The sequence below is a fragment of the Betta splendens genome, chromosome 15 (assembly GCF_900634795.4).
Source record: "Betta splendens chromosome 15, fBetSpl5.4, whole genome shotgun sequence".
Lineage (NCBI taxonomy): Eukaryota > Metazoa > Chordata > Actinopteri > Anabantiformes > Osphronemidae > Betta > Betta splendens.
This window is the reverse complement of record NC_040895.2, coordinates 5,681,140-5,753,228: the sequence shown is the minus strand read 5'-3', so window position 1 is coordinate 5,753,228 and position 72,089 is coordinate 5,681,140. Positions and strand designations below refer to the sequence as shown.

At 40.1% G+C, this 72,089-nt stretch overlaps 2 protein-coding genes across 13 annotated transcripts; one reads left to right on the top strand and one right to left on the bottom strand.

Annotated features, from left to right (window-relative positions):
* The first annotated feature begins 12,728 nt into the window (after nt 1-12,728).
* Nucleotides 12,729-47,735, top strand: LOC114841977 (cilia- and flagella-associated protein 46). 10 transcript variants are annotated; one of them, XM_055502555.1, is made up of 59 exons: nt 12,729-13,086; nt 13,172-13,290; nt 14,618-14,749; nt 15,068-15,132; nt 15,994-16,158; nt 16,673-16,718; nt 17,152-17,246; nt 17,994-18,146; nt 18,320-18,419; nt 18,755-18,853; nt 19,187-19,377; nt 19,800-20,025; nt 20,364-20,481; nt 20,587-20,707; nt 21,043-21,167; nt 21,421-21,539; nt 22,245-22,357; nt 22,933-23,145; nt 23,622-23,823; nt 25,566-25,715; nt 26,751-26,861; nt 27,520-27,701; nt 28,001-28,132; nt 28,270-28,435; nt 29,086-29,158; nt 29,366-29,501; nt 29,593-29,776; nt 30,002-30,143; nt 30,666-30,889; nt 30,987-31,109; nt 31,234-31,395; nt 31,666-31,814; nt 32,075-32,173; nt 32,247-32,298; nt 32,649-32,813; nt 32,960-33,160; nt 33,237-33,343; nt 33,463-33,645; nt 33,844-33,982; nt 34,539-34,736; nt 35,176-35,364; nt 35,667-35,768; nt 36,180-36,362; nt 36,642-36,815; nt 37,268-37,365; nt 37,590-37,654; nt 38,316-38,482; nt 38,693-38,799; nt 39,089-39,159; nt 39,504-39,665; nt 43,884-43,963; nt 44,080-44,140; nt 44,260-44,292; nt 44,631-44,724; nt 44,818-44,930; nt 46,315-46,396; nt 46,536-46,672; nt 46,756-46,848; nt 47,001-47,735. In XM_055502555.1, exons 1-59 carry the CDS (start codon nt 13,038-13,040, stop codon nt 47,105-47,107), a joined length of 7,647 nt encoding a protein of 2,548 aa, XP_055358530.1. In that variant the 5' UTR covers nt 12,729-13,037; the 3' UTR covers nt 47,108-47,735. The 10 variants fall into 10 exon arrangements, 9 of the variants coding, with proteins under 9 accessions (XP_055358530.1, XP_028983143.1, XP_028983145.1 ...); XM_029127310.3 differs by having other exon boundaries at nt 16,673-16,796; nt 17,997-18,146; XM_029127312.3 differs by having other exon boundaries at nt 16,673-16,796; nt 29,089-29,158; nt 29,369-29,501.
* A 4,134-nt stretch (nt 47,736-51,869) lies between these two features.
* Nucleotides 51,870-62,890, bottom strand: LOC114842098 (B-cadherin-like). 3 transcript variants are annotated; one of them, XM_029127596.3, is made up of 18 exons: nt 62,705-62,890; nt 61,894-62,008; nt 60,738-60,826; nt 60,348-60,536; nt 60,005-60,124; nt 58,915-59,070; nt 58,633-58,777; nt 58,234-58,406; nt 56,922-57,050; nt 56,593-56,778; nt 56,268-56,512; nt 55,928-56,070; nt 55,680-55,771; nt 55,377-55,509; nt 54,891-55,094; nt 53,831-53,961; nt 53,507-53,650; nt 51,870-53,390 (listed from the first exon to the last, which is right to left on the bottom strand). In XM_029127596.3, exons 1-18 carry the CDS (start codon nt 62,753-62,755, stop codon nt 53,178-53,180), a joined length of 2,658 nt encoding a protein of 885 aa, XP_028983429.1. In that variant the 5' UTR covers nt 62,756-62,890; the 3' UTR covers nt 51,870-53,177. The 3 variants fall into 3 exon arrangements, with proteins under 3 accessions (XP_028983429.1, XP_028983430.1, XP_028983431.1); XM_029127597.3 differs by lacking the exon at nt 62,705-62,890 and adding an exon at nt 62,424-62,637; XM_029127598.3 differs by lacking the exon at nt 62,705-62,890 and adding an exon at nt 62,311-62,330.
* Between the last annotated feature and the right edge of the window lie 9,199 nt (nt 62,891-72,089).

Genomic DNA, 72,089 nt, shown 5'->3' with positions numbered 1-72,089 from the left:
TGTTTGCAAAGCCCTGGGATCATGTGTTTGTATTCCTGAGGTGGCACAAGTGTCTGTTCCAGCACAACAGCATCCTCCTTCTGCTGTCTTCATCAGTCTGTATGGAAAACCAGGGATCAATCCACAGACATTAACAGCACCTAAAATCTTCTAAAAGTCTATTAACGTCTCCACATCCAACAAGACACAAGATAACAGCTGTGGCCTGAGCTGAATTTTAAATGGTGACACTGGGAATAAATCTGCTTAACTCATGTGAGTTCATCTAACTGGGTCGTACAGACCCATCAAGGTGTGAAGTCTTTCTTCCAGCTCACATTGTACTTCCCACTCTTTAGTCCGTCTGTCCCTTCGGCCTGTCGGAGACATTTTGGATTGAAGAATAAGGGTTTGAAGCCTGGAACCAGTTCTTTTTGGACTACAACCACTGATGGTCTAAACCAATCTGTCGGGTTCACTGAAAGTATGTTCGCATCCAACCACTCAGTCAAATCCAAGTCAGATAGTGATTGTGTTTCACAGACTAATTTAATTCCAGAGAACATCACTTTGCAATCTCAAACCTGTACTTTACATAAGCCCATCTATATGACGCCATGTGTAGAGTCTCCTGAAATCAGTTTAGGGGAAGTGTGCGTGCGTGCGTGCAACACAAAAGTTCGGCCGTGAGCACAGATCGCCTCCAGCATCACACAGTCGGTCTAGGCCACTTGGCAAGCAGGACTGTAGTCTCTGTCACCAGGAGGAACACAGAGCCTGAGGAGGGGAAAGGAGTGGAGGAAGGCAAAACGCCAACGAGCACTCAGAAATAATCACACTCGCTCCGGTCACCCACACACCGAGTTCTGTCAGCGCCAATGCAGCCACCCACTTGCACTGTCCGTGGTCCTGCAAACACCACTGAGCCAAATCGACACAGTCCAGCAGGTTTTTGGGAAAAAAAGGAAAAAAAGCATATGCCTGGTGTTCACAGAACCAAACAATGGGAGAGTTCTTTATTCAGCTAAACAGGTCACGCAGTTTGCAACTGAGGCAAATCTTTAATGAGGACTCCCGAGTTACAGCCTGGAGAGGAACTGAGGGTTTGGCTGGTGGAATTGTGAATTTAGTTATTAATGTAAGTTCCTGGAACGTGTCTCAAACAAAGCAGCCGTTGGAATTAGAGTTACATTACAAAGGCAGGCAGAGTTGGAGTTTAAAGTGTGGCTTCATCAAAGTCAGATTATATATATATTTATAACCTTTTCCCACAGGACCCCACATCACCGGCACTATCCTGGTTATTAACACAAACTCAGTGGCAAGATTAAAAATGCTTTTTATGACAGCGCCTGTGAATAACAAAGGAAAAACTGTGGTCTTGGAAATGATGTAAGCCACATGTAAAGTATTTTATTGTGTGAACCTGTGGCCTGTGCCAACATGACACATTACACCGCCACAGAGCTCTTCCCAAATAGGTTTTTGAGATATCCTCACCCAGAGAGACATGGCACAGCAGAGGAAAGTAATCTGAAATCCCATGCCTGCACTAGCTTAGGTTGTATATTATAGTCTAAATAATAAAAATATCCCAATAAATGTAACTCTACCTCATTTCTGCCCAATAATAATGTTAAGGATAAAGGTTTGCCTTGTGAAAAGTTTGCTCCATTTAAACTACATCCCTCGCTGTATTGCTAGATTCATTGGAAAACATATGGGGGCAAAAACACAAATATCCAATGATACTGATTCATAGTTACTACATACTGTGTTCAGAAGGAAAATGTTTGATATATCAGCAAGCTTAAAATAGCAAACTTCACAACTACCTCCTTCTGGCACAGGGTCTGTTTAAATCAACATCAAGCTCCAGAACCGAGGAGAGATGTTTGAGAGGAAACAAAGGCAGAAACATAGTCCGGTTGTGGAGGGACTGTCTCTGTCCGTTTCCTGTGAGCACTGAGTGATTGACAGAAGGGCAGCGACAGCGCAGACTGCGGCAGAGCTGCCATGAAAACACAAACTTACAGAGAATCCAATTAAAAGTAGACGCTGTCGTAGAAGCAGGAAGGAGGATGAGCATCTAATTGGGTTCATCTCATCTAATCTGGTAAATATTATAGTTCATTATGACTCTGTATGGAATTTATTTTGCAGATAAGCGGTGCTGATGATTCACAAATCGTCCGTGATGAAATGAAAGGAGTGTTGGAAATACACTCACACCATTAAGTGCTTCAGGTGGTTTGTTTTCAACAGACAGAGTAAGAGCACAATGAATAGATGCGAACGTGAGCATAACTCAGCCCTGGTTTCGGGCCGTGTGGCAGTAGGTGGAGAGAGCGGAGCGGAGGAGAGTCGAGAATCCTAATTTGCTCAGGGCTCCATGGCAAAGACTGGGCGCTGATATGTTTACAGAAGCACAGGCCGGCGACTTGCTGCTGTTGGTGCAGGATTCACACGGGGCACGCGTGAACGTGGAACGTCTCTCTCTGAACGCACACTTCGCAGCGACGCTTACTGTTGCCGGCATTTTAATGAAATGTCAAGTTTCCAGCGAGCGTGATGTGAAGCGCTCGCCTTCGGCTGCTGCACGGGAACGAGGTTTTCACCTCCCTTTGTCCTTTACAGCAGCGCGTGAGAGCTCGTTCCTCACTAGTGCGACACGCCGTCCCTCGCTGTTTCAGAATGACTCAGAAGCCCTCGCTCTGCCAGTGTATTGTGGCAGCTGTCAAGGTAAAATGGCACATTCCATCAGCCTGCTTCCTTATGACGTTACTGTACCTTCAAGACAGCAGTGTCTATTAAATTACCAGTAGAGGAGTGAAGATGACTAAACCTGTAAAAACTGTTGACTAGAGGACGCTTGTTGCTTGAGCTGAAATCCATAATGTGATATGGAAAAAAATGCTACTGTGATGTTTATTCAATTTTTCCATTAACAAATGAGCTTTAATTGTAATTACAGTTTGTAGGGGAGCCGCCTTAAAGCATAAATCACATGGTTTGCAGCCATTGTGTGGCAGATATGGGGCCATTCAATGTTCACGGTGCAGAGATGCTGCAGTTTGTTTCACAAATTCATTTGTCTTGTACTTTTAACATGTACACAGTACAAAGACTCACGTATTTTACTTATAAGTGCAGAGCAGACACTCAAAAAATGAACCTAAATCAAATCATTGTGCTTGAACACGTTCCTATCCCAGGCACTGAAGTGGAAAAAATCTGTGATGGCACCTAGCGAAACATAAAAAAAGAAACAAAGCAGACAATGTAAGTTTAATAGGCTATAGCCAGCAGTGTTTTCAGTGTGATGTCTTTACATCTGCTCTACGCAGCAGAGAGGCTGTCTGTTCACAGGAGGTGTCTGCAATATCCTTCCACAGCATCGTACACATCAAGCTGGGATCTGAGCCCCCAAGGATGCGTGGGGTTTGAAAGTTGCACATTCCAAAGCAAATCTGGGCAAATTCCTGAAAAAATAAAAACTCGAATCATGATTGAGTAAAAGAAAAAAATAGATAAATGCGAGTTTACAATGGATGTGCTGCTCCAGACTCGACACTGTGAGCCTGCCTCGCTGTACTGCATGTCTCTTTAATTTGCGTTGGGTTTTCTGTGTCTGTCAGGACTGTCTGCGCTTTGACTAAAGCCTGAAAAGAAAACGTTGGTCATGACTGGACCTCTCCAGCATCGTGACAGGACCGTGACAGCTTGGCCACAGCAACCCTGATCCAAGGAAACACTGAATGGAGCAGAAACAGTGTGACAGCATAACCTTCAGACATAAAAGCGGTGACGGTCACAGGATGAAGCAGTCAGTCGGCGCGTGGCCTCGCGAGGTCAGCGGCGGGCGGAGGAGGACGGAGGATACGAGGGAGCTTCCTTTTAATAGGGCCACGCGTGGCTCAGAACGCCGGCGCCCTGCGGCCGACAAAGAGTCGATTGAGCGACAGAAATACGGAGGACGAGGACATGAGAGAGTGAGAAAGAGGGCGAGGACAGAGCAGGAGAGGGAGCGAGGAGATGGGGGAAGCCTGCGTTAGGTTGAACTCGATGTCTTGGCTCACAGGGGATAGATTTTCAAGAGCATAACAGCCCATCTGTGCCCTTACATAAAGTGTTTCCCTCCAGTGGATTGTGAATTGAGAGGGAAATGCCCTGCGCTGCCAATCAGTGTGGTGAAAGGAAAAGCCACGTGAACCGTGGAAATAGCTGGGGCCTGTGATGACAGAACGTTATCACTCCTCTCTCACACTGTCTACACTTTGGTTCTGACCTTTGCTGCCTTTGACTGTTTCCCACCCTGAGCAATACTCATCAGTTCTCTATGCATTAGAAGTGGCGGGGCTTTATTAGGCGGAACATAAAGTGCAAACATTAGCATTTCCATGCAGCGAGCTATCGCACTTCAAACTGTAAGAGCCTAAACTAGCGTTACCCCCCCGGGCCCGCGGCGCCACGAGCAGAACACAAACGGACTCCTCTGTACTCGACCGCGTTTTCCCTGGATGCTCTCTTCGCACAGCCTCAGCATCTTTAGGAGTTGTGCTGTGTTGAATTTGGGTGAAGTTCACCCTCAGCAGCCAAACTCATGGAATTGCTCTTAAATAATCTTCGTTAACTGCTCAGGATGCAGCATGCAACCTTAGCCTCCGCCTTACAGTTTGTTACCGGTGCAAGGAGAGGCTTTAATGTACAGTGTCTGATGCAGCAGATTACTGGATGACGCCACACTGCGGTGCAGGGAAAGTTAGGCTTGGTTGCCTGAAACAAAGCATTTGCACTTGGAGAAGTGAAAATATGACAAAGCTTAATGAAGTAGTTGTATTCAAGCCTCGACGTCCATTCCCAACATCTAATCCCTTAACTTTATGCTTTTCTACAGTTTAGGCAATAATAATTTATGTGTAGTGGAAAGATGCTGCCCGGTGCTCTTGTGAGGAGCACATTGATGGTATAAGACAAAAGAATGTTGAAGGCTTGATGGGGATTATTATCACTCGTTATTAAATTTTGAGCTGGTTTGTGTTGAATAATCCATGCAGCGACTTGTTCTGGTGTGAATCCTGAGGCTAATGCCGATCTGCTGGGAAAAGAGCTGGGAGAAGCGTCTCAACAAAGTGCTTCATAACTGAAAAACTTTTTACCTAAATTAGCTTCTCTTTAATTACACATTAAAATAGTTTTGGTTTGTGTTCTTTTTTGCATCGCAAGATTTTTTTCTGGGCTCATGTTACTTTTGCTACCGTCAAAGACGAAAGAAAACGAAGTGACAGAGGAAGGAGTGAGAGAAGCTGCTCCCACAGAAATCGCTTTCTGTGTGACCGTGATGTGAACTTTGTCATCAGTACAGTACGTGAACAGCTGTTCTACAAAGCGAAATAATTTGTCATCCGCTGCTTTACGGCCAGTTGTTCAAGTGTTTATCTGTTTTTACAAAGCACCGCCTGCTGTAAAGTCTGGGAATAAGGGAATAGAGGCAAAGGAGATAAAATGGGAAAATGGCAGAGGAGGAGGAAGGCAGTGACTGGTTACCATGGCACCTGAGCTCAGCGATGTTGCAGAAGTATTAAATATCACTGAGAGTCCTTTTGCTTTTGATCCAACTCTTCCAGACGCAGGCTGCTCCTCCTCCACATCTTGGCAAGGCGGACGCCTGGCTGGAGGAGCACATCAGGCACCTGAGAAGAGAGAGGCATCCAAGGACAGTAACACAAGCATAAATTCACAAACTGGTGCCACGCTTCATATATAAGCGCATGATGAAATACATGTTCTCATTAGCCAGGAGACGCATTCTGTGAATGACATGCTCCTTCTGAAATATTCATGACTGCTTTATTTTCATCTCTTTGTAAAAGGATGTGTCAAATTTTCCCAAAGTTGAGAAAGTCAAATCAGGTGTGCGTGAAACTGGAAGATGTTATTTCCGATGGTGCACGGGAAACAATATTTCTTTTTGTTGTCATTGTTTACAGTTTATAGAGCGTAACCTGCCCTGCTTGAAAAAAAAAAAAGATGGGAATGTTTCTGTGGGATTTGCATCCAGGACAGATCCACAGCTCTTGGAATACCAGCAGTAAAAGACAGAATAAAAATGTCAAGGTGACCAGAATTCATTAGTCACATTGAGCATGTGGCATTAAATCACATAAAAGGTATTCATTCAGCAGAGAGGAGCTCATTTCAAAATGCACCGCTCCTGTTTTTACATTTACTGTAGACACCAATCTCCATAACACAATGAGTGGGTGGATGAAATCATAAGCACTAGTAACATATGATGTAATGTTTAGCTGCCATTCCTCCAACCAATACTGGACTTTAGCTGTAGCATATGAACTGTAAGAAATTGATAACTGAACAAACTGACATATGGTTGTTCAGGATTCAATGTCTCTTCCAGTGACAATTTAATATGTAGCCAAGAAAAACATGATGGCAAATCATGAAAATATATATTTCTGTAGAAATAGAGTTGTAAACTGTGAAGAGGTAATTTTATCGAGGCACGAACCTGCAAAACATTTAGTCAAAAAGCATGAAGGAACTGTGAAGGTGTAATAATGGCTTTGAATACACCATATATTTTATGTTGAGGTCAAGCTGTACTGACGTGCTGTCATCCGGTGGAAGATGCACTAGAGGTAAAAGTGCAACCAGCGTGTGGCTTTAAGTGGTCTATTGATGCCTGTCAACAGGAAACCAGAGTGTGGCTAATCACAACTGACACCCTGTCTGTATGCTGAGAGGAGGGCTTCGAGAGGCAGGCGTGCCTCTTAACCAGATCAATCAGGCCGGCTTATCCTTCCAGCGATCCAAATGGAAACAAGGCCGGCCTGTAGGATCTGTGCAGCCCTGCAAAGCTGTAATGATCATTAGAGATCAGAAGAGTTGCTGAATAAAAAATGTCAGACAGAGTGAAAAAAGGAGCAGTTTGGTTGGGTTTTTATTAGCAGAGGGGCAAAAGTTCAACATCAGAGGGGCTTTTATTTTGTTACTGTGTCTACATTCTTCTACCTGTTCTAACAATAGTGACCTCTGACCTAGCTGACCTTCAAGCATGAAGACAGCCTAATAACTACAGTACTGCTAGAACAAAAAGTGATTGTGTCTTTACTATCAGAGCCCTAAGGACCTCAAATGAATGAGTGTCAGCTCTGCTAGTAATGTTTTGTTTTTAATTTCATGATTATTCTTTATTGGTTTCAGGAACCTGTTACATATTGTAAAATCTACAGTACATGTATCTTAATTTTCAGAGAAATAAAAGCAATAACACATAAATATAATATATATAATATAAAACATAAAATGAACTTAAAACAAAAATAGATTAAATTATTAACTATAAAAAAATAATAAATGAAACACCCAAAGGCTTTGGAAAATAAATGAGATTTCAGTTGGTTTTATGGTTTTGGATCTTGAGTCTTTGATTGGGATTGGCAGACTTCCAAAGCTTCAGGGCTGCTACAGCAACAGAACACTCATCCTTACTTACTAATCTGAAAGAAAGAAAAGTTAGGAGCAACTGATTCGCAGGCCTGGGTACCTGGTCTCAACACAGAGGCAATTGAATTAAGGTCCTTTAAAAGCTTTAAAAACATGCACCAGAAACAAATATTAAAGAGATAATGACATCAGCATTATGCAAACATGATAGAGTGGAGAGAGAGACACTAGTGCTAAGAGAATTATATTGTAGTAGTTGAGCATGAAGAGGAAAAAGTAGTCACGGTTTTCAGATTGTTTAGGGAGAAGCGATTTATTTTGGCCAGTTTTCGTGACTGATGTGTAGTGAGGAGCTGATAAAGTACAATCTACTACCTTACAGTCTAAAGAATAGCAAGAGCCCATATCCTTGCACTTCCATATTGTATATTTACTGTAACTATTCATATTCATATAGACGCATTAAACATTTTACGTATTTGGACACAAAACTTAGGACATAGATTTTTATTATTTATCTGCGTAGTGTACTATACAGTAGATATAGTATTTAACTGTGGACTGATGTTTCAGACCAGCAGACCACAACTTTAATTCTAAAAGTCGCTCTTACTGTTATAAAAATGTATCTGGTAAATGAGCAGCAGTTAAAAAAATAAACAGTGGCATATTCATAGTTATTTGTATGTAAAGTGGATACATGCATGGCGCCAGCCACATGTATATTACATCATATGTGTAATATACATGCAGCATTGCAGCTGGAGCGTTACTTGATATAAACAAATAATCTCAGTGGAGAGAGACCAAATCAGCCAATGCACGCTGCAAAGGATTGGGCACGGTGTCAGCTACTGCTAAGTATGCATCCAGGGTGCCACCAAATCCAATCCCCACGCGGATGACGTTGAAACAAATCACTGACATGTGTCATCTCCAATGACAGCGTGAGCCTCGAGTCAATACCCTCATTAGCCGTCTGAACACATGCTTCCGCAGATAAGAAGCTGTGTCTCACCGTCCAGCTCTGACATGGCAGATTACTTCCTCAAATTACCCAACTCAGTGCGCGCCTGCCTATTGTGCGAAAAGTAAGACAGAGTAGCCATAAACTGCTGGGTATGAATTCACATACACTTAAGCGGTAACGAAGATCAATAATTCATAAATGCATAAAAACTGCAAATGACTGACTCTTATTCAATTAGGAAGCAAAAGTGCAGTATGTGCCAAACTAGTGTGAAGTGTAATGAACGTGTAGGAAATGAGCAAAAGCTCTGCAGTATGATTCACACCACCAAATATCCTCTAAAGGGAGGATGAATTCTTAAAATGATGCGACAATATAGTGACAGCGTAAAACATAACAGCTTGAACTGCTAGATTATGTGTTTAATTGCCTGAAATTTGAAATGGACAATAAGGAAATATTTAAAATTACCCTGAGGCTTATGACCAGCCCATGACTGTGTTGCTGTTTGTCTCTCTTTGAAAAGCAAGTCTTCATTAAAATGAAGTAATTATACAACGTGGGCTTCATTAACATACTTAAAATGAATTTTGAATGCCTTCATTAAAAGCAGTAACACCTACGTCTGTTTTAAATGCAGTGCTGATTAAGTTGTTCGGTAGATGTGGGTGATCCTGCTGATTAGTTAAAGTACAGACACCTCTGAGGTGCAGAAGGTGTAAGGTGCATACATATCTGTGGCAGTATACACATACTGTAGATGTCACACACCAGGCACCAGCATGCTGGAACAGACTCGGCCCTGAACTGGGTGGTTAAAGCAGTAGAAACCTGATGTTTGTGTTTGATTAGGTATCAGGGTGAAATGCTTGGACCCGCTGTCAGAGCCTCCAGTAAGCTGGTGCCGTTCCTCCAGACAGTTCCCGATGACCGGCCTGATTTAAATCTAGTAGAGCACCTCTGGGACATTATGTTTCACTCATGCAACGCTGCCAGGTTGCTCAGCAGGCTGTCCCTGGTTCAAATCTGGGAGGAGATACTCCAGGACATCCTTCCTACACCTGGAGCAGGAATACGAGCCATGGAAACTGCCCCTGTGGCATGTGGCGTCCTTTGTCCTTAACACATTACCAATTCTAGAGTACAAATATCCAGCATGATTAGGTCCACGTCCAATCTGACGTGTGCGTTCCGTGTGTGTTTAATTTTCCAATGAATACACCCCTGGGCCTTAATACTACAGGCTCACGGCTGCAAAATCTGAATTGTGCTTCTTCTAAAGGTTTTCTACTACACACAGTAATATGTGTGAACTAGTACTGGATTATTTTAATGAGGCCATGAAAGTTGCATCATGCCTTACTCTTACAATATTAATAGAAAATTGCCAGTTTTAGACCAGTGTCACAACAATTTCACCAGCTGGCTTCCTCAGACCACTGCGTTTTAAATCTTGATGAAAGGCTATCGCCTGTTTACTGCACGCTGTTGCAGTAAACGGATTATGGTCTTTTATGCTACAGAATACATGCCAGATAATTACATGCATTAAAAATAATTAGCAAAGCTTTTTGTCCAAAAGCGTAAAATGTTTAAAGTGTTTATATGAAAATGAATAGTTACAGTAAATATACAGTATGGAAGTGCAAGGATCTGGGCTGTTGCTATTCTTGTGTATGCAGCTTCACATGTGCTAAACACTTAATTATTGATTACCATTTGAGAATTAATGAATAATTTATTCATCCTGCTAATTTGTCATTTTTAGCATTTGTTGGTATTATGGAATAACGGCTTTGATTTATAATGAATGAGTGCTTAATTTCCGTGTGTAGCTTGATGCAAACAAATACTTTATAGAACAACAGTGATACATAAAAAGAGGCAAAAAACCCGCCCATTCTCAGCTGCTGCTGTAGATGTTGATTAATAGCAGCGGGAACATATTACGACTTTGAGGCTTCTACCGTTTTGCAAATTTGCCAGGTCAAATGTAACTGATCAAACACAGTGGGGTTTAATTCGTCTCAGTGTGAGATAGGAACCAGCTGCTGTACACGCCTTATCTGCAGTTTCCTTTTATTACCATTCTTTGTTCAGAAAACAGTCTCATTAAAAGTTCTGAGCACTCAAATATAAAAATACATTAATAACAGCTAACAAATCTGTTCTGACTCATCGTGTTTGTCTAAAATTATGCTACCAATAAGTGTCCTGGTGAGACACAGAGCAGACAGCCTGTTGGGTTCTTGCTTCTATTCACGTCTGGGGAAGCGGTGATTAATGTAATTTCTCCACTGGTGGCACAGTGTTTATCTTTGCTCTCCACCTTGGTGTGCATCAGCACCGCTGAAAAGATTGTGTCATGCGGTTATATCCTCATTACGTGTAACTAGCAACTGTTCACTTGTCCAAATAGATAACACACACACCACCCATTGATCATTTCTTTGTGTCGCTACAATTTCCTCTTTCGATTTTACAAGAGAGCACGTCTCAAACATGCTGTTTAGCAACAAAATAGCGCAGAGTATTCAGAAGCTGAAAGAAACTGAAGTCTGCTATTGAGCTCTGAATGGAGCTTAACATTTATTCACTGGCTTTAACTTCAATTCATGCTTCTGTCCCTTAAATGAAACACTTCAGCCTTGTAATACAGTAATCCTCAGCAGTTAAATATTTTCTTGTGAATATGCACCACTCTTGGAGCAGGTCTTCTGACAGTGATTTCAAATTGAATACTGTACCTTATTTACACAGTGTGTTACTGATGTTCCACGCTCTCATTTGCTCACTCGTCATCTGAGTTGTTTTTTTCGTCCCCATAAGGGTCACAGGGGTCACTAGAGGAAATCCCAGCTTTTATTTTGGAGGGGAGGCAGAGTACACCCTGGACAGGTCTCCTTCCTCAAGCCTTTATCAAGAGTTGTCCATTTTATAGACAATAATTCTATTTTAGAGATTGAACTTGCATCTCTAATCCCTTATTCATCTTGTTTCAAGTGTTAAAGCTTAAACAATATGTTTTCCGTTACACCATACACACCATAAGACATTTCAATCTATGCATGTGCATATTGTAGCATGACAAGAAGTCTTCTTGAATCTTAACTGAGATTATAGAAATGTAATGGAATAGATCAGTTTTGTTTTTCAGCTATAGAACAGTATACAGCAGGGCAGTGTTATTGTTTTAACCTTCTGAATGACAGCCTGAGCAAACACACTCAGCAGTTTAAGGATCCATTCACTCTCATATTGTACAGTACCATCTGTGTTGGCCAGATTGCCTGGCTACTGGATTTGTGGAGCCAGTCACAACCTCTTATATGATTTTATATGATTTTTTTTATAACTAGGATGACACAAAGTACTTGTGCTGTACATTTATTTTAGGAATGCCATTTGTGCATGATCTGCTTTAAAAAGGCCTTACAGGTAAAATGAGGATAATGGATGTGTCACTGATTGGCTTTGACAGTGCACAATATAATATTACCTATGATTCACTAAGACAAGAAGCTTGCTCAGTATACTCTAGAAACATGTTTAAAATGAGGTTATGCAAGATGAGTTATTCAAAATGACCTCTCTCATATTATCTTACATACTTACATGTACATGCATCTGCAAACATACAATATGACATGACACTATGACAGACAAATTTGAACATTAGAATGTATCCTCAATTTATAAAGTAGGTCAAGTGACAAAGAAAAAAAATGAGGGAATAAAAATATACTTTTTACTACATTTAAACAGATTTCAATTGCATTCCATATGGAATATTCTGCATATTTTTAAACAGATCCCATTGAGCTGCTTAATAAACTTTTCTGACCGCCACTTAGGATCTGTATGGGCTGCATTAACATTCAGGGAAGCAACACATGTCAAATAAATATGAGTTAGAGTTCAAATGAGGAACACTTCATAGATGGAATGGCAGCGTTTTTTATCAGTAGTGGGTCCTCAAAGTAAATTATATTTGCACACTGGGCAGTCTGATTTCTAATGATGCACTTTGAAGTGAAGAAGCAATGGGACCATAATCAGAGAGAGGTGCTTTATGGGCCCATGTCTGTGTGCATGTGAGGGCTAGACAGAGGGATCTGCCACTGCACTGTTGTGTCATTGGATTCCCAATACTAACAAAACTTCAGAGTATTACATATACGTTTTTCTAATAGTGCTTTTTGTATTCTTGATTAAAAGGGCCTTTAGTTACTCACTTAAACTCAACTGTTTTGTGTGACGCAGTATCAACCTTTTTGGTCCATTCTATTTACCGTAGTTGAACCAGCTGTGGTTGCGGTTGCTTAGCAACGCTGACTAGAACGCGTTTAGCTTATTCTGTAGGTAACGTAACCACGAAGGTCTAACTGATATAATTGTTAAGTTAACGCTGAGACATACAGTTTAACAAACTACGCAAGCTTTATGTTTAAAGAAGACACGGATGTAACCAACGCTTAAGTAGCGTTTCCAATAGCGCGCACACCTGTAAACTGTACTTAATTTAAGCCAGAAGCTAAAAAAAACCAAAACGTAAGCTAGCGTAAAGTAGGAAAAGTTCGCCTGGCTCAGTGACCAATAGCTAAATGCTAATACACACGTCATGGACCTGGATATTCGTCAATATCTAACCAAGGCAACGGAGTATAAAGGTTTGTTTCTTAATCATTTCCAACGCCTCGGCCATTGGTAAAACGGTGCCGTTGCTCACTGTGTGCTCTAATTAACGTCGTGTAGACCCCGGGGCTCTGCAGTCAGCATACAGCCTGATAAAGGACATCACAGCAGGGACGAGCCAAAGAGGTTTACATATTGGCCCAGAGTTGTACGTCCTGTGTGCGGAAGCAGCCCTCCAGGTGAGACTCTGAGGCCTACAGCGCTCACTACTGTATAATGTGACTGTACCGTAGCTGCAGCCATCCTGCTGCCAGCAGGGCGATGCATGGCATGATAGAGGTCATGATGAACAGCCCCTGGAAAGGGCTCTGAATCAGTCTGAAGTGTGACACACAGTAGGGAACAGTGAGGCGTACAGTATTTGGAAGTGGATTCCTGAGAAAGCACTCGATGGATTCCACAGTAGCAATAAGAACAGCTGAGCAAAAATTATAGTCAAAAATTATCTGTCACAATGTCGTGAATGTGCACATCTCAACACATCTGAACAGTTTCTATCACTACTGGATGCTACACATAGTTAGTTTCTGTATAAAGTGTGATACAGTTCGGCTCATGCCAAATAGCAAAATTCCGCATCACAGTCATCAATTGATATATTGCTATTCATATATTGCTATATTAGTGATGCACACCACCACGAGAGTCATCTTAAAATTCTGTAGGCAGCAGTACTGTACAGTATGCCCAATTGTTTGTGATTGTAGGTCCAATGAATAGTGGATGACCAGGACCAATATAGTGAGGGTAGTTCCCCGTCCTGCATAACACGCTCTTTGACACATTGCCCTGTAGTTTCACACAATGTAAATGTAAAAATATAGGGTATTATAATGCCATTTTATAGAAATTCAGTGGCTACAAATCCCACTGTGTAGAAGATACATGGCTGGAAAATAACATTGCATATTAGCCTACAGTCATTAACAGACTTCTATATGATGAACATCAGATGACACTGGTACTTCTGGAGTCCTCTGAATGGTGGATATGAGAAACCACTTGGTCTATTATTTGCCTGTGCAATGAGGAGTTTTTTTATGTTGTAAGGAGGTGACGATTGATGAGATTTCACATAAGACATTATTATTAGCTCATTCTTATTTTTTATTCCTGATGATACAGAAGCATCCCTGCAAATTCTTTTAATGGTATAAAGGACTCATGTTTGTTAGAGTGAGGTAGGTCTTGATTTTATGTACAGTATTGTGGTTGATTAGCTTTAATGGACTTGTGTTGGTGATACTGTACCACAAGTTTCCTAAAGGTCCCACTGTAAAACACACTAAAATAAAACCATCAGATTATAGTAATGAATGAACTCCAATACAGAATAAACCCTCTCAGGACAAATAAAACATTTCATTAATTGATTGCACTGTGATATTCCATAATGGGATTTTTTTACACGCTAATGTTTAGCATTTTCATCCTTGTTCAGACATATTTTTATACGTAATGTATACATGACATATTTGTTTTATTCCTCTTTTTCTATGTTGTCAGTTGGGTTGCTTGGACATTAGCGCAGCATGTCTAAAGATGTACTTTGAAGAGAAACTGCCTGCTAATCAATTTTTGTGTAGAGCCTATCTCTGTCAGGGCCAGCTAAAGGCTCCATCGACCACTGGAAGCATGGTGAGCACAATAAATTAAATAAATCTTCTATAGTAGCTTGTGTGTGTTTCAATATTTGTGCCAATGAGAGTCATACACATTTTCTGTAAGTATACTTTAAGTACAGTATACTGCACAGTATAGTACTTAATGCTCTACCTTAGTAAAAAAAACACTAAATAGCTTTCACGTTTTCATGCTGACACAGTGTGAGTCAGTCTGTAAGGCATACAAAGTCCTTTCTTTTCTTTTCATGTATTGAATATATTAACATCTGATCTTTGTGTGTATGGTGTTACATATTCTGACTTTCCTTTTTTGCGTTATTTTCTATTTTAGGAAGACTTTGAAGAGGCTGCAGTGTGTTTCCTGAAAGCAATTGAAATTTCAAAGCATGAGCCAAGGTGCAACTTTTCTTCTGCATTTGACATCCTTAAAACAAAGTGAATAAAGTTGCCCAGTTTATCTTACACTCAGTTTACCGTCTGTGATATCATAAATCACATAATTGAAGTGATATTCCCAACAGTTGTTTTAGCTACAGAGGTCTTAGGCAGTTAGTTAGCACAGAAGTATCCTGGGAATAAAGATTTAGTTGAAGAGAATATTCCTAAAATCATGCCTGAAATAAAGCATAGTTATTCAGGTTCTTCAGTCTGACCTATTTTTTGCAAGAAGGTAATATTCATGTCTTCCTCTAAAAGTTGATGGTACATTGGAAAGATCTGTTTATAGGGTGATCTTGTTGATAAAAATAGATGTAATAATGGAACAATTATGAAAGATATATTCCCTCGTTCCTTGCTCTGAGAGCTGTGTTTTGAAATACTGGCTTAACCTTTACAAGCAACCAGCAATGAATCTCTTTCCTAATGAACTCATAACCTGTCAATAAAGAGGCTGAATAAGCAATCCTAATTAACACTAAAGGGAATGCATATCTACTACACCCTGACAAACTAATGCAATACGCACTCTCTAGTGAATAAATTAGCAACACTGAAAATATCTGTTCACACACTTATCTTTAAAACGGTGCCTAGGATTCATAAATTTCACCTTTTTCAGATATAAATGCATGCAAGGTCTCCTGTGGTTCATTTGATTGTACATTGGTTAAACCACAGAAATTTGCAATTCCTCCAAATAGAATTGACACTTTGTCTGAACTTCCCTTTGAGATGAAATGACATACATGTACATGATATTGTATAAATGTTTACTATTGTGTGTTTAAGTTTAGGCATGTTCTTTCTTTCTTACAGATACAACTTCATGGTTTTCAATGCCTCAGTGCTGTATTTTCAGGCAGTGCGTCCACTTTTGCAGCCATATCTGTGCCATCATCTGGTTTCTTCACTCAGGCAGGTGGTCCAAAGTCTAGAGGAGGTGGCTCATCACGACCACAGCTGGAGGGCTGAACTCATGATGCAAGTAGCCCTTTGTTGCTCTCTTACATTTTTTTGGAACATCCGGTTTTGTTTCTCTTTAGTCTAATGCTAGATTTATAGGGTTGATGTTCAAAGCCAATTAACCAACAGCTCATTTGTGCTAACATATCTCTTGCTACACTGTTAATTGGTTGCTTTGTTCTTGTTTAAAGAGTGGAGAATCTGGTCGAATGTAAGCTGTGTTATCATGTTCTCCCATGACACCTCAGGCCTATATTCATAGAACATAATTCATGCTCATTCATACATTCATATTCATTGGACTTTTAGTGATACAGCTAGCCAGGGTGTTAATAAGACTACCGGCCACAATATGTTGGACATAACTGAAATGTAAAGCTTTTATATTACAGGGTACCCACTACAGAAACCTACTGTCATCTTCAGAATCACTTTATTCACACTAATAGGTTTGATCACTGAATGTTGTAAAGCAGTAACAGTATTCTTATTACTCTTACTACATGCCCATTTGCTTACTGTTTTTGCTCAGGCATCTCATCAAATGTCTTGTGGACTCTGGGAAAATGGAAGAAGCTGTAGGTTTTGCCAAGATTACAGAAGAGTTCATTAAATCACACACGCCACAATTTTATCCAAGTCTATTTACGTTAATGGTAAACAATTTTTTTTTCTTTGTTAATTTTTCAAATAATAAAATGTGAGCATTTTTGTAATATGATTTTAGAAATTCACAGACCAATTGCATATTTGGCGCACTTCTAAAAGGCACAATGACAAAATATGCCAAACACCAGGAATGAACATTGTGACATATTTTTCTGCCTGTTATTAATCGTGTTATTTTTTAGCTTAGGACAGAAAATGCAAAATAAGCCTTTATTTATTGTATTTGTTTTATATATTTTATATATTTATATATTTTTATATTGAGTCCATTGAATGTTTTTGTAAAATATTGTAGTATCATGAATAATGTCTGACATTTTCTTCTTAATGTTTTCTTTTCAGGTACAACACAAGCTGTCAGAGAATGATGTCCTTGTTGAAACAAGCAGACAGTCTACCTCATTGGAGGTGATTTACAAAATGCAGGATTTAAAAAAGTAAGGAATGTGTTCTGGTATTTTTAGATAAATGCTTATTTTCTGTCTGCAGGATTGTTTTGTAGAGAACGTTGTTTTTACACTGTCATGATAAAAGCCTATTTCATTTCTTTGTAGCCAGGACACACACCTTGCACTGTAGAGATAGCTGTCTAACTTTGATCATATTTGCTTTCTAGATATTGTTTAAGCTGTTTTGAAAGAATGTTTTACTTGTAGATTGTATGTTTTTATGGGTCTAGTGAAGGTGAAGCTGTCCCATAACCTTCATTGGAGGCAATGTCTTTTACTGCTTTGTACTGTAGCTCATCTGTTTTGTGAGATTCCCATATCTGTTGGTACTGTACTGTATTTCCATTGCATATTATAACTCATGTGTTTGTATTGCTCTTTGGATTTACTTAGCTTAGCCGTTGGCATCCTATGGTGGGGAAGTTTACAGTATGTGACTGCCTGCATACAGAACAGTACATTACCAGCAAAGCACCATTGCAACTTTTGTGGCATATTTTACTACAAACCCAGCCCCCATCTTACTGTATTTTCTCCAGGCATGTTCTCAACATGTCAGAGCTCCTTATGGCTTCATAGCTGAGTAATGTACATTGACAGAGCGACTCAGTCCAAATCAGCCATCATCAGAATCATATAGGTTATTTTGCCTAAATATAGACATTCTAGGATACATTCTAGAATAAGTATGTATACTGTATTAATGCATAAAACAATATTTTTGTCATTTGGTAGCAGGTTGAAAACAATGAAAAATGATGAGCTGAATAAGGAAGATTCTGCTAAGCTGGAGGAGATCTTCCATCTTCTGGTGGATTGTACCAAAGTAGCCACTACAGTCAAGAACCCAAGCCTTCACATCCCAATCCCTGCTTATCCTGTTGACAGGTCTCTGACCCAAACTGTCCTAATCAAATGTTACCAATAGCTGTAGCTCTGTGTCTTTTTTCTAAACCTGCCAATGCCATAAATCCACATATGGGTGTCCCACATACATGTCTCAGATTACTGTACTGGAGTGTTTTAAATGTGTAAAATTATGTTTTATCTGGGATTTGCAGAGTTGCCTTTCTACTGGAGTTGGCTCTGCTGGCCTTGCAAGTAAAGCATCAAAAAGTAGCTGCCGGCTGTATGAAAGAGCTAAAAACAGTGGGAGAGACTGTGAGTGTCCAACAGTATCTTAAAACTTCAGGCAGTAGCATCACTTCATGCTGAAACTGTACATACTGTATTAACAAGAAAAAGTACAGTGAAGTTTGACATTTCCTCTGAAGTACTGTAGGCGCAACAGTAGATTAGATTAATTAGCAGAGCCTGGTGCAAGTGACCTGAAGAGTTACTGTAGAAACCATTTCATTAAAATGTGTGTAGTTTGTACAGATTTTCAAATGTTTTACTATACGTGACAATTTCGAAGTAATTATGCATAAGACTATAATGTGGAGGTTTGTAGATCTGCCATCCTTTGCTAACTTTACTTATAATTGTCTATTTAGAGTGCTGGCCAGCGCATAATAATGGAATGTGTTACCTGTGGAATCAACCTTCTGAAGAAAGAGGCAAAGATGAGCGCCTATTGCAAAGCCAGTGTAGAGGTGCTTATTTGTACTGTTGAATTATCGTTAATTTCTTTGGGTCATTATCATATCGATTGCATGTTTTTTGATTCACTGGCATAGGCTTGAGTAAGGTAAGAAGCATTGAACTTAAGCTGCCTGAATTATACTGTACAACGTGAATATAGTCTCTAAAACATATGCAAAAGTCTGATAATCTAACTTTATGCCACATACATTTTCAGTGTTAGGCTCTCACAAACAGAAACGGGTAACAAATATTCAATCCAGGTTTTCCAGGTCACAAAGTAGAGGCTCTTATTGCTACTAGTGAGATTTCCGTATTTCCGTTCTGTATTTGTTACGCCACAGGCACAACTGAAGGAGATAGGCAAGCTGGATAAGTTGCTGCAGACTGCAGTGAGAGAAAGGGACCCTCAAGCAGCGCAGGCAGTATGTGCTACTCAGTGGAGCTTCTGCCTGCCCCTCCTACAGCACAACCTCAGGAAGTACATCAAGGCACCTCTGCTTAGAATGGCCCAAGTGTTGGAAGACACGCAAAGGTTTTCATCTACTTGCAAATTCATTAAGATACAGATCCTGGGGCTGGGTTGTTGTCTTCACACAACATAAAAGCCTAGCCCTAAGAGGCTAGGTTGTTGTATTGCTGTGTTTGAGGCTGTAATTTATGTAGTTTTTATGTAGCATTCAATTCTTATATTTACTGAGAGCCAACATTAAGGTATTATTCTCAGTGAGGTAAATAATGTATCAACAATATGCCAAATACGCTGTTTAGTGGCAGCTGGCTTTTTTTCTTGAGAAAGCTTAATTTGTACCATTGAGATAATGACCCAGAGCCTTTACAGATATGTATCAATAATATATTTACATTTTTGGATCTACATTTTGTTTTATATTTACAATGTCCACATAACATTATCAGTTTGTGGTAAAGGTACATCTCTGTGTGTAATTTATGCAGTGTGATGCAGGGGATGCGCAGTCAGATCCACTCTGAACTGGCAGCAATGGAAGAGGAGGAGGGGCGTCTTGAGGCTGCTTTGACTCACCTTCACAAAGCAATGCTGCTGGATAACGGAACTCAACGACAACGGCTGTCGTCTGCCTTCCACCTCCTGCAGCTGAGAAAGACCCTCTACCAAACACCGTCCCGGAATGAGGACAAAGCTGCTTTGCTACTGCAGCAGGTTTTCAGTCTTTCTGCATCAGTCTGACATTATGTATAGTAATGTTGTTGCACAAGACACACAAGTGTTTCATAAAGTTAACGTAAAGGGTTTATTAGCAATTGCTTTGCATTAGCTCAATAAATGTGAAAAGGAATTTTACATGCAATTAACACTTGCGTTTAGTGTGGAGGTTAAGTGGGACAAGAATAATTGTCTGTATATCTGTTTATTATGCCTGATCGGATCATTTAAAAGCTGTATTCTCCTGGGCTTGGAGCCACAGATGGTTGCTTAGAGGTCTGTTTAGAACATAGCTAAAGTTAACTCTGACATCTAACCCTTTCTTTGTTTCTTAGGCCAAAGAAATTCAGCCCCAAGATAAAACAGACAGCCGTCCCTGTTTGGTTGCTGTGGGTCTTCTTTTGGCCCCTGATGATTTCCAGATGGTGCTTGATGCAGATGACACCTCCGAAAGTAAAAGACAATGTCTTCCTTGGATTCACTTAAACAAACCGATGGATTCATTCTCCAATCACTGAGACTTCTTTTTTATTGTATATAAACAATTTATTCCTGTAGTCAGTCTTGCATCTGGACCAGTGGCTCAGCTCTGTGCTAAGGCTCAACATCACACTACATGTGTACAGAGGGTACACAGACACCTGACCACACAAGGAGATAATTCTGACAATGCAGAAAGGTGTGTATAAATACATAGACTACACGTACCTACAGTACATCTTGAACACACAGCTCAAATTTAATGTGAACGATGATTGATGGCTGGCAGGAATGACCTCTTGCAATCTTCTTTGAATTAAAAAATTGGAGAAGTCTTACTAAAACTGCTCAACTCTTTGACCATCATGTTCTAATCACGTAGCTGTGTTTGCCTGTGTCATTGCATTTGAAATGTGTTCACCTGAGAAATGCCCTTCTCTTAGTGGTTAGAGCAGAACTTTAAATATTGCATTTTATTCATGGCAAGTCAAACAAACAACTATTGTGTCATTCTGCCAACCTTTGTCTTTCCAGGGTGAAGTTGTGGGCAACACTGGCAAAGAAAGCGAGGAAAGAGGAAGTCTGGGATGTGTGTCGAGCTGCTTCCCGATTCTGTTTACTTTATGATGATGGGAGATGGAAAATGTCTGTGAATGATGGTAAGATGGTTGGAGTGGTTTTAGGAAAAATCAAGTATATTTTTGCTATACTGTTAGAGAATAATTTCTTCATTGGTCATACTGTGAGAGCACCCTGGTTTCTTTGGGTTTTTCTAACCTTGATGGTTTATTACTCAAGTACAAATGGGCACAAAGTAATTGCATTAGCAGGTAAAAGCAGTTGCTGCAGTTTTTCTTTTAAGATGGTGTTGCTTTCAAAAATTGGCATTGCACCTTTTACATTTTTTTTCAGAATGTACATGCTCAGACAAGGAGAGCCTGGCAGAGTGTAATCGGGGCTGCACTGAAAACCAAATTAACATAAATGACTTGTTGCAGCTTCTAGCTGAAATAAGGTTTATTGCTGCTGAGGTACAGTATGTTCTTCATACCGTAAGTTTTATCTTCCAATGTGTGCACTCTTTATTAATCCACCATATCAGGTTTTACAGTGTGTGTTTCGAGCTTGCTTTTCTCAATATTTGAGGAACAAAATGCAAGATTTCAAGTATAATGTAGCAACAGAATCCTTTTGAATTTCAAGGGCATTGCATTCACAAGTTTTTTTCTATCCGCTTTGTATTTCTGGCTCAGTTGACATGACTTATAATGACTTCTGTTCTGTAAAATATGCTCTTGTACAAATATTCCATAAAATTTTATTAACTTGAGCGTTTCTGTGGAAATTTGTTCATTCGTCATAATAATAGACATGTAGGATTTTTAACAGTGCTACAGTATATACTGTAGTGGAGCCAGAAATTGTAATAGTCTGATGAGCTTTGGATTCTTACGAAAGCTGCGTGACTTTGTCAGAATTCACCCTAGATCTAGATCTTTGTTCTGTGGCACATTATTTATTTTAGACCAAAGTTATAATGAATTAGATTCAAAGATACCTACAGTACCTTTTGGTTTGAAGACCTCAGCTTTTTCTTATCTGATTTGTCCAACGCTGGTGAGAAAAGGTTCAGGTTCTTTGTTTTACTTTGATCTGCTTCGCCAGCTTTAGAGAAGATGACATTTTTTACTATGCGGCCTTTTTAGCCTTAGCTTCTACTATTTTCTCTTCCTCAGGCCACCGTCCAGAAGCTGTTAACAGAAGGAGTGAAGCTAAACAGCCCTGCCGTCCCCCCACGAGAGAGAGGTGTTTGTGTTTCTGAAGTCAATCAACATTGGATTATATACAGGTAACAACCCAATACTGTACGCCCACATTTGTGACATTAGAACTGACTGTAAGTGAGTGAGTGGATGTTTATTATTATTATTATGGGATTTAAAACTAGGCATTGTTTCCACGTACTAGAATCAGCAGTAAAAATGTGTTTTTAATAAACCCCTTCTCTATATAGTATTTCTTACCTCCCTCCCCAGTTTGCAGTCGTAGTATTATACAAAACAGTTTTATTTTTCTTTGATAACACATTCAACACTGGTGCTGTATTATTGCTCTTCTATGCTTTGCCTGAAATGTATTTGCAGCAGAGTGGAACTTTATAGGGCTGAGAGCTAAGTGCTCACCCAGGTGTTCAAACAAATGATGTGAATGTCTCATTAAATGTAATTTATTTAATATTTTCAACAGCTCTAACCATGCAATGTCTGAGTCAGCATATGAAAAGTTTAAACTAGTTACTTTTTAAATATTCATTGACTTTTTCACCTACACTTTATTAGAAACAACACCATATGTGCTTCCTTTCCCTTCTGCACACACACAGTACAGTTTGACTTTCTCTCTACTGTGCCTCTCCACCTCTAGAGACTGGATTCAAACACTGTCTGCCCATGCCACCTCCAACTTCTTGCGAGCAGCAGAGCTTGGAGTAGAGATCAACGAGCCGTGGGTTGTTGCCAATGCAGCCATTTACCTGTGGAACTACAACAGCCACCTGTTGGCCGCTGGGGAATACCAACACCTGGTTCCCACCTTCCAGGGACTGGTGGAAATGCTTCAAAAGATAGAATTCACTCGGTACGTTGGCTTTCTGTATTAGTACAAATATATTTGTCTTAGATTTCATTTTTCACGCACAATACTTCTGGGAACAGCTTGTTCACCAAGGAGTCACATATTACTGTATCTGTGTTATGCAATGTTACACACTCATAATACAAATGTCAACATTTGAATAAATAGTCGTGAATTGCTTTGGGTTTAGTTTTTGCCCTGTATTCATTTCCACAACCCCCAGTTATATGTAGTTGTCTATAGAAAATATACTTGCTAGAATAAAGTGTATGTGTATATGTAGTCAGCTCCTACAGTATAATCTCAAGATAGACAAAACCATCCCTGGACCTGCAATATCAATAATTGGAATCTTTTCATTGCTTTTCCTGGGACAAAACAATAAACTTGTCATGACCTAAAATACACTTAGAATAGTTTAGATCTTAAAGCTAAACTTTTAGCCCTTGTTTTTTGAAGGATTGATTTTCTTTTCCCAGGAATCGTGCTCTTGTGGTGCTGCTGTGTGATGTAGTGGCCCGGGGGTTGATCCAGCCCCTTTGTAACACAGACTATATTGAGCCATCCCCACAAGCAGATAAAGGCAAAAACAGAGCTGAAAAGGGGATGGAGAAGGCTGCCAATAGCCATGGGAGTTTCTTGGACCCTGCTCCCCTGCAGGATGTCCACAAGGCATTACAGGTACATATGACAATGTGTGAATGGGGGCCGTGGGCCTGCATTTTGTATTTGATTTCAATATTTAATATGATACATGATCATATATGACAAATATTTCCTTTATACTGCTGCATCATGTTATTGAACCACACATGGTCTGTGCATGTGCTTACGTTGCTGCCATATGCAGAAAACATACAGTATCTATGTGTAAAAATAGTTTTGATAAACAGTAAAAAACAGAGTTTAAGCTGGATGCAAACTGTATAAACCTATGTCACACATTATAATAGTACAATTAGCATTTATACAGTATTAAAGCAAAATTTAACAAGAATATTAAAGCACATCAGAAAAGAATACAAAAGAAAATGCACTTCATATGTGTGAAATCTTAGCACTCAAAGACTAGAATTGAAAGGTGGATAAATATAGCCAGTAAAGGTGTCATATAAAATCCTGATATCTGTATTTAAGGAATCTTTGAAGAAGCACTGGTTCCTACTTGATAACATATCATGACGATTACCAGGTGAAAAACTGAAGCGCTGTCAGGATAGGTTTTATTACCTCCTTTATCTCCTTCATATATAACCCATTCAATCATTCATGCATGTAGACGCATACACACCAACATGACTTGTGTAACTATGTCACTGGAGTCTGATCTCTCTGTTCTTTTTTCTGCGGTTGCCAATTAGGTCCTCATTCTTTTATTCTCTATTCAAAGGCTCCACCATGAATATCAGCTCTAACTCCAGATGAAAGGCACTTTATTAGTAAATTATTAACTCAATTTTCCTGCCTGTCTGTTTTACATTTTAAGAAAAGATAAAAAAATTATCCTTTCCAATATATTTTTAATAAAAAGATTATTATTTTCAGACACAAAGCTTTAGTGATTTCTCAGGCATTTGTGTATGTGTTGTATCTACAGTACAAGCAACAGTCAGGGAACCTTGGGTTGTTGAAAGAGTGTGCAGACCTTAATACAATCAATCAGTCAATAACAAATTTATTGTCCCTGAGGAGAGAATGTTTACATAGTACTACAACAGACTGTATATCGGTCAGCATAGTGATGTCAGGCTAGAAAAGTTGGCATTGTTGGTTCTGTACCAAAAAGATTTTGTGAATTTTTTTTCACATTATGTTTGTATTTTTGACGCATCAATATCAAAATCAGTAAACCTCCTTGATGACAGGGCTGAAGCTGTTATGTTACAGTGCAATTTTCATTCATTCACATCTTTATTTTTGGCAAAACTCAAGCTAGGTTTCAGAGCAATGAAAATTGTCCTTGCCACGTATTGTAAATGTATGGTAAATGCATTAAATACTCTAAAATGTGACAAGCAAAGATGGATGAGAAGGCTGCTACCAAAGCTGCCAACTAGTGGGGGGGCTCCCTTTGGGACAAAGCGGTGACCTAGTTTTGATAGCTCCACACAACACGAGCCCTTCCGTTCTGATCAAAACACAGGTACAGTACGCCAAGCAAACCGGAAAACAATAGGCTACATTAATGGCCTGCATTGTAACAATTTCATAATAATTTCATTTTGGCATCAACAATCATAGAAGATTGTTCCTCTACTTGCAATTAAAAATGTCAAGAAGGATGCTGATGTCATCAGGACCTGGATTTTTTTACTAATACATATCAATAGTATTTCAGTGTTAAGGTACTGTATTTAAGAAATTATATTACTGATGATACTTGTTCCTGCTTGCTTACACATTCATTGTTGTTTTCTGAATAGCTTAGTGAATATGCCCTTCACTTGTCCGGCTGCAACAACACAGGAGAGAAAATTTCCATTGCTGTAAGGAAGCAAGCGGTGGCCACATGGGTGCAGATCAAGAGACTGTTGAAGCAACAAATTGGCTCAGAGATTGACATTAAACACAAGGTACAGTACTGTTCTCCTTGTCACTCTCCTTGTTTGGTATGTTTGTAATAATTCATGTTTATGTGTGGTGATGCAATTCGGAAGAAATTAGCTAGCTATATACACTAGGCACATGTTCTTGGTGGTTTTGTGACTAGGCTTTTTGTTTGAGTGGTCTCTCCATGGACATGTTCGATAAGTTGTTTGACTTTTTTAAAAAGGTGTGAACTATTATCTGCTTCAAAAAAACGACAAAACAAAGTTAAAAAATGTTCCAAAGTCTGTTTAAGCCAGCTACTCTTTTTAAGAGCATTCATAGTTGTAAAAAATACAAAGGTCACACACTGTGAAACATCTAGCCATGTTAGCTATAAGAAAACAAACCCCAAATATAACAAAATGCTTTTTTTACTCCATAGTTCATCAGGCCTCATCACACAAATCTACAGTACTACATAATTTCGTTTTATCAGACACCGCCGCTAAAAAGCAAAAGCAAATTCAGCATTGAAACACCATGGAAGAAAACTGTAACCAATGGTTTTAAATAATTGCAAAGAAAAGCAGAATAGACCGGTGCTGAAGCTTAGTGATGTAACAAGGATTATTCCAAGTTATTTTCAGACTGGCATATGTACAGTACAGTATTTACATTTGGTTTCACTAAAGGCGTCTAACGTGTGTTTACTGTATCTTAGATAAGGATGGTTCCTTGAAAATCTTGTTATTGGACAATGTGGTACTCAAAAGAGGACGAACAGTTTCTGAGGTTACTGTATGGATTAGACCTTTGTAATGTGTCATTCATTATGGATTACTCACACTTCTTTTGTAGTCTACTGAAAATATTGTAAGCTTTTGATGCCTAACATTAATCGTTTTAATGTAGAAGGTGTTACGTCCACCATATTACATCATTGTATCACCAGCCAATGAAAATGTTTCTTTACTTTACAGTTTTTCAATTAATTAGGTACCATAACATAATAATATTCTATTAATTAAATGACTACTGTATGTAGGACTCTATTGAGGATTGTCTTCTTTCTTCTCCAGTCTGAGGATGAGGACGTGTCTGCGATGACGCGAGTACTGGTTGCTGCGGAGATGCTCCAGTGCAATAAGAACCCGAGGCACATGGAATTCTCCGCTCCCAGTCTCTCCACAGTGTGTAGTGTTCATGTTTTCCTACAGTAGCTATTACGCAGATGGTGACAACAGATGCCAAGATGACATATGAGCCTTTGGAGTCTCTCTGCATCTCATTATGTGTCAATATCTTCACAGCACTGTTGCTGCCTTGATCCTCTTGTTTTGGCCAAATGGTGTTTATCAGACTCGTTCTTGACATGATATGGACTGTTCTTTGCTCTGAAGAATTGATCTAGCTAACACTTTAGATCTTTCTCACACTTCCTTGCTCTTTGTATTCCCGTTTGCCCAGCTCACTAATTTTCATTCATTACCACACCTTGTCTCTTTGTCTTTCTGTCCAGGCAACTCTAGCCACTTTTACAATTTTCCCACCCTATTAACTCCACATTTCTTTTATCTATTGCCCTACATTCCTTTTTTCCTCCTTCTCTTCCATCAACTTTCCATTGCCCCAATCATTTACTACTTCTAATTTTGTTTCTTTTTACTTAATCTTCTCAATTTTGTACTCCTTTCCTTTTTCCACCCGATTTTCCACCCTCCCTTGTCCCATGTGCTCTTACACTTACACATCACCCTCCCTGGGTCTCACACGCCTTCCCCTTCAAGTCACCTTTTCCTTACCACCTCCATATTCATCCCCTCCTGTGTTTTCTCTCCTCACCTGAAGCTGTTGAGCATGGCATCAGAATGCAGCTGGACTGATGCTGTGGTGGAGCTCCAGGTGTGGTGTCAGCTGGCCTCTTTCTGTTATGATGTCAATGACCACAGCTTGGTACTGTGCTGTACTAAGAATGCTCTGCAGCTGGAAGGAGCAGCAACCAAAACGCTCAACATCATGCCTTGTGCTTTGTAAGTGTAATTGGTTATATGTATGTTATTGTGACAATAAAAAAAAATCTTGAAATCTGAGGAAGAGAGAATACAAATAATGTAAATGTGCTATGGGAATTGTCATTGGTAGGAGCTGAGTCGCAGCTCTCTGAAGTGCAGCTGACATCTTGTGCATATTCAAGAGTACTGCAGCTGATATAAATGCACATGCTCTTTCTATTTTTCCTGAAAGTTTCAGGTTTCTCAGTATATCATAAACAAAATGATTGACTGAATATTAATAAAGTTAAAGTTAATACATTTTCGTATGTCTACAGATATAGCCTGTCTGCGGTGAATGAAATGCTGAGCAGTGCAGCTTGTTTGAGAGGTTTAAGCTTAGCCCATGAGTCCAGAGGAGATTTACACAAATACAGAGAGGCCCTGAAGATGCTTCTGTTTGGTGTCAGGTATATCTTTATACATTATTGTCACTATTTTGACTCACGCCATCAACTATAACTAGATTTTTTTACCATGGCAGAATTTGCTGTTGTTAACATTTTTATTTTCTTTGTATGTGCTTGCTATTTTCCCTTGTCCAAAGCAATGCAGAAAAGGCTGACAATCCAGCATTGTGTATCACAGCTGCCAAACATTACTGGAACACTTGCTTACCGCTGACACAGATTCCCGTGGAAAGATGGCAGTTTCAAAAACCCCTAGAGAAGATCCTGACTGCTCTGGTTCATACAAACTGCAGCCATACAAGTGTATGTGTGTGTCAAGCCGTGTGTGTGTGATAGTATGTAGTCTAACACTGAAGCAGGACTTGATTGTTATGCCAACTTTTGACAGTGTTCATTCACACTATAGAAGTGTCAGGTAGAATCATAATCTTTATGCTGTTGTTTACAGTGTTGTTTGCAGTCAAACATTCTGTCGCTGCATAAATGTTGTGTTTGTCTGTTATTGATTAAAAATGCATGGAAGTGCATGTAACAGAGGGCCGCAGGGAAAAAAATGTGGGTATGCTCAAGTTTAAGCAAGCATCTTGCTGGCACTGCCTATAGAGAGCCACAGGGATAAACACTCTTTCAACTTAAAAATAAAAATAATAACATAATTAGGGACAGAGCTGAGAATGATGTTTGTCTAGAGTTGTTAATGTCTCCGTTTTTCAGCAGTGTGACCCACAGTGATTATGTAAAATGTCTAGTATGGCCTGAATATTAATTATTAATGTTGCAGATTCTAGGTAGGAACATTTTCTGTGAAACATACCTAGATAAAAGGGCAGGGTCATAGAGCAAGGTCAGATACCAATTTTTCTTATACATCAGTGAGCTATCTACCACTGCCATCACCTCTCTGTCGTTTCTCTAGCGACTTAGGTGTTAATCCTTTTCCACCTCTATTTCAGAAGCAGGGCAAAGCAAAACGCTTTCTGACCTTGGAGGCAGCATCTCCTGTGAGACCCAAGGATGGGTCACAGGGTGAGTGTTAAAAGGACCGGAGGAACTTTTTATAATTCTTGGAGGATAGACCTTTTGCATATGGCTTTACATTTTGTTTATTTGCTGTTGTGAATGTCATTGACTACCTCTAAAGTGTACTGTATGTGTTTTGCTAACACTGAATTGAGGGAAGTAATCTCTTATAAATGTGTTTGTTCCTGTGTATATATTATATAATTTTGTTAGCAGATGAAGATCTAAGCCTGAGAGCAGATATTTACAGTTTCTTGCTCCAACTCCATGTTGAATTAAAAGACTGGAAAAGTGCTCTGCAGCTTCTGGACAAAGCAATTAGTGATGTGTCGTGCACCAGACGTCGAATGTAAGTCACAAAAAACACAACATGGGACCAGGAGTAGAAGGTAAGGGTGAAAAGACAGAAATAAAGTATATTGTTGATTATGTTTGACCAGACCTCTGCAGAAACAACGTATTCTGGTGAAAGTACAACTGGGGGAAAACATACTGATGGACATGCAGAAGTTACGAGGGGAAGATGAGTGGTGCTGTTCATCTATGTGGCATCAGGCTGCACTTTGTGCTACCAATAAGTCCAAACAACTGACCTACTACCAGGAATCCATCACCTCCGCCATGGTAATGTTTTCGCTCTGACACTGTATTTACATTCCGTACAGTACATCACCATAGTAAGTTCATTGCATTACATTTATGAAAATGATGATTCAATCCTATAATTCTATTTTCTGGACAAACCCCTTGTGCTAACTGTACAGTAGATGAACATGAAGCTCTGTCGCCATCTTGTGGAGCCAACATGTCATTATGCGTTTTGCCTTTTCTGTGTTTTTGTATAAACAGTGTCCAAAGAAGGTCAGCCTTTTGATGGAATTTGGAGCATGGCTCTACTGTCACAACTTCCCCAAAGCTGATGCCCACCACCAGCTTCAATGGGCCATTGACATCCTTCTAAATGTGGAACCTGAACAGGCAGAAGAGCCAGGTAGAAATCAATCAAGAATGTGTGAATGACTGGGTAGTTTTCTTAGATATCGCAGGAGTTCTTTGACATATGGGCTCAGTGTTACTGCACTTGTATTTACACATATATTCCTTTATTTATGGGAATCCGTGTTTTACGCTTCACACTGAGCTATTCCAAGGGGAATAATGCCTGATCCTGTCTAATCGGCCATGCAGCTTTTTAATAATTGCACAACTATCACTGTTTGTTTGTTTTATTACTCAGAGTAGAAGGAACAGACCAGACAAGGGCATTGATTTCCCAATTCCCCTGAGCATGCCCACTGAGAGTAGCACAAGGCTATTTATAAAACTTCTCAGTGGCGTTTGTTTAGTTTCCTGCTTTAAGCCCATTGAATATCCCCTGAGAGGCTAAGGAAGCACTCAGATCAGAGGGAAAAACTAAGCATGACGATGTTCCTTTGAATTATGATTGTATTATACAATTTGTCTTGTATTTTTGTTGGCACAGACATTTTTTACAGTTTGTATTTTTTCACAGGGGATAACTCAAAAGGGAAGGATTTGAGCTCAGGGAAATGTGAGCTTTTGGTAGGAGTCCAGGTTTTTTCATGGATCCATAATTTGTCTAATCTGAAGGAAGTGTGGCGCCTGGACTATTTGATCCAAGCACACACCCTAGTCGCTGTCATGACAGACAAGACGTCACCCGAGTACCAGCTTTACCTGGTCAGAGCGTACACCTTTGTACTTCAGATTTGGAAGGTACTGCGGCTTTACTACAACATCCTTCTGCCATTCATCTCCGACATTGTGAGACAGCTCTTCAAATGCAACCTATGAGCATTTTGTTTCACTACAGGAGTCCATGGCAGTGGCTAGTCAGATTTCAAGTGATATGGCAAAGTGTCAGCCTCCTCAGCCTCCTCAGTCTGCTGGATCCAAAAAGGATCAAGACAAGGGCAAAAACAAAAAAACAAAAGATGTATGTTACAGCGTCATTTTGTTTTATCATCTCATTAAATCAAAAAGATATTCTGGGTTCATGAACTAGCAATTATAATACAACCACAGTAAGTATTTATTATGTCTTCTATTTGTTTATAAAGCACACCCCTGCAGAGGAAAGACCTAAGTCTATTACTTTGGATCAGACTCTGCCTTCAGCTGTGAAGGAGTGGGCTTGCTACATGTGCCCTGACCAGGTCAGGCAGATATTCAGAGCCAACAGTAACCCTCACTGTATCAACAGGCAGAGCATTTCAAAGCAGGCAAGACTACGTACAGTACCTCACATCATGACCATCCACGGTGAATGTCTGTCTATTTCATGTCTTGTTCTAAACAAAGCGTGCTGTTCTTTGATCAGTTATGTATAGAGCATGTGTTGTAATCAAGTTATTGGATAATATTGCTAATAGAGCAAATGTGGCAATTTGAGGCATTTCCTGATCTGACTAAACAAAGAATGAGGATTTTTAATGGCACTGCAATAACTTTATTTTATTATTTTCATTTTACAAATGTCTGTTTGAATTTAGACTCAGAGCCTGTTTTATCTCAACCGGCTGGAAAACGAACTTCGCTTGCTGTCTCTTGACCATCTGACCCTGCCTGTTTTGCATCTAGCTGAGACCATTGCTCATGATCTTATGGATGATGAGGGCCTCTCTGACCTCTATCGACTTAGGTAGAGGCACAGTTACAAAGAACAGAAATGCTGCATATTTGATGCAGTAATGATGATGATTACTGTACATGATCTGTTGTGATTTCAGAGAATGCTGTGCAAAATCTGATAAACTGCACAAATTAGGATGTAACAATGCAACAGGAATGCAGAAGTTAATGTTAAACCACAGAAAGGCTGTTAATAGTGTATTTTGCAGGCCTAGTAATTTTATATAGTGACTTTACATTATGCTCATAATATTTATGTTTTGTAATTAGAATCGTGAGGACCTGTTGGCAGCTGGGTGTGGAAGCCAATTTTGCATATCAGGAAAAGCTCGTAATTCTGAGTAGTATTCAAAAACAAATGCAAATGAGGTCTGTAACTTATTTATATTATATTTTACTGTATTTCTTTACTGGACTGTAGTCTGACATGTTGTGATTTTAGGTGCCAGAACATAATAACTTCATCACAAGGAAGGAGTGACATTCACAAACAGGTCAGCATGGTTTTCAGTAATTTGTTTGCACTCCTGAGAATATTTCATAGCAAGTTATATAAATACTGTAAGAATTAAAGAGGGGAACTGTTTGTTGTTCACTCCAGTTTTATGACTTTAATCTGCAATCAACTGCATAATGAATGATCTAAACTAAACACTAAAAGATGGCATAATAATATTAAAATATACTATCAATTCATATGAACTTACCTTCAAATGGCTTGTCTCAGAAACCTAGCATACGTGTTATGTCTTGAGTCAGTGTGCGCGTGTGTGTTTACGTAGGAATTTAACTGTGCACGCAAACAGTACTGTACAGTACAGAGAGCCTATAGTGATTTTTCCAGGTAATCTTACAGAAGACAGGGATGGATAACAGTGCTTGGTTGAGGAAGGAAGGCATGGACATGCGTGTTCAGGATATCTGGCTGGACAAAGCTGAAGTTTGCCTCAGTATGGGACTGTATCAGCCAACTAGACAGCTTCTGGCAGAGGCCCACCTAATATCTGTGGTGAGTTTAAATGAGATATAATCTTTCCAGAGTCTTGACTTATAGAGAAATATGATATCAGTTAATTTAAATAATCTATTAATGCGCTAATTAAAATATCGAGTATTCACTGCAGTTGTCCTGCCGATGTTGTTAATTCTATGAAGGAACTTGGAGACCTAAAAGCAGTTGCCAGATGTTTGCTCAAATGTGCCATCCTGGCTTGTGAAGAGCAGAACTATGCCCAGGCTTTGATCCTGTTGGACAAATCCTTGGCCCTGGGTGGGAATAAGGAGTTCTGGTACCATTTCACATTGACCAAGGTCAGAGCTGTATTAGGGCAGAGACATCGGGATGCACAAGCCAAGGTATGAGCCTTCTACAGTGTAATCATCTTATGTGTGTATTACCATTAGTTAAAGCATTCAGTTGTTTCTTTCGTAGGCTGAACTCATTATAAAGGAAGGCTGTGAAGCGCTCAAGCTCAACCTGGAGCAACAGGCCATTCAAGCACCTGAGCTCACGTTCATGATTATTTCACTAGAGATGAGGTAAATTCATGTACATTTTCATCAGCAAATACAACTTACTTTACTTACACATTGAGCTGCAACTTTCATAGGCTTTTGTGTGTTTTTGATGGAATGCACGGGGTTTAAATTTTTTGCAGAGGTGCCATGGAATGTATAAGTTTCATCACTGGAAGTGAATGCGGAGGAGCTCCTTCCACTGAGGCTCTGCAGAGGTTAACGTCTTCCTGTGATAAACTCAGAGATTGTGCCATTACATTTACTAAGCTCAGCTACAATGAGCAGGCTGCAGAAGCACATGCAGAATGTGCACATACACTGAGGTTTGTCTGTCAGAAGTTCATTCAAATTTAAAAATAAATAAACTTAAATTTAGGTTTTTTGTCTTTTTAGTCAGACAAAACTTAAGTGATTTAAACAGTCGGCTCACACTTTATCAGACTAATGCTCACAGTACTTGCTCCGCCACATACACTATACTTTTTTGTTTACTGTGTTAATCATCTATTCTTTCTCTACAGATTCTTGTCCTCCCATGCAGCTGATCCAGCCAGTAAACAGCGTTTCCTGCTCAATGGCCTCTCCCAGATGCAGTTAGCTGTCATGTTACAGGAACACGTAGCTCAGAGAATTCAGGACCTGCTATACCCACAGGAGGAGGTAAATGAAGTGCACATGCATTTTACTGAAACACCCCTACTGTGGTGGTAAGAAAAGGCTAGCAGACAATTAAGGTTATCAGAGGGCTTTAGTACCAGTGATAAACGTGACTGGGGCCTTCATTTACAGTACTGTATATGCTGATGAAATAATGGCAGGAATATTGATTGAACTCTCACACCTACTGCAAATCCTTGTTCATGAGTTATGACAGTTATGTGGTTGTATGATTCAGCCATGGGAGGCTGGTTGGAAGCACTGTGCTTTCAGCAGATGGTGCTGCTGCTGTACTTTTGTAAGCCTGTAAGTAGTGACAGCCAACATGTGTAATAACTGATTTTGATGTCGTACAATTTGCTCATCTTTTAGTTGAGATAACTTTTGTTATAGAATTTAGACTCTATATTGTATATAGTAGTAAAACACATTGATTGGCGTGAAGCTTTCTTAAACCTAATCTTATTTTCAACAAATTAAAACAAGTTTTATATGTGTATATATTATCTATGCACATGTATTTCAGTTTCAAATACACTGTGACTCTTGTCTTTTCCAGAGCCATCAACAGCTGCTACCAGCCATCAGAAAGCTGCTGCGCCTGCGACTGGCCTTGGCAGAATTTTGTCTAGCCATGTTGGAGGAGCACTGTGCTGAGGAAAAAAGCCAAGCTGTGGCTCGGATGTGGAAAACCTCTGTTATGATAGCATTGGAGGATTTTACACGCTGCACTCCTGAACCTGACTCTTTGGAACAGGTTAGATGTACACACACAACCCTAAAAGTGGGCCATAGGTGATCTTTAATGTATCATATGTACTTGTAAAAAATAGATTGTTTCACCTTGTTTGTTAACACTGGGGACATTACCTCCCAACATACTTTTTTCTTTAGCTGGTCAGACTACCCCAATCCAGTCCTTTGATGGCTACTAATTTGAGATTGTTTGATTAAAATTAATTATTTAGTATTTTAATTTAAATTAATTTAGTAGTATTTAGTAGTAAGTATTTTCCTGTGTCATGTCATATAGAGGTGTAATTCTGAGAAGGTATTCAGTTCTCACATCCTTGTTTGTCAAGTACAGTAATATAAATGTAGTTTAACATAGTGTCTGCATTGCTTTTGTTTCATCTCCTCATTTGATTTTACTGTCACTATTTACTACTAGTTTACTGTCACTGTGTCCTGTGCAGGAATGGGTGAGTGTGGGTAGCACCTTGGGACAGGTGGCTCTGAGCCAACTTGCTGCAGTCCGTTCCTACAAGCTGGTCAACATGGAGACCAGAGCTCGATGCCTGACTCTGATGGGGACGTACCTTAGACTGCAGGCTGTGCATGAAGGACCTGTTCAAATGTGCTTCCTCTGGGGCAGAAACAAGCAGGTGGAGATAATCAATACATGTACAAATAGGTTGTGCGTGTAATCAGTGGAAATTTCAAAATGTTCAAAATGTTTTGTATCCTATGTGACACAAAAACAAGCCATCAGATAAAGCCTATTTTCTGGAACAGTGGCATAGAAACAGAGGGAGCCACCAACTACACAGGCTAAGAAGCTTATAGCGATTAAAGAGATGTCCACTTACATACTTTAAAACACAACAAAAAGTCTTCATGGTTTTTGATCATGAGGGGATTTAATCTAATTATTAATGTTCTGTGATCTTGAAATAACTTTTTGCAGGTGTCCCATTCTGAACCTAAACCAATTTTCATAAAGGAAGGGGATTCTGAGAAAGACGGAGAGTCAAGCAGAATGACCTCTGCCAAACGTGCTGAGCTGCAGGTACAGTACATACCTCCTGACAAGTGACCTAATCACTAGTCCACAGTTTTCCTTTTTTATTTCTTTTTTTTTCATTTAAACCTTTGGAAATTCTGTGTTTCTCATATTGAAAGTGAGTGTGTCCACATCAAATTTGACACAGATTAAGATAAGGGTAATGTATTATGTATGTGACAGCATTTTGGAATATATAGTAGAAGATAAAAGTTTGACTGTGTCTTTTTTTAAGATTTATTGTACCAATACAAAATGTATTATTAATATTCAGGTGCCATTTGAGACATATCAAAGTTAGATAAATGCAAGTAAGTGTGTGTTGTACTTTGAGGCTGGAAAATTCACTACAGGTTATCGACGTATATGTAATAAAATTAACCTGCCAACATTTTGTTTGTTATCTGTCTTGTGCAGCAAAAGAGATGTAAAGTGCAGCAGTTGTTGACACAAGCCAGTAAAGCACTTGCTGAAGCCACCAGCCTTTGTCTCCAGCATAACCTGCCTCGTTCCATCTTGGCCGATGCCTCTCTCAGCATGTTAGAGTGCCATGGCCAGTCAAACCCTGCAGTGGCAGGGCAGTATCTTGCTCTTTTTCAGGTACTGAAAAACCTCACCATATCTCAGTATGTCAATACTGTAAATAACACTTGTTGTCAAGCTTGTGCTTCATCAGCATTGTTTCTACAGTATGTACAGTACAGTAGTATGTAGAAAAATACACATACTGTGCAGTACTGTGAAATAGAGCTCTACTGTACATGCTGCTGACCTACTGTATATAGGATGTTCTGCAGGTGGCGCTAAGATTCGTCACCTAATTTCTTCATTTACCAACAGCTTATACTGTATTACATTAATCTTTTCTTTCATTCCCAGAGTTGCTGTACTGTATCTATGATTGTTGAGGTCCTCAGTTCTGCCTGTGCAAACACCAGTGTGTCCCAGTTCTCGGCTCTGCTCAGTTTCCACAGGAAACTGCTTCTTGCACAGGAGGAGAGGCCCAGCAGCATGCTTAGGGGGGTGGAGGACTCCCTCAACAGCCTTTCTAAGGTACTGGGTCACCAACTCCCCAATGCATGATTAATGGATGTTGTCACAGTCAGCTCAGTAATGTCCCTTGATTGTGGACACTGTCTCAGTGATGCTTTGCCCTTGTACGTACTAGAAAAATCCACAGTTAACTAGTAGAAAACTAGAGACATACTGTATGCGTCCTTAACGTTATACTATATAGTATATACTGTAGTACAGTAGTATATACTATATATAGTATATACTGTTTCCTGTCCTTTGTAAAAGTTTGATTCCAAAAACATTATTGACAAACATTTTACTGACTAAACCCCAAAATACAACAGAAATGTTGGAGAAAGAGCAAACGTGTGAAACATGAACAAACTCCTACACGTTCTCAAATGGGATAGATGTGTTTTTCTTTGTCTTTCTAGTAAAACAGACCTTCTTGTCCGTTTATCTGTGTGAAATTGAATTATCATTTGCAGGCCTTCAGCCACCTGACAATCAGTCCCAATCACCTAAACATGCTTGCGGAGCTTCCACCTAACCTGAAGATTCTACTACTTCAGCACAATAAGGATGGGTAAATACTATGTTTTTTTATTTACTAGTAAATATCATATATACAGGTTGTGAATATATATATATATATATATACCGGTATATACATATGCGTGTGTGTGCCAAAGTTAGAGTGAGGTCGCTGATTTGTAGTCCAACCACTAGAGGGCTATTGTCAATTTAGGTATCTGTTGTCAGTGTAAAGCAGCAGTGTAAAGTTCATGTGGTTGTGTGTCTCATTTTTAGGTCACAACTTTATGGGGCTTTTTATGAAACAACCAAAGAGTCAGAAAGTCCCAAAGGAAAAACAGGTAAGGTATTTCAAATATTTGCACGCTTTTCAAATTTGTCCTAAAATGTGTTACAATCCAAAGAGCAACCAGATTTCATACTTACTCTATATTACTTAGTTATGCGTGTAGTTTGTTCCATGGCCCAGGGCAATGTGATTTTCATTACCCATGCACTGTTACATGTGGCTTAATCATTAGTGTGTAAATTCGGCCTAATGAATGTCCTTTTTAACATTTATGTGCATGACAAATGAAAAGGTTAGATTTAATTTAAACATCGCAAAAAGGAAAAGCAGTGAATCATAAAGGAATCATTTGCATTTCCTCCTGACCTCTTTGCTACTAGTTTGTCATGGAACATCAGGGCTTTATACTGTCAACTGTAGCGCGATTTTAGAATATAATAATAGTTTCTCTCCTACATAATGTTTTCTGTCATTTGTCTAAAATATGTATGCTATAAATAGTGGAAAGCAAAGGCTGATATCTAAATACATTGTTAATTATGTAATAAAATGCAAAGCAAATAGGTGTTGTGTAAAAATGTAAGAACTGAAAAGAAGGAGACCTTACAAGAAGACTATTAGGAAAAAGAGAGACTGGCTCATGGGGACCAATTACCATGCTTGTGTTGCGTCTGTGAGTGTGTGGCTACTGTGTGTTCATTTTCTTGTTGCAGGTATCCTGACGTGCTCCAGCGTGGCAAAGGTTTCAGTCTGCCCGCAGGCTCTGGGGGCACTGAGGAAGAAAACTCAAGCCTTTGGGCAGGAGACCAGACACACCCTCCTCAAAGAAGGCTTCTGGCAAAGCACTGACAGCAGGCTGGAGGTCACTGCAGAGCATCAGGTTTATAATTGTGGATGCAGTGTTTAGACCATCACTCTGTTAACATTACCAACAGCAAACCTTATCATTGAGCTCACTCCACTGCAGTTATTGCCATTCATTCTTAAAACAGCAATATGGAACTGAAAGAAATACAGTATTAGTGTGAAAGTATTTAATGACTAAAAACAATAAATATAATGTTACTGCTGTGTGTGTTTCCTTTTACAGGAAACTGCAGCAGAAAAAACGTTAGAACATCACTTCAGAGAAATTGTACAAGATATGGAAGAATATTTAAATCCACTTCTTGAACAGTTTGACTTCTCTTGCCTTAGGTAAAGTGCTACAGTATATGTCATGAGATTCTCACTGTAATATTGTAAATGCTGATTACATGAGACATGATTTGTCAGACTTTCATTTTGTGGATTCTAGGTGAAAAGCAAACATTTTACAATTCTTTTCTGGGTATAAATCTCTTTATAGGCCTCATCTGTTAATCTTGATTTCCATAAGTCCTGCATGTCTGCTTCATGTAATATCTGACTTTGTCTTATGTGCTTGTTAGACAGACGGTAGCTTACAGTATGCCCACAAATCCTCACCTATCATTATTTGCCTCAGGCTTGAAACTCTATCAGCTCCAGAGATGACCAGAATCAAAGAAAAAGAAGACAAGGCAAACTCTGCTAAAGGTACATTAAGATGGATGTGGGTTTGTGTGTGTCTGTGCTGTCCAAGGGATTGTGTGGTTATCTTTCATACAGTATGCATCATGTAAATCACTATTCCTAACATCTGTTATCATTTTATCTGCTTATTGACTGCCCAATAGGTAGTAGCAATAGCTAGTTACTGTTCAAGCAAGCTATAGCTGTCGCCCCTGTGGCAAACATTGGCGCTATAAATGTAGATTTAATGTGATTCACACAATATAATATATATATATATATATATACTGTATGTATATTATTTGTTTGTTTGTTTGTTTAACTTTTAAACTAAAATATTATCCTACTTTGCATGTGTGCACTACCAGAGGAACAGGGGACGTTTTTGGTGTTGCTGGCAGACCAGATGTTGCTAGAGTTGCCGCTGGAAGCCCTGTCCATCCTGCAAGAAAAAGGCCTGACCTCTGTCTCACGAGACTTCTCCTTACAGCTCCTCCACAGTCGACTGAACAAGGAAGAGCCACAGATAGGTACAACAAACATATAAACACTTTTTTAGTGTTTGATATAACAACTTTAGTATATAACTTCTGGTATACAGAACTTCATGCAGACATCCATGAACACCAAGGCCCACTATGTTAGTGTGTGCCTGCTAGAACAATTTAGAATCAGGACTGTAAGACTGATTGTTCATGGTTCACACTTGCGGGTGGCCAAGAATAACATTTAACTGAGCAACCCAAGCTACTGTATAAGGCTAAAGAAGCTGTCAGCTGACAGGGCAAACACAAGAAGCGATTACAGTAACAGAATATCTCATACTGTACTTATACTGTACTTACATTTAGATATGGCATAATTACATAATTTACTACATACTACAAATGTATGAGAAATATTTTAGCACTTTATGTCAGAAGGGTATAATTTTGTCTCTTCACTCCTACTGTACAGTACAAGATGCAGAACTCGATGCTGCAGAAATCTTTATTGTTTCAAAGGTTGACCCATTTGCAAAGGTTACTGTAAAAGTTGTGTGTGTGTGTGTGTGTGTGTGTGTGTGTGTGTGTGTGTGTGTGTGTGTGTGTGTGTGTGTGTGTGTGTGTGTGTGTGTGTGTGTGTGTGTGACATACATACACTCCTACATAGTGGGAACCAGAAATGTATTTTCCTACCAAAGTTAGGACATGTGCTGTTTGAGGGTTGAGATAAGAGTTTAGGTCTGAGGTTTTGGAATTAAGTTTTCATTAAAGATGCGGTTTTCAAAGACAAGTTTTCAAGAAAACACATGGGTGCATTCATGCATGTAGTTGTGGTGGTTAGGTTGAGGGTATGCATTATGTGTCCTCATGAAGATAGTATTTGTCTTTGCATAAACAACACTTCCTCTCGTCTCACAAAAAACACAAAATCAAACAAAATTTAGGTTTATTAAGGCTTTATCAAATATAATTTGAGGAAAAACATCTTTAGGAAAATAAGCATTAAACTATCTACAGTATAACTTCAGTCATTGTTTGTGTGACCACCTTGTATTTACTTACTGATATATCACACTGTGAAAATGTTCAGCCTGGAATAAACCCTGCTGCTAGGGCTGATTACAAACACCAAACTGTCTATCGCAGAGAGGGGGTTGAGAGCAGCACTGGCCGACAAACAGGACCCATGCCTGTCAGACGTCAATCCCTATGACCATCAGCTAAGTAGACATGATGGATGGCAATTTCCCAGTCACAGACACAGAGAGGCTGGTCAGTTCCTTTCAAAGTGTTAGCCTATCACTAATGCTCAGAGCTTGAGATTCAAGCCATGGAGCAGCTGGGACTGAGCTTTGGAATCAAACCACCACAAAATACTTGCAGGTTATGGATACCACGCATGATTCAACTGAGGGTCTATTTGATCCAACTTCATAGAAGAAGCCCCTCAGGAAACAGAATAAAGCGTTTAACCTTTGTTTATCATGGAAACCCATCCTTCACCTCGCAGATGCCTAGGACTGGATTTGCTGCTGCAGCCACTGCTTAGAAAGAGCAGCCACACTTGTTCAGGGATTAATAGACAAAAAGAGAATATCTGTTACAATCCAGGGTGATAGGAGAGTTGCCAAAAACAAGAGACCGGTCACGTGGCGCCGTGAACGGGATGTGGTACCCTGAACGGGATGTGGCACCATGGCGCTGAAGACGTGGAGTCATGGCCAGACGGGACGTGGAGAGGCCAGGCCTGAAGCAGCAAGCACTGGATCAGTGGTTGGGGAGGCTGACTGCAGGACCGGACGTTGAGCTGAAGAGGGACATAGGGCAGGGACTGCGGTGGTGGAAGATGGTGGAGTTGGAACGTGTTAAAGGACAGCACTGGAAGGAGTCGGGAGCAGATGGAGTGGTACAGTAAGCTTTGGGCCTTCAGTTGTTTCCAGATAGCCCGGCTCTCAATAGGTGACAGGGAGGTGGCAACATTTGAGAGGCGTGTTGCCTCTGGTAAACACTCCAGACGAAGACTGCCTGACAAAACAAAGGTTAGCATCTCAACAGGTCTTGATACAGTCTGTTGAGCTGCAATTGGGCGAGATACAATCCATGGGGCTGCAGCAGAACGAGAAGCAGTCTGTGAATTGCAGCAGAATGAGGGGCAAACTGTGAGTCTGCTTCAGAACAAGGCAGAGTTAGAGAGTCCTCCAAAAGAGCAATAAGTTGCTCTACTCCACGGAAGCCCTTGCAGTCTTTTAGCCAGGGGGTGGCAAAACACACAGCATTAGCCCAGTCGAGTGTGGACTGTTGGGCCTGTGCGTTGGGTAATTCCGGGATAGTGGCCAGGAGCTTATACTGAGTTCTGATGGCATAGGCTCCTTGGCCTGCTCTGACTGGGTCCATTTGGGGCTGGGGCATTCTGTTACAATCCACCATCCAGGATGGTGGGTCGAGGCTCTGGGAGTCCATTTGGACCTAGTCAGAGCCAGGGAAACCAAAGTATGGAAAGATAGTCTTTTTAATTCAAACCTTAACACAAAACACTCCAAAAAAATAAACCAAGATCAACAAGCAGGACAAAAACACTAATTGAACAGAATACTGAAGAATAAACCTAGATTACCTATTAACCCCCAACATAAGCTAAGGCAAGGCCAACACATGGATCTAGAACATGGCATGCACAGACATGAACAATGAACTACACAAAGCAAGAGTTGCCAATGCACGTCTTAAATGCAGCGTGGCTAACATAAACAACCTGACTCAACAAGGCTATGGCATATGGGGAGGCAAAATATGAACCAAAGACAGGTGCCTTTGCACGTCTTATATTGACTGAAGTTAATGTTATAGCTACAGTGTGTTGCAGTTGAGTCAAGTCATGGGCCAGAACTACCTTCAACATAGAAATAAGAACCACATGTCAGCAAATAATAATAAAGTTATATGCTGTGTGACGGATGATACAGAGACCCAGCTTTATTTACTCATGCTAAACATGAATTAATGACTGTCATTGGCCATTCTATCTGCCAAGAGAAATCATTGTAGTCGTTAATCCACTAAATGCTAATGTTAGCATAGTGCTCTCTACCTTAAAGCAGCTACAATTATCTTAAATCAGCCATAAGTGTTTTAGCCTGAATGACTACAGACCCATCGCACTGACTTACGTTTTTATGAAGTACTTTGAGAGACTTGTCCTACAACATCTCAGGTCCTGCCTCCCCTCAAATTTCGACCAACACCAATTCACCTACAAAGTAAATAGATCATATGGGATGCCATCGCCACAGCTCTACAGGCTCTGAGCCATCGTGAGAAACCTGAGAACTATGTCAGAATGCTCATCGTGGACTACAGCTCGACCTTCAACACCATCCTGCTATACATTCTCCATGGAAAACTGACTGACCTGAACACCCCCCCTTTCACCTGTGACTGGATTAAAGACTTTCTAACAAGCCACCCGCAGACAGTGAGGGCTTCACCTTGATGCCCAGCACAGGCTCTCCTCAAGGCTGCGTGCTGAGTTCATACCTGTACCTGCTCTACACACATGACTGCATCTCTTCTGACCCATCCAACATCATAATTAAGTTTGCAGATGACACAATAGTGCTGGAACTTATTTCTGAAGGTGATGAAAGAGCATACAGAGAAGAGGTCCAGCAGCTCATGGTGCACTGCCAAAAATCTACATCTAAACACCAGCTTTCTAAATCAAAGGGACAGTGTGGAGAGTCTCCTTGTTTTATTCCTGGCAGGACACCTTAGCCAGGACCTTACCTGGAAACCAACACAAAAGCTGCTGACTTATTTCTATCGTTGTACTGTATTATAGAAAGTGTCCTCACATACTGTATGACAGTATGGTTTGCCAGCTCATCAACTGCGGACAGGAAAGAGGGTTAGAGGACTCACCCTGGGCCATCAGACTCCTACACATAACACTCTCATACAGACCTGATCTGTGCAATACTAACATGTACTGTACGTAGTGACTTTGTGGCCATGACCAGTGTGGGGCATGGGTTTCTATTTTTGTACAATTTTGTGTATATTTTTCTCTGTCTGTATCGTCTGTTCACACCAACTGACCATCCAATTTCGTTGTATACATGCTTACAATGACAATAAATTCTATTGTGGTGTATAATGGGTGCATCACTATTAGAAAACAGTTTTTCGTCCTTCCCCTGTCTGATCGTTGTGTAATTTACCCTGCAGACAAGTTTGTGTATTAATTCTGCCTCCTGTTTGTGGCAGTTGAAAAGGACAACAAAAAGGAGACCAAAGGTGCGAGGGGAACTAAAGAGAAGGGAGATCAAAGCCGAGCCATCAAAGTGGTGAGCTCAGTAAATTAATCTGGTCCTGCCAGATAGAGGCCGTAAAATTATGTCTAGCTTCTTTTCAGCACTGGTGATTATTTAAGTTCTGCTACATTTCCTTTTTTTTTATTTAGGTGCCTGCTAATCGGACCTTGCCTTCAAACACCTTCCCTATCGATTCAAAGAACTTTAAATGTATCTTTTTTTGAGGATGAGGATGACATTTGCTAAATAATATGTCTAATTCTACTTGTTACACAATCTGTCACATATAGTTTTAGTAATCTTACATTATTCTTAACATGCTTCCATAGACATAATTGACCCCAACCAAAAAGGTAACATTGGTAAGTAAATAATAATAGAATAATATTTAAACAGATGTTTGGTTAAGAATGCAATGTTACTCAAAACACATGTACTGTAATAGACATTAGACACATTAGATTATATGTGTTACTGTGTATGTTCTGTATGTGTGTTTTGCTGCACTATTGCACATAAAATTATTGTTGCTGTTAGTTCCTAGTTGGTTTGATTTTGTAGGTACTGTTGCAGAAGTTTCTAGCAACTGATGGAGTTTTAGAAGTTGTAAGACTCACAAAGTTGAAATTATCTTTTTCCAGTCTATTGAGTTGCAGGAGTTTTACAGTTTACATTGTTTATTGTGTTTTTATGCACACAGAAGGTACCTGTCCTTTTACACGCATAGAAGAGATTTTAGAATCCCACAATCAGCAATTCACACATCCCTTTGTGAGAAACAAACAAAAACCCAGGTTAGATTAAATAATCCATTGCCACATTTGTCTTCTATGTTTTTATTCATTTCAATACAGCCTAATTTGTGTCACTTCCTCATATGTGTCAAGTCTGCCTGAGATGGAGCAGCTGCTGTGCAGATGCAGTGCCTTCATTTACCTCGGGATGCAACGTTTCACAGAAGACGTTCCACTTTCCAAACTGGCAGCTCTCAATCTGTGTGGTACTGTACACCCATACCCTTCTAATGTTCTCTCTTGCCTTGTTTTTAGAGTGTGAGATGGCAGTGTGATGCCAATCTGGTCTTAAATAAATACCTAGTTGCTGCCAGTTAGTGATTATTAGTATGACAAAGAAGCAATAAATAAACTATGCAAACCACAAAATGAAACGATCTGTGAGTTTCAATGTGTTTTGAAAGGTTTTTTGACAACACAAAATATTGTAACTGTTCTGAAGCATTTTAAATGGTAAATATAGAAGAAAACATAAATGGATAAACAGTGTAGCAAATGAATGATTGAAATGTAGAGCAGTGCTGTTTGCCAATTATGTAAGCAGTAAATGGAACATTAGGCTTAAGCTTTTCAAACACATCAATGTTTCATTTGCCAACTGGGTATATTTAGAAATTTTCCAGTTCTGCAGCAGGTTTATTTTTGTGAGTTTTTCTGACTGAAGGTGTAAAATTCATTCATAGACTGCTTAGTTAAAAACTGAGGAGTAATTACATTTAAAAGGAGTTGTTTACATAGTTCATAAAAACAGCATCATCAGCATCTTACACCATATGTCAATCTAACCACAGTCTGACTTCTGAGGAGCCAGTTAAAACATATGCAGCTTTATGTCATTTCTGTCACTTAAATTATAACTAACTGATTTCAGCCTAAATATTTCATGAGAAATTACACACAATATATTCATAAAACCTCATTGATTCTTTTCTAGGAGTTGTCATAAAAGAGCTACATTGTTAGAGATGACTTTAAACATATGTCCATCTATTATTATTCAACCAGGTCTTGTACTTTCTTTTCTACTATTTACAGTAAATTAGTAAAGGCTTTATTATTGTAAGCCACATCCTATCACCTCTCTAGAGATATTTCACATAACAACTGTAGCTCCCTCTTTGTCTTCACGACTCTACCAGCAAATGTACAGTAGGTAGTCTGAGGATGTGTGGACTGTTTGATTGGCAGAGTCTCAGGTTGGCTGTACTTGGCTGTACTTGGCTGTATGCGGTGCCCCAGGCGGGACATATGTGTCCCCCACTAGCCCGGCGTAATTAATGCTAACTATAGTGTGGACTGTCACCCTGCTCTGAATTCCAGCTGTTAGTTCACAGCATACTCAACCAATCCTACTTAATTGGCCATCAGGTAGTGATGAGGGGAAGGCAGGTTTGTGTTTCTCAGAAGAAAGGGGTCATACATGACTTTCTGGCTATCTGTGCTCACTGCTTTGGTGTTTGACATCACTCAACTCGTCCCTTTTGTTCAAACATTTTAAACGTTGGTAAAACAGCTAACAGTGAATGTGTGCCCTTTAACAGAAAACATTGTGTTGCTACCGTAGACACTGATAATGATGTTCCTCTTCAGAGTGTCGCATGGCTCTGCTCTTTGACCGGATCCAAAACTCTGCCACCCTCCTTCGCCAATCAAGCCTACATCTGCACAAGAGGTACTGCAACAAATCATCTTTATTAAATGAAGTCCCTTTCACAAGAAATTGTACTCACCTGCCTGTTCTGCTGACTTTTTGTTTGATTATAGTTTATACAGACCAAACCCCTAGTAGTCTCACTGTTTCTCTCCTCTAGCACAGGAAAGCTTGCCCTGGAAGAAACCCTGGAGACTGCTCTCCTCTTGAGTGTGGTGGGTGTTGGCTGTGTTGTCCTCAATCATTGGCACAGCAGCCTTAAGCAGAACACACACAATGTGGCCACAATACTAGACAGTAGGTATTTGATACACATTTATACATATTAGACATGTAGAAAGATGTGGTGGAACAGCCTTTGTGCGCTTTGTGTGTTTTAGACATGCTGAGGTCCAGTCAGACCTCTGGACAAAGCGTCTATGCCTTGAGGAAGGGAACCAGCAAAGTGACAGGACAAGAAAATCAGTCACATGGTACTGAGTTTACCTTTTCTCTGTGGCTGTAGCTTAGCTTCCTTGCAGAATGAAAATATAAAGGTCAAACAGAATCATTCACATAATGAATCCACCCTGATTTCAATGCAACCTTTAAAGTCACCATTACCTTCTCCTGCTTTAATCTGCAGATCAAACTCTCCTTGCTGACTTTGAGGAAGATCATGTTCAACACAAAATGACTCATTCACTCTTCAACTGTGTTCTTTATGGACTCCCTAACCTAATTTTTACCTAACATATTTTGTATAATGTATAACTGAGACCAGAACTCCCAATGCTCTCAGAGAGTGTATCCTATAGAGATGAGCCTCCATTGTTGTATGTGTGCTGTGTCATGTTTACAGTAGGATGTGTGAGTACTGAAGAGTAGTAAATGTGCTGTTAACCGCTATAGCAACAGTCCTGTTTGTTCTGTTTAATGTCTGACTAAAAGTTTATTTAGTCAAAGTGCGTCATGTCAGAGAACATAAACATTAACTAGGCAACTTGCAATATTGACCTCACATTAAATTCTTAGTGTAGTACAAACTGTACCACCTTCAAACCATTAGAGACTCTATTTGACTTCAAGAGAGAGAAAACGCATCCCTTTACTAAGATTAAATCTAAATTAATGTAATAGTATTTACTAATAAAAATCTCTTAAAAGACTGCATGTACTGTAAATATCCAGTAGATGAAAATGAACTAAGCCAAAATTCAACCTAAAAATGTGAACTTTTCCAACATACAGTAACATCCATACATCCATACAAATAACTGATGACAGAATGTGATAATTAATGTTTTACTTACTTAATTTCTCCATTACTTGTAGCTGGTAATTGTATATTTACAGGAATAAAAGTACGTTTTCCTTGTGATCGTGCACACAGTACAGTACATGCCTATGCCTTATTAATGACAAAGTTCTCTGGTCTCAGTCTCAGTCAGTGTCATTTTTGTGCTCCCTAAACGATGGGGCTGTAAAATGTTGAAGCTGACTTACAGGTGCTGGTCATATTGTTAGAATATCATCGAAAAGTTGATTCATTTCACTATTTCCATTCAAAAAGTTCATTCGTTACACACAGACTGATGTCACAATGGCACAATGGTGGAAGGACCCAAATGCACAGCGAGGCTTGAGTAAGTGAGTATTTTAATAAGAACGTAGTCCAGCAGGCAAAGGTCATACACAGGTTGGCAAAAACAAGATTCGACAAGGCGTGGGCAAAGACGTGGTCAAAAAACAGGCAGAGGTCAAACACACTAGACTGGACTATCAGAGAACTGAGCTAGAATCAAAACGGTACTACCAAACTGGGTCATGCACAGGAACTGGAGACTCGACAACGCTGGAAGGCTGGTCATGGAATGAACGCAGACAATGTGGCAAGGTGCTGGGGTGAGAGGTGGTGCTTAAGTACTGAACTACTGATTACTGATGATGTACAGGTGAGGTTAACAAGGGTCGGAAGTAAAGCTGGTCTGACTGGATATGGGAGCTAAACAGGAAGTGGTGACCAAATAAAACCGGAAATGAATAAGACAATGAAGTAGTTGACTGAGGTTGTGACAACTGATGTATTTCAAATGTTTATTTCATTTAATTGTGATGATTATAACTAATAACTAATGAAAAAAAATCACATTGACAGGGAGGTGAAAGGAAGGAAAAGATGTGGTACAGTAGGAGAAAGTGGACGAGCAATAGGGATAATCGCACCCTGGAGAGAATTGGGAAACAAAACCCATTCAACAAAGTGGGGGAGATTCAAAAAGAGTGGACTGCAGCTGGAGATAGTCCAGTGTAAAGTTTCCAGTCAGTGGTGGTTGTGGTGCCATGTCATCTGCTGGTGTTGGTGCCCTGTGTTTTCTGAGGTCCAAGGTAAACGCAGCCGTACACCTGGAGGCTTTAGAGCGCATAGATAATTTAAGGGGTATTGTGAAGAGGACGATGCGATACACCAGCCCCAAAAATGCAGAAAAGCTGAAGGCCGCTATCAGAGCAACCTGGGCTCATAACACCTGAGCAGTGCCACAGACTGATGGACTCCATGCCACGCTGCATTGCTGCAGCAATTCAGGAAAAAGAAGCCCTAACTACGTATTGAGTACTGTACAGGCTCATACTTTTCATGTTCATACTTTTCAGTTGGCCAAGGTTTCTTACAATTATTTTTTTTCCACAGCTACGGAATCTGCAATCTGTGGCGCCTTTGAAATTAGTTAGTATATTGTCCTACTACAGTACATGACATTCAATGCATATACTGTATGAGGCAATATAGTAAATAACCTTTTGTGAAAACATTACAAGAAGGTCACTGTCAGCCTTAAACTTTTTTAGTATTAACCCTGGAAATGAGGAAGTGACGCACAGTCGCTCTGACAGGCGAGGTTGATAAATGCAACCCTGGAAGTAGCTGTGAAACCTCTGCACCTCTTTCAAGGCTCAAGCATTGTGCCGGCTAACAGTGGGCTCCTTGAACACAGCTTTGATGTATGGTAATGCTTTACTTGACAAACACCTTGTTAAAGTTTGAGGATTCGCCATTTTGCAAATCCAAGACATCCTTCAGAATCAGGAAGACCTGTGGTTATTTTTAACATGGTCCAGAACCAGACAGATGGACAGGGAAGAAGAGAGAGGGAAGGGAGGAAGGGGGGAGACAAAGACAGAGAAACACAGTAAGGTTTTATTTTCCTGTATTCTGAAATTCCACCATCATTAACCTGATTGAATTCACTTGCTCTCTTGGTTTAGTATATAACCACCTCTCAGGCAATAGACAGGCTGCTGGATCGTCTGATCGTCTCTGCATCATCCAGCCCTCCTAATCACTTCAACATGCCGATTTCTTGTTCGAGCTTCAGAAGGTGTTTCATTTCAAGAGACTGCTACTAAGAAAACAAACCACAGTCAAGTGAGTGTTTCAGCTCGCTTATTCAGGACATCAGGTTAGTGCTCAAACCAAGTGAGCTTATGTTTTCTTGCTCAAGAGGATTTGTCAGGACGTCTTATGAATAGATTCATGTATATTTATGTTTAACTGTTTAACTTAATTACTTAGTGAGAGCAACTTAATGCTCAAGAACAAACAAGAAGATCTTTAAAAAGAGTCAGAGACGCTTCTGAGCAGGAAACCAACTTACTTCAGATATTGCTCTGATATTGCGGCCTGGTCTCGAAATCATCATGCTGATTTCTCTGGGGAGAACCTGTTGACGTCATTTCCACTTGGTCATAAGCTCCACACTTAACTTTTGGTATAAGTGTTTGTACTGAGGATTAGGCCAAGTCTCTAGACACTCTGCATTAATTCTGTTGTCTCACCCAGCGCGCCATCAACACCTGGAGCTGTTCTCATTATCAGATCATCTATTGCCAAACTTTCTTTAACTGGATACTGGTTCCAGCTCTCATTGGTCTTGCATTTGACATTTGTAACAGTGGCAAAACTGAACTAATCACAATTGCAATTTCCATGCAATGCAGAGTAATAAATGTGTTTAAGCTTCAAATCATACGTCAGGTGGAGCTGCTGCTGTGCTTTTGGGCCACTTACAAATGTGTTTTAGAATGTGAAGCAAAGCAAAGCTGCAAGAGAGCTTTCACGATCCAGCCTTTTTAAACAGCACATTAGTTTTGCAAGAGCAATTTGAAAGCATGTTTATAAAGCAGAATGACAGGACTGTTACTACCGAACTTTCAAGGCGCCAGTGGAACGTCTGACTGAGCTATTCAGAACAAGACTGGCGAAAAGCAGGAAAGGTCAGACTGCCTGTAGCAGAAGTCAAACAATTTATATTCCCTTCTCTGTCTCTGCACCGGATCTCTGTACAATTTTAGCATTCCATTGTTCCCTTGTTTGATTGACATTTGATATCTTAGCTCCTTATCTTATCACCTCTGCCATTATTACGTTAAGTCGTTTCCCTGCTCCTTTGCTCAAGCTGTCCTTAACAACAGTATGGCGTACCGTGGGGTCTGGCATCTTCACGTAGCACTGGAGCACCAATGAGTCTGTTTTGCATCCCATTTCCATTCCCTATAGCAGCCTATCACACTCAGTTCCATGTGAAGGATGTGCTGTGCTGCAGGTCCTGGTGCAGGGCTGAACCAACACCATTACAGTACATGTTGTGGTGGAAATTTCCCATAAACAAGCAGATGAGGGAGTTGTCCAATAGAATTGTTTCACCTTATCTCGCCGTGAGTGAGAATCTTTACATTTTCACTTCTGCATCATCACGTCTTGTTATAAAACAAAGGAACACCAAGCTTCGAAGACAAGATGCATTTTGTTTTACAGCATTGGGTCTGGTGGATGGTTAGATAGGGAGGAGCCAGAGTCTGGGTGTAAAAGACAGACACAGACCATAAACTATTAGTCAAACGGAACATCAGATGTTTAAACTTGATGTACGACAGGGAACAAGAGATTAGCTGTTTGTGTGAGAATGTTCAGTATTGAACCTAACCAGCACATGACGACTGTTGGATAAGAAAAGGCACAATTTTTCCATTACATCTGTTCTGTTAATTCTTGTCTCTCAACCGTTCCAGTCCACTTCATGTGTCAGGGTTATTCATGCATTCATGCCAGGACCCATGTCTTAGCGCCACCCAGTGCACCTTATAGTAAGGACAGGACACTATTCAGGGTCTCATTTCAAACCTTCACTGAAGGCCTGTAGCTGATGGGATGGGATGATAAGTCAGACACACTTAGAACCCAACAGTGTTTTGGCCAAGACACAGAATATTAAAATCCCTCCAATGTGGTGCATGTGTGGCCTAATAATGTTAATATTACGCACGCTACAGCGGGAACCACAGGTTACTCTAATGGTTTTGCTACAAGTGTAATACATCCTAATGGATCCTTTTTCTTTCACTGTAGTGTCAGAGTCAGTCATAGCTAGGGCCTGCTAGAACTGGCCAACCTGCTGTATAAAAGCCTGGACCATGAGTAGTTATATATGACATTTACATGTTTACAATACAGAAAATTACTCAACTCAACTTTATTTATAAAGCCCTTTAAAAACAGCCTTGGCTGACCAAAGTGCTGTACACAGCTAGTCAAAAGCAAAACAAGCAATTAAGACAATACTTAGAACAATGAATAATAAATAAGATGACAATAAAAACAAAAGAAGAAGAAACACAGAGTCTTCATGCTAAATTAAAAGCCAGAGAGTAAAAAGTCTTCAAGTAAGTTTTAAAAATGGACAATGAAGGTGCCTGCCTAATGTGCAGTGGTCGGGCATTTCATAATTGGGTGCTGCAACGGCAAAAGCTCTGTCCCCTCTAGGCTTCCGCCTTGACTTCGGTACTGTCAGGAGGAGCTGGTCTAGCTGACCAGGAAGGAGCATAGGGGATAAGTAGCTCAGCAAGATAATAATTGCAAGAAATACTGAAAACCATCTGTGCTTACTGCTATTCATACTCAAACAAATGTTAAAAGCACCATTATTCACTCATGCTTTCCTTCATTCATGCTACATTCTAGCATGACCCCCCCCCCCCCCCCCCCTCCCACTTACAGGTATTGATATAAAAAAACAGTAAATTCTATAATTTTATAGAAAGATAGTTTGTGGAAATTAATCAACTCTCTCAAAGGATGAGTAAAGGTATTTCTAATGGTGCTCATAACTCATTTATGTGACTCTTGATAATAAATGGAAGTTCTCTTATTCTGCAGCCTTTTTACTATGTCTATGTTTACTTGTCTTCGGACAAACAAAAGACACCAGACTATGATTATCAGAACATCCCACAGTGTTGACTTCAGTGGCTATATGCAAAATGCAGAGGTGACTGTAAGATCTTCAAGCCCTCTGGCATGACAAAAGAATTACTGTAGGTGCCTGTTCTTCCCAGAAAAACTGAATAACAGAGTAGACTGGAAGGGAACTTAGAACGGTGGGTTCAGATGAAGATATGAAACAAAAAAATACACTGCTTAACATTTCAGTGCATTGCAAACATGTTATTCCACTGTCATGTAGCTGTCAGCCTCAAATATCTGCATGAAATCTATAGATTAGACAAACATTTCCAGTATTGAACATGGTTGTAAAATACAGATGGAGCACTTTAAGATTCACAAAGGGGAACTTGTTTTAAAAGGTAAAATAATCTCATCATACCTGATAAACTCTAGTAACTGCAGTCAAACATAAACCACAAACCAAACACATCCACAACCAAAGGCACATATGAGCCCAACGTCTGGCTCAAATTTCTTTCCCTGGGATGCACAAACTTCATATATATTCACAAATTTAGTGTTAACAGCCAGTCATGCAGGTTACAGCATGTCGTCTTCCCCTCCACCATACATATCTGCCAGTTTCTTAAAGCGCGGCCCCCATTCGTTGAGCGAGTTGTAGTCCTGGTCTCCGCTGTTCGAGGAGTTCAGGGACGATAGGCTTCCTGCATCCGAGCCCCCTCCCTCATAGTCAAATACCAGAAGCGAGTCATAGGGGGGCGCCGTGGGGTCGTTGTCTGCTGCCTTCAGGTTCTGAGGAGCACAGACAGAGGTCTCTTTTTATCAATCAGGTAAGATTAGAAACACAAATCACAATTAACCACTTCAAAATATTTATGTTTAATTGAGTGCTTCGGGTTTCCACTCACATCATCAATGAAGGTGCCAATGTCATCCGGGTTGGCAGGACGAGGCCGGTACTGAGGAGCTGGCATGAAGTTTGGCACCACATCATTTCTGAAGACTTCTGGCCGGTTATCCAGCCCACGGTGGAGAACGCCAAGATTGAAGTTCTGACAAAACAGACACGAGTTTCAGTCAAAACCAAGTGAATTAGGCGAGGGTTGGATGTGTAGAATGTAGTTTATTTAAAAAGAAATACAAATTACACCTGACAAGTCAATGCATGTTGAGTCTTAGTTGCAGTTACTTTTACTCATACTAATGTACAGCTGATCTTTTTCTGTGCATACCTGGTCGTCCTCACCACCTCCCTCCTCATCGTATTTATAGATGTTGTCTCTGATGTCATCTTCCTGCAGTAGGGGCTCGCTTTTCTCTGCTTTTCTCCGTCTTGCAAACATCAGCAACAGCAGCACCAACACTTAACATAGAGCACAAAGTTTACTTTAAGACACTCAAGTTGTTGGGTTCAGACATCTTCTGCTAGGATTAAAAACGAAGCACAGAATCATGCTGAAACACGACCATCATTAGCTCCCTCCAGGCTGGATGACTAACTCTGCTCAGTTTGTCCCAATAACTTTGATTAAAATGCTGCTGCCAGTTTTTGCCTGGGATCAGCAGAGAGATCACATATCTACTATATTGGCAGTTCTTAGGATAGATTTAGAGGCACTTCCTGAAAAATAAGATCCACTTCAAATTTAACTCCTAGTTTTGGAAGGTTTGACTTTTTCCATTCAAGCCTTTAAATTTACTGTAGCCCAGCCACTAACATCAATAAGCTGTTGGTTGGGACTTTCTATAACATCTACATTTGATTCAATTGTGAGTATAATGAGACCTTGCCTTTTTAAACATCTGCATCTACTACATATAGATAAAGATGGGAATATTTCATTTATTTGACAGCATCTGTTCAGGTCCCTTCCAATTTAATCTGCAAAGCCCATGTTCTATTGAAATAGAGTCCAGTTAAACCAGGGATGTCAAACTGCGGTCTGCAAAGGCTGGTTGGTTTTCCAACTCTCCCCACTGATTAACTTAACAGTCTGTGTCAGTTGGTTCATCGAGCTGTGATTGGCTGAACACACCTGATCAAAATAATGAGCAGGCTCTGCGGAAGCGAGAGTTGGAAAACCAGCAAGGGACTGGTTTGAGTTCAACACCCGAGTTAAACAAACTCTCCACCAGGTGTCATTTCTCCAGACATTTACAGGAACTGTGACTCTCGTTTATGAAAAGACTACAACCTCACACAAAACTGAATAAAATGCTAATTGCAGCAAGAACAGGTGAATTTCACTTTCATAGGCTGACACAGAGCCTGGCCAGTAAAACTAGACTTACTAAGCAGCAGCAGGATGCCTCCCAGGATTCCCGATATGGCAGCTACAACAGGCGCTTGGCAGATCACGTCTTTCCCAGTGCAGTCACACACTTTGGCCTGCAGAGTGCTTGTCTGATCCAAGCCCTGGTTGTCTGAAACTTTAAGGGACACAACGTAGTCTCCACTGGGCAGCTCCGTAGCCAAATTCAGGATTATGCCAGTTTCTGCAACAACAAAAAACATGTACTTAATATCCCTGACCATTAAGTTAGTCGTTTGATCTCTACAGTGTCAAGCTAAATGTGACACATAAGGTCAAACCAGTTAAACAGGTGTAAAGTAATCCTAATGAGTAGGTTTCAACTCCTCATTCTACAGTCTGTACTGTCAGTACTGTAATACTGGTCCTGTGAACAGCAGTAATGAGTTGTACGCTGCTAAATGTGTTTAGCAAGCATGTGTACCCAACACTGTCTAAACTGTGCCATGCGCATTTCTGAACATACTGGTGCTATTCATCTTAGCGGTCCAGATGGGCTTTGATGTGCCAAGTAATGAGACGGCATACGGAGCACCAAATCCTGGCTCATCTTTATCGATCACAGTCAGCAGCTGCTCAACTGGTTCCTTGTTGCATATCTAGGAAAACGATAAACAGACATGAACCTCTAAAGTTAGTAAGTTTGTACTTAGTGATGATGTGCCCTGTCATTTAGGAGAATTAAGATCATTTACATAACAGAAACCTGTGATGCACTTAAATGTGAGTGCATCAATGGCACATGTTGTGATTTTGGTCATTGATGCACCTTAATAGCGCGCTCCTCAATGAACGGGGCGTTGTCATTGACGTCCTGAAGCTGAATGATTAGTGTACCAGTTCCTGTGGCTGGGGACTCATCTGATCAAATGACAAGATGAAAGCTAAGCAGTTAACGCATGAAGAACTTAAGCAGACAGCAAAGAGGAGCTTTTCAGTTAAGACAAACAACCCAGGGTCTCCCACAGCACGATTTCATCCTAAAATGTACCCAAGTCATTTTCGCTTTGCACTTACCATTATCATATGCACCAATGAGTGCTGTGTACGAGTTTTCCCTGACAAAGTTAGACTCCCTGTCCATGCTGCTTTTCACCGTTATCACACCTTTGTCTTCACTGATGTTCAGCCATCCTGCAGGGTCACTGAGTATTTTATACCTGATGGGAAATGACAAGATGAAGTCAGGTTCCAACAAACATTCAAATTATTAAAATAGAGGAAAAACCAAACAGGTAAAAGGACAGAACACATTTCCTCCTTGCATTCATTACTTTGCCTCAGAGCTTAATGCATATATTGTAATGTATCAGTGTAGATAATCACTGAAGGTGCGGCCACCATTACTGGCACTTACTGGACAGTCTGTGAGCGTGCCGTGTCTGGGTCAATTGCTGTGAACTGAGTTACTTCGCTGTTAGGAACAAGGTCTTCTGGTTTGGTCACAGTCTTTGTTTTTGGATTAAACACTGGAGGTTCATTGACATCCTTCACGTTGATCACCACTGTGGCAGTGGCCGTGGGCAGCAAAACAGCAAAGGGAACCTCATTCTCTACTGCAACCAACAAGGTGTGTTTGCTGCTTGCTTCAAAGTCAAGACTCTGGAGAAAGAAAAGGGTGTTGTTTTAATTACTGAATAACAACCATTCCACCATTTTCACTGCCTTACTTCACCTCCTACCTTCGCAGTTGTAATAATTCCTTCTTGTTTGTTACTTCCTGTTGTCACACTGAAAAGCCCTCCGGGGTCACCACCAACGATCCTGAACTTGGCATTCCAGGCCGGGGTATGTGGCTCGTCCCCATCCGTTACCACCATCTTGGCCACAAGAACGCCTTCCTGATTTTCTTCCACTTCTGCATCATACTAGGAAAATGGATGAACGAGAGAAACTGAAAACATGACACTTCTACTCAGTGGCTTTGTAGACAACAGACATGTTAGTTTTACTGGGTATGCCAGGTTTCAATTTGAACAGTTTATTGGATAACTGAGTATTGTGTACTTACCCAGGGCTGAGTGTAGACTGGAGCATTGTCATTGCTATCAGTTACAGTAATAATTACTTGGGCTTCTGCGCGCAACCCATCTCCGTTGGTGTCGGCAGCCTGTATCCCCAGAGTATACTGTGGCCATTTCTGTTGAAATAAACCCGTAATTGGACAGATCATGGTTTCAGTCTGCTTACATGACACAGGGGCAGTATCTTCTAATGGTGTTTCTCTTTATTCAGAATTTGATCTTTGAATTTCTAGCACAATAGAGAAAAGGGTAAATGGCGATCCTATTCGATTCAAAGCACATAAAGCTTAGATGTAGGGATGAAACAATAAGAAAACACATATGCTAAAATACTTCACACACAAAAAAATAAATAAATTAAAATTTTCACAAGGAAATATTTGTGTTTTATACAAAGCATTTTAGGAGGTTTGTTTAATCGGGTTTGGGGAGATCTATATCTATATATCTATCTATCCATCTAGAAAGTACAATGTTGATGGAAAAGAAACCAATTACTTGTTCATATTAATTAAGTGCTGGGCAGTAATTAAAATCCTTAGTCGTGTCAACTGCAGTTTTCTACGATTAACGCATTAATATGGAGAAACATTCAGTAGCAAATTCAAACAGTTGGTGAACATTGTAACGCAGTCAATTTTAGTCCTCTCCTTTTCATACAACTCGTGTATTCTTCCTGTGATGGTGCGTGTTGAGGGAGGCTCACAAGTCTCGTCTTTCGCTGCGATTCTAACACTAATCGACCTGCAGTTTGTAGCAAACCACTTAGCTATAGCATTTGTTAGCTTGCCTTGCTTTTGTTTATACTTCTCCCAAACACCACATCCAAGTAGTCTGGGTGGGTGATTTGAGAGCATCAACGGTGCGTATTGCATTTAAGAGATACTTCAGTTTGAGCTGATTCAGATTCAGCTTTGCCGTGAATTACTTGTTTCCACGAACTCCGCCATTCGGAAGAGATTTAATTGATAATGTCCACGTAAGACACCTTTATTCTATTTGGTCCCAGTTCTAGTGATCTATAGGCTTACTTTACTTCCTCTATGATGCATCTCAGCTGATCCTCCTATTTAAATCAGTGCTGTGGGTTGTGTTTTGTAACTCTAGTTGAAGTAGAAACTATTAGTTTGAAATAAAAACCTAAATTGTGAAGGTTCATTATACACACACACACACGCACTAGAGTGTTGGAGTGCCTGTAAGACAACAGAGTGATCATGCACTGCCATTAGTTGGTCAAACGCTGAAACCTTTTGATATGCCACAATCGGGCAGAAGACACATTAAAACACAACTCACCTCTCTGTCCAGCCCAGTATTACTGATATAAATGACCCCAGTGACTGCGTTTATGGCAAACAGAGGGTCGGTGGGCAATTGGGGGTCCTGGCTCATAATACGATAGCGAACGACTCCTCCATCTGTATTTGGATCATCCTTGTCTGTGGCATTTACTGTACAAATCTCAAAACCTAACAAAAACAGAAAATTAAGGTTTACAGAATAATCACATGTCCTACAGGCATGAGGCTATACTGCCACCACAGGAATGAAGATCTTCAAACACCAACAACTGATACTGCATCTGGTTTTGGTAGTTAAAAGCCAATTTGAACTTCTCAAGCGTTGGATCAGGTACTACATGTACATTACGTGAGAGAGATAAGATAGATGATAATCAGTCTTTAAAATAGATACCTTTTGGTGATGCTTCGGGAACTTGTCCTACATATACAACTTGAGTGAACTCAGGCTTGTTGTCGTTCTGGTCCAGTACATTCACTATAATTTCCATTGGCTCCTCAACATTGTCAGAACCATCTGCCACAGCATGAGCTTGAAACTGTACATGGATAAATAGGATTATATGATGACAGATAGGACATTATTATTTGTAGAGATGGTCTCAAAACCAACTATATTAGAAAAATTACTCGTTTTTAAGTTTTTATTTTAGGCATCTTGTCCAGGGGTTCTCACCACATATCTGGCCTGCTTCTCTCTGTCCAGGGGTTGTGTGACAAACAAAGCACCCGTGTATTTGTCCATGATGAAAAGGCCATCAGGAGGTTGATCAGCTCCATGACTAGTAATGCTATAAAAGACTCTTTTAAATTTAGCCTCACTTGAACGAATCTGGGGAAAACAATAAGACTCCAGTTATGCCACTCAGAGATTACTGTAAAACAACGTGTTATTTATTCCAATCTGTTCCAGATTGGAATAATCTAGGTAAAGAAAAGAAAATAGGACCGTTGATAATCACTGTAAAATAGGGCTGCAACAACGATTCGACAATAATCGATGACGGAAATTTATCGATAATGATTTGCCATTATCGGCGATAACATTTAACGGCGAACCCAGTGGCAGCGGGAGACAAGCTGCGCCCTAATTTCTTTAGTTCAGCTGGTGGTTTGTAAATACTACAGCAACACTGGAGAACGTAAGAATGAAACACTGGTGTCCCGGATGTAGAAGCGGTAACAAACGCTGTTTATCCATCACGTGAAGACTCTTCTGCTGCTGTGCTAAAAGTTACTTTGTTACTTAATCTGTTCTGCCTCGAACCTCAGCTGGCTGCGCATCATCTCATTAGCTACATAGTGATGACTGGCGCCACCACAGAACAAAAGTGGAACAAAACTCCCTGCTTGCTTATTCATATTTTGTAAATTAAAGTTTTATTATTCAAACGCTGGATTCTGTGTTTTGTTTGAGATTTAAAGAGTCAAAATCAAAATTTGTTAAAAAAATCCTGATAAAGAATTTCTAATTAGCAAAACATCAAATAATCTTTTTTTTCCCCGATTAATCGAAAAAAATAATTGACAGATTAATCAATCTCTAAAATAATCGTTAGTTGCAGCCCTACTGTAAAATCATTATGATGCACCTGAAATTTAAGTTGGCTATTGACTTAAAAAAAAAGACATTTACTTTTTCACTTTAAAGATTTTAGGGTTATTAAACAATTCATACAAACATTAAAATGACAAAACAATAAATAAAATGTAGCTATGTAGCTCTAGTAAATACAATTACCATCAAATTACATAGTTTGCCTTACTTTAGTAATTTCTTGAGGAAATGGTCCTCTGTTATTCTCAAGGAAATTGATGTCTGGAACAATCCACTCTCTCTTCATCCTCTTCAGCCCTTTAGTCTTGGGAAAATAGAGAACAGGCACCTGAAGACCAAAAACATACACAATGAGAGTGGTAATTTCTCTGAATATCTTATACTACAATTATATAAATATCTGAAATGAACAGAATAAGTTAAAAATGCAAGTCATCATGAACCCTAAACTTATTGCTTAACACTGGTATGAGAAGAACATTTTTAGAGCCTATTTACTGTTAAATCACCACTGATTGTGACTGCTGTAGCATTAATAGTGTCTGTTTTACCTCTGCTGGAGACTCCATTTGCTGAATGCTGTGGTCACCATGGGGATGCTCAATATTGTGATAAGCATTTTCAGGAATATGCCTTTGGTACAGTAGTCTCACATCAACGGTAATATTGAGACCTTGTGAATCCCACACATGGACAGAGAAGTCCCTATGTCCTTCATGAAGTGTTACTGCTCTCTTGACCTGAAAAAAATAACTTTCATTTGCCTCGTTCATAGCTGCTTTCTATCAGCCTTGGCGTTTGCTAATCAACAAACCATTGAACCCAGTTTACGTCCTAAAACGTGATTTCCCAACAATTTTATATTTTACAAAGAATAAAATGCTAATAGGTTCACATCGATGTGAAGGTGGGCATCAGGTGAAGGCCTGAACTCCACTCACCATTAAAGTTCCATCGGTCTGAACCTTGAACTGGCTGTCGTCACTGCTGAAGAGGAACCTGGTGCGGTCTGTGCAGTCAGTAAAGCCGACTGCAGGGGGAGACAAACACAGCTTAGCCTGAAACCTTTTAAAAAGCCTTTACTGATGATGTCTGACGATGGATGACTGATTCTTTTAAATGAGCAGGTGCATACATAAACGTTTGACTGTGCAGCTCCTATTCAAAAATATTCCAGGTACAGAAATTCAGAAAGATGCCAATACCAAACCTACAGCACTGCGACCAGTGCAGTTATCACCTCACTGTAGGACACAATGTGGCTTTAAAACCCATCAGCTGGATTTCTTCTGTCAATACAAGGTCACTTGTTTGAGAGTGGACATCTTTCTTCCTAGCAGAGTAAACTCCCTCACTGAAGAATCGACAATAATAGTGGTCATTTAGCTCAGCTGGCAAGTTTAAAAGCAGAAAAACTGGTTAACACACACCCCCAGAAAATGATAAAGTCTCTGACCCATATGATCAGATAGACCTGCACAGAGTTCTGGTAAACAAGAAGAGCACACTGATTATGTGTGTGACCAGTCACCTGGAAAAAACATCTCTTTAACTTTCTAAATGTGAAACTAAACCAAAAAAAGTGAGGAAAAGGATGTTTTCTGTGAAGGTTTCCCTGTGGTTCTTTCAAGTTACCTGACCACCACTCAGACTACAGAACCAGCCACAACAGGTTAGCTCCAGTTTTTACAGCTAAAACCGCATATTTATTATCCAAAATTGTATTTACTCAATGAAAACAACTGTACTGTATAAAGACCCTTGAACCACATTGAAGTAACAATTCTGTTTGTCCAACTTCAAGAGCAGTTCTGGTCTTAAACTTGCTTTATACATCTAGTGTAGTCAGTTATTGGCATGATGCATTTCCAATAACTGTTTTCCAAAAGACATTGTTTAGATGTTTATCTGAACGATGTTTATGTGGAAAACAAACACATCTTGACTGTATCAGCTACATTTACTGTTAAGTGTTACATAATAAAGTCATAAACAGAAGAAGCGTTCCATCCTAGGCTGATGTTCACTAGGGTCGGTCTGCAGCCACGTCAGTCATCAGAAGCTTCATTAATGTATGTGAGTGTAACAGCAGCTCACCTTGGCCCAGAACTGTGCCGGGCTTCAGCTGCTTCCTGCTCACTCTGAACATCAATAAATCGGATTTGAATCCAGGGGCACATGGTGGTCTTTCAGTAGTCAGTAGAGCTGAGGCCTGGAAGTACAAGGTTAATTATTAACACGTCCCAATAGAGAAACCGACCAACCACACAGGACCGAAACCGTTAATCCTTCATCTACGTATAAGATACACTGATACTAAGAGACACATACGAGTCTGTCTGAGCAGGAGGGAGATGTATGAAACACGCATCACCCGAAACCTACTAAAACACACACCGTGAATACAATACATTGTACCAAGTTGTGTTAAACAACTACAGCATCACACCTGTGGCATATATAAAAACCACTAGTAAATCCGACCTAACCAACTCTAAACCCGTGGAATTTAACCTGTCCACGACGTCACTAACGCAAGGGCTCCGCTCCGCTCGACGACTTTCCTTAAAGTCGGAACAAAAGCCTTTCAAGTTTAGATAAAGCAGACATTTGTGTTGGAATTTTACTGTGAAAATCACGTTGCTGGACGTTTGCGGCAAGTCGTCGACGAATAATCAGTGTTCGTCTTAAAACGCATACGTGTTATTCTGATCAGATAAAGTGGCCTTTCTCAAAATGTATTACAAAATACTATTACAGTGAAACTAAAAAGGTGCCTTGAATATTTTCAGTGTCAGAGGCTCTGACACTGAAAATATTCCAGTCCACGAACGTTTCTAATTAAGTACGCGACGATCCGCTTTTACTGTGCGCGTACGCGTACAAACACAGAGCCACTCAATCTCACCTGAAAAGCGACCATTAGCAGCCAAACAACCGCGCAGCCAGCGGTCTCCATCCGCCGTTAGTCCCTGTGAACGTCTTGCTGTCAAAGTTAAAAAAAAAACAGTCGCTCCGATCTAAAATATGTCCCCCTGAGACCGGGGCGCCGCCAACAGCTGTGGGCCCTATGAAAAAAATTGAGGGTGGGCCCTACAATATAGAAAGTGTACTGACCACTCGTGATTAACTGAGGAAGTCGGTGCAGTTGGTTAAGGTATGACGTCAGTAAAACTAAGGTTGTGGATTGAAATCTTTCTGCAGAATTTGTTTTGAAAAAAAAACCGTACCATTATTCAGTCAAAATTATATTAATTTCACATTCAATAGTATTTATGTAAAATGTATGCTATGGAATTAAAATGTGATGCCTTTTTCAGGTTAGGAGGAAAAGTGTTAGAAGATGGATTCTGTAAACCTGTGGGAGTGAGAGCTCTGCTCTTAGCATATCTTTGACGTTTTTCCCCGTTTGTAAGCTCGCTTCAGCAGTGAGGAGGAACTGTAGCAGCTCATGTTCTACATCTTGTAATATGATGCAGGAAACGAACGCCTCACGTGGACATTTTTATTCTGTTCGCTGGCTGTGTAGCAATGAAAGTAGCGCTAACATTATACTGCAAGGAAGCTCCGTGAATAAACAAGGCTTTCTTTTTAAAAAAAATATGAAATTTATTGTTGCCCTTTCTTCTCTCTTTTTCCTTTGTTAAATCTTTCCTTTCGTTTCTGATGGAGGAATTTATGCCGCTGCACCATTTCCTATTAATGCTTTACCAGAACGCCCCCCCCCCCTCCCTCTCTCTCGCTCTCTCTCTCTCTCTCTCTCTCTCTCTCTCTTACCCAGTCAATAACATATTGCTAAACGATGACACATTTAATTCAGTCAGAGGTTTTTGTAATATTTTTTCTCCAATAATGTTTTACAACCTTCCAAAATATGTTGTAATTATGTGTTTTTGATGAGTCAGTAGACTTACTTGAAAATCATCACATGAAACAAGCCTCTGGTTCCTTATTCTTAGATTTTTATGTGAGTGTGAAAAACCCAGCTGATCAAAACACAACAGGACAATCAGTACATCACTAACACTTACACCCACATAAGTCTAAACAATTATATGCAAATGACAATTTAATACAATAAAGAACAAAACCAAAGTAACAAAAAGCGGAACTCTCCCATAATCAACATGGCAAGTGGTTCACTCCCCATGACACCCTTTTACCAGGCCGGGAGATCAGCCACAACCAGCCTCAAACTAAAAAATGTAATGAAACAAAAATAATTAACAAGTGTAACAGTACAAAAGAACCAATAGAACTAATGATCTGACAGAAATAAAGATGTTTTTAATAAACAGCCCGATCTGCTTTTGATAATTGGCATTATTTCCAGAAAGTGCCTAAGTGTGCTGTGTGGTAGCGCATGCAGCCATCTCAGTGAGACATTTGTCCATTTAAAAATGACTGATTTTAAAAGTCTGATATCAACAACAACACAGCCAGGCCCTGTTACACCCACAGTGCAGGAAGGAGCGCTACCACAGGTCATTTCTCCCTACAGCCATCAGACTCTACAACATACTGTATCACTACAGTGACACACATTGTGTATCACAATGTGTAACCACACCTTCAACTTTTTCTGTTGCTTTTGTATCTTCTGGTCTCCAACATTTCATCAGTCATTACTTTGACACCGTGAATATGTCAATTTTTTCCTGTCCGACTGAGTATTTATATAATTTGTATTTACACAACTGCATAGCATTAGCAGTATAACAATGAATACTTTAAATCAAAAAGCACTCCATCACTAACTGCCGAGTACAGAAGTCTAATCATTCCATAAAGAAAAAAAGATTATCTCTGTCCTCTGTGACACTGGATAAACTGGAAACCTGTTCACAGCATGTTGGGATTTGCTGAGAACAAGAACTGCATGAGACCCGAATAAGAGTTTTGATGAGGAAAAAGAGTTTAACGCGGTGGATGGAAGAAGGAACGCCTGCTTTATTGTTGCACACATACTTATCTACAAACAGGTTCACACACCAGCACTGTTCAGCAAGAAAATAACATTCAGAAAAACAGGTATGTAAGCTCCCAGACTTGATCTGGTTAATTACGGGCTAACAGGTGTTCTTGCGTTTTTCCATATCTTTCCAAGCTTGGTCTAGTATGTTTCCCTCTAAGCAGGCCCTTCTAGGTAATACTATTAGTAATAGAAACCATATGAAACAAAACAATTATCCCTTAGTAGATTTTAAAAAGTCAAGGATGCCTAAAACCCTTCTGCTGCCAAATTCAGACAAGAAAGAGATTATTGTATTTGAGCCTATGAAGCTTAAAAATACTTTATTCAAACACTTAACTCAGTAACCAAAGTTACTGTGGATGACTTAATGCTTCAGGCTGTAGACACCATGGTGTCATCTTTGATATATATAATTATCTAATTGAATTTGTATATAAAATAAAACTCTAGAATCACATACTTTCATATAGAAATACTGTAAAAAGTAGAACCATCCTTAAATGCTTAAAACTAATTAAAGGGTAGTTACTTTTGAATGGACGCAGCAGAGAGACTACATTTATTCTACATCGGCTTCTCCTATCTGGAAAATCTAGGAGAGAATGCAATCCAAAGCTCCTAATAGTTGTGCTTTTCCATCTCATAATAGAATTCATGGTCTCTTTGGTAGCTTTTATTGTGTCCCTAAGGTACCTAATGTTTTTGTCTCTGCTGTAACTTTTGAATACAAACAAATGTTTAGTGTCTGCAGATAGAGGTGAGGAAACACACGTTCTTCTGTTTAGCCCAATCCTCTGTGCCAACATTATGCTTCTATAAAGGCCAACAGAACAGTTATGCTCCCGTGAAGTAGGAAACCAAAGTAATGCTCTAGTCACATTACATGTCACAGATGTTTTCAATGCTGTGGTCTAGTATGGATTCATAAACATTATGAAAGTCTACATACATAATTATATTATTGCTGCCATGTGACAGTGATCATATTAATGTGTTTGAATTAAATGTTCTGTTCTTTTGCTGCTTGACAGGCCTCAGAAAAACACAACGAACCTGTAAGAATCAGTTTACTTGTAATAGAGAAAAATAACTTCAACGGAGGTTTGCTAGTTGCCCTAAAACCTGGCTGAGTCACATGATTCAGTCTCCACTTTTGCAGTCAAATATGAAAGTGACAAAGCCCTTGTTTAAGCAGCAAAAAGCTGGTTCTAACAGGTCTGAGCAACAAGGGGGTGGGTCTTATAGGAAATGCTGGGTCATCAAGCATTTGGTTATCAAATGCTGAGGGTTTCACTGTGGTGACTAGGCAACATTGTTAAGGAAGTAAAGGGGGATTTACTGGACTCATGTATATCAAAGAATAGTCAACAGCTCATGTGGGGGTTTGTAACAGGGCATAAATACAGGTCTTGTGTCCTCAGTCCTTCAGTGAAAACTTCTTACATAATAAAATGTGCCTTACGTCTTAGATGTACTGTAATTGTGATCCAACACGTGTCGAAACGAGAGTAAACTTTGAGATGGTTTATTATACTAATGGTCTCAACAAGTAACTTGTTGGTCATGGAGGATTCGTGTCAGCTCGCATCTCTACTTTACACTAGCTGGCCACCAATAGGAATGAATATCCACCCCATATCCATATCTGTAATAGTGTGAGAGCAGCATGCTAGCCAACAAGCTGCGCTACCAGCTCTTATTGGAGTGGGAGGCCAGTTGCTCTCTGTGGGTCTAGTAGTAGAGTCTAGTGTTGCTGACTGCAGCACTAAAGCACTACCATCATCCAACAGTGGACTTCCTGTTAAAAGCCCATTATCAGGCTGCTCATAAGCTTTTAGTTCCCATTAAATCTTTATGGTAGCAAAGCTTGCTTCTAGTCAGGCCTTGAAATGAATCCGTCTCACAATCACATACATGACGTATGTATCTAAACCTTGTCACCTGCAACCAGTGTAGACAACATTCTATCAGGCTGTGGAGAGTCTGACTGTGTGTTGGCTGAGGACAAGCCCAGTCATGTTGTCGTTTCATCTGAAGTATCATGATATGCAGGAAGGGAGGAATAGGGGGAGGCAGGAGACAACCTCCCTTCTTTGAATAATGGTTTTAAAACATTTTTTATTGCCTGGCTCCTGAACGGAATCCAGGAAAAGTTGTGCATGTACAGACAGGAGGGACATATATAACCCAAACCTCATACATTGCGGGAATGCTGGTGTTTTCTGTCTCTTCATGATTCTGAAGAAGTGTGTTCATTTTGTTGGTCCACTCTTTCCCAATTGCTTCTTCCCATCACTGTTCTCCTTTCTTATCATAGTCTGTCTTACTAGGACTGGCTCAGTCCCCACCCCCCAGTGATGATACCACATCTTTTAACTCTGCACTGCGAAATGCATTAAAGTCAATCAGAAGCATTTTAAGCAGCTAGTCATTCAGCTGTTAAGTAGAAGCTCTACATCATTCAGATTGCATTTGTATATGATGTATTGCAATGTTAATTGGCTCCAAGCAGTAATGTGCAGTTGTATAATCAGGAACTGGTTTTACTTCAATAAACCTTGATTCCTTGTGCTTAACTTTAACCAAGTTGTTTTTGTGCACAAAGACAATGTTTCCACTAGAGTAACTGATAATATATGATATCAAACACAAGGTCACCATCATTCCCATGACATCAAAATGAAGACAGATCGCTTTGAGTTTCAGTGTAAATAAGCATCAGTGCCATAGAACTTTATATATAGTATTTCATTACTGTACAGGTACATAGAGAAACTAAATGCTGCTGCTGCTCTGAGCTGCTTCAACCCGCCTACATTGGTCTCAACAAGTGTGTCCTTGAAGAAGACCCTCCATCAGTAAAATACAGAAACATATACATTATATAGTTCTTTATTCTTCTTTTACCACCCTGTCCTGTAAGTCAGTATCAAACTTCCCTATTTTTCTTTGTTTACAGTAAAAGTTACTCACACATACACACACTGGTAATGTTGAAATAATCAGGCTGCTTTGACGTCAACTAATGGGAGAGGAGTGGACAAGTATGTACAGCTCAGTTGTGTGGCTTCTCCTAAATGGGTCATTAACCCATGACAAGCAGCGTCACTTCCTGACATCGCGAATGGTAATAGCTGGTTCCCTATTTTTGGCAGCGGAGATCTTAGTGATGACAGAACCATCATTTTAGACATTGATTATGCACAATGCCTGCCATTTTCTACAATTGCGAAGAAGAAGACAGAAAAAAGAAGAACACATTACTTCTGTAGGAAGAGAACAACGTATGAACATAGGTCCCCAACAAATGACTGTTAAAACTGACACACTTTACTGTGTGACATGGTTTTCTTCATCACCATGAACACAAACAATGCAGTTACTGTGGCTCAGCTGCTCCCACAAATACTCAAATGTATAATAACCTGTTCGAAATTAATCTGTAACAGCACTTTAGGTTTACTAAAGTGGAGAGATTAAAACATGACGTTTTTTGTAGGTTGTGAGAATAATGGGAACAATATGACTCATGCACATACAGTGCAAGTCCTTTTATAAAAGTCTTTAATATCCACTTGCTTTTTTTTTATCTGCATCTCTGTTCTAGAAAGGTCTGATTGAGCAATGGCCCATGTTAAACTTAGACAGTGAGAGTCGCACATAACTGTAGGGATTGTCTGAGTCAGGCACAGGGGAAAACACAGACTCATGCTTGTCTGTGTGGAGGTGGTGGGAGGCATGACACACACTAGAGCTCAGTATTACAACAAAGTTAATAATCAGACATGAAAATTCTGGCTTTCATTTTTAAGTGAGAAAGATGTCCTGTATCTGAGAACTGTACAAAAGAGTTAAAGGCGGTCAAATAAACAAAGATTTCTTTTTAAATTAGGTGTGTTAATACATTTGTCCTTAAATCTTTTATGTTTTAAAATGTTCTATCTGTGCTTGATTATGTATATATTTAATGTGCTTTTATTTTCTTATTTTTTGTAGTGTGAGAACTTTGACCGGTGAGAGTTATTTACGTTGACTGAGCTACTTTCCTCAGTCAAGGCTTTTAGCTGAAAGCCTCGACTGAGGAGAGGAGTAAGCTGTGGTTTTAAGTTATGTTGACAAGCCAGACTGACGTTTATGTATTAAGGCCTGTTACAGCTTTGATAGCTGAGTTGTGATCAATCTATGTCATCATCCTTTTCCAACTACACACCTACTTGCACACTTGATGCTCTTGACTTGTACAGCACTATATTGTGGCTTCTTACGTGAATGGAAATGACAGACCCTCTGCCGACATAAACCATGCCACTGCAGCAGTCCCCCGTTGTAAAGAACGCCTGAGGATGACGCTGGCCTGCTATGTAGCCTAAACTCCTGACCACACACTGCAACTACACATGTCTGTAACCACAGCTCTGTTGTCACGTCTCTTTGAGCAAAGGTGTGGTTCACCTTAGAATTACAATCCCTGTTATCATGCTAATGCAAAGAAAAACACTTGATCGGGTTACCTACAGTTGATATAGATCAGTAGATCAGCCAAGCTTCAAACACACACAGACACATAGTAAGCTGTTTTATAACAAACAACAATACAACTGTGACCAATTACAGTACTCCTTAAAACCAAGACAAATGTGTCAAGGTGTGTCCTTGAGCAAGACACTTCACACTAGCTCCCACTGTGTGTCGCTGCCCACTGCTCCTCAGAGGATGGGTCGAATTCAGGAAATGAATTTCATTGTACTATTGCAACAAAATGGCAAAATTGTGACACTGTGACATATGGCAAGTTTTAGGGACCTGTTATAAAAAGTAAGTATAAAAAGAAAAGTGATGAGAAGCAGAAACTTGAGGCAGAAAATAGAGTGAAATGTTGAAATAACACATCATTTAATTACAAAACTATATATAAAGTATATGTAAATAAAAATCATCTTTAACAATAGTTTATCAGTAAGAAAATGTATTCTGGCAACCACTGTTGCTCCTAAACTGCGCGCAAAAATCTGCCTGTGTGCGCAAAGAAATCTAAACTGAATTGAAAATAAACTATAAACATAATTAATTCTGTGTTATTTTGCTACGTGAGTCAGTGAGTGACTGGTGACTGTCTGCTCCAGGCAATGATGTGATTCACAGATATATTTACTCAGCTAATCAACGTATTTGACAACTGCGGTCAAATGAGCTGCTGTTCACTTTTCCGTGGTTAAATCAGCGTCACTCCACGTACTCTGCGCCGGTATTCTCACTCCCACACACGGTCAGTCAGTCACAGTCGCTCGCTTCGGTCACCAAAGCGCTTGTTTTGTTTTGTAAGTAACAAAATATTCGAGTATTCAAAAGTTGCCTTGTCTACTCAAAATATTTTTGGACCCGTGTGCCTGCACATGTGTGTTGTATAGTATAACCTGAGACAGGGAAAGGACCTCCGCTAACGGAGTTAACAGTGGGTTTTCCACACAAGTATAAGATATCACTTTTAAAATAAAGAGTGGGATGTGAGTTATCCAAAAAATTACTAATATTACTAATTACTATTATTATTATTATTATTACTAATATTTTTTATTACAATATATTTAAAGGTTGGTATTCCAAACTACGAGGAGAAAAAAACAAACAAACAAACCCTAAACTAACAAACCAAGCAGCAGTAGCATCTGAGAGAAATCAAAACGAAAACAGTTAAATTACAGAGCCCCACATCATAATAATGCTGCTAATTACAACAAATACCAGATTACGCTCTCTCCAGTCTGCTACGCTATCTCTGCGGACTGTCCAGTGAACTGTTTTTACTTTGACCAAGTCATTAATGGGTGCCACTGAATATACTGTACCGCCCGGCTGAGGAGCTCCTGCCACATGGTAGACCACGGCGTTCCAGGCATCCTGGAACTTGTGGCACCCTCGGAGAAAGCGCGATTCCGAACATAGACTCTCTGGTTTACCTCCAGACCTTCACTTAATCTCCCTCTGTCATGCTGCTGCTACTTCTGCTTCCCTGCTGCTTTCTCCATACAGCCCCTGGCACTTTCATGGGCCAGCTGAAGTCAGAAAGGTGGTCAACCACCCAACTACAAACTGTGCCACTTGCTGGTTCAGGTGGCTGATCTAAGAAAGTCAACAGGCAGCTGTGGTTCTCAACCAAACATGAGAAAATGTGGAGATTTGCCAGTTGACAGATCCCCCGGGTGTTGTATAAAACACAAGTTTGGGGAAGATTTTTAGGCCAGTTACCCTTTGGTTCTGGGTGAAGGGTACGGAGCAGATTGTGAAGAGTCCGATTAAACCTCTCACACTGACCGTTTCCCTGTGGATGGTATGGGGTGGTGCGTGTCTTCTGTATCTGATACAGTTCACACAGCAGCTGCACCAGAGCACTCAAATCTTCCCCCTGGTCAGAATTTATCCTGGCATCAAAAGGGGCATTAAAAGACATCAGTCATGACCATGGCCAGTTCACGACCATCACGAGAGAGCTCCAACAACGTAAAAATAAATAGCTATCACTTGTTTAGGCTGTGCCGCCAACAGATGACCCATTGGCACACGAACCTGAGGCTGCGTATCCTTCGCTACTATACAGCGCTCACACTTGACACCAGTCCCTGATTTCTTGATCCAACCCAGGCCAATAGCATCGCTCTCATCAATTGTGCAGTTTGTTCGATTCCCTGAAGACCATCAAGACCTCTTTTTTAAGACAAGCCGCTCCTTCCAAACAAAATATCTGCCAAAACCGAAGGCCATCCACCTGCAGGATAAAATCCCACTGCTTCATTAGTCAACACGCTTGCAGTAGGAAATGGAAAATGCTGTCACTGCATCCCAGGTGGACCCACATTTCCCTCGCCAATCTTGTCTGCCTCAACAGGGTATGTGCATTTCTATTGATGCAGCCTGGCGGATATCATATGCTGTTTTAAACACTGACAGCTCTGCCACCCACTGTTGTTCAGTAGCGCCCAGCTTAGCGCTCTCTAGGTGGCTTAGAGGATTGTTGTCAGTCCATACCACACACTGCTGTCCCCACAAGTACTCCTTACATTTCTCCATCATAGCCCACTCCATGGCCAAAAACTCCAACTTCATGGAACTGTAGTGCTTCTCCGCTGGACGTAGGCTTCGGCTGGCATAGGCAACCAGTCTCATCTTGCTCCTGAGACAGCACTGCGCCCAAGCCATAATGACTGGCATCTATTTCCAAAATAAACGGAAGGGAGAAAGTAGCACATTAGCAGTGCACTTACTAGCTGAACCTTTGGGTCCTGAAAGCTGTTCCCACACCTATCTGTAACGGCGACTTCCT

Coding starts and splice junctions, on each gene's coding strand:
- LOC114842098 (XM_029127596.3), bottom strand. CDS start 62,755: ATGGAGACCGCTGGCTGCGCGGTTGTTTGGCTGCTAATGGTCGCTTTT. Junction 62,009..62,704: donor TGCTAATGGTCGCTTTTCAG/GTGAGATTGAGT, acceptor TTGTACTTCCAG/GCCTCAGCTCTACTGACTAC. Junction 55,772..55,927: donor CATTGGTGCATATGATAATG/GTAAGTGCAAAG, acceptor TCATTTGATCAG/ATGAGTCCCCAGCCACAGGA.
- LOC114841977 (XM_029127307.3), top strand. CDS start 13,038: ATGGACCTGGATATTCGTCAATATCTAACCAAGGCAACGGAGTATAAA. Junction 30,144..30,665: donor TGAACAGGCAGAAGAGCCAG/GTAGAAATCAAT, acceptor ATTTTTTCACAG/GGGATAACTCAAAAGGGAAG. Junction 32,174..32,246: donor CAAAAACAAATGCAAATGAG/GTCTGTAACTTA, acceptor TTGTGATTTTAG/GTGCCAGAACATAATAACTT.